The sequence below is a fragment of the Melozone crissalis genome, unplaced genomic scaffold, assembly GCF_028551555.1.
Source record: "Melozone crissalis strain CALT ecotype California unplaced genomic scaffold, PUWL_Pcris_2 ptg000114l_1, whole genome shotgun sequence".
NCBI lineage: Eukaryota > Metazoa > Chordata > Aves > Passeriformes > Passerellidae > Melozone > Melozone crissalis.
In genome coordinates this window covers 3,975,607-4,046,583 of record NW_026535891.1, presented here as the reverse complement: position 1 = coordinate 4,046,583, position 70,977 = coordinate 3,975,607, and the positions used below count along the sequence as shown (strand labels likewise).

Sequence of the window (70,977 nt, the reverse complement as noted above, 5' to 3'; positions counted from 1 at the left end):
GCTGGGAGGGGGATTGCAGAGCCACTAAGCACATGGGGGTTAAGAGGAACAAATCTGATTTTGATTTATGTTCCAACATATGCTACACATGAGGTGAAAAATGACTCTGTTGGTTGTACATGTGCTGGGAGCCCTGTCCCTGGCGAGGCTTCACACAACAGAGAATCAGGGGAGAGAAAGCATCAGTGATCAGGCTGTAAGTGACCCCCACTGGCTGGTGGGACAGATTCCCAGGAAAAACATCTGGGAAAAATGCCTGGGAAATTGGGCTGTGGGAGAAGCCTTTGTAAATGAAGGCAGCAAACTGTGGCACAACAGCAGCATTTTCTTTGGGTTTCTTGGAGGGATCAGGGGCCCACTCGGAGGGTCAGTTTGGCCCTCCTCCACTGTGGGATTCACATTCTCTTAGCCTGGGAGAAACAGTGAGAGAACCAAAGAAGGATCCAAACAGTTCTTATCTCATTTACTGCTCCTGTGTTGTTCACAAGTACAATGAATTGTGGAATATTGTTTGCCTGAAGGGAATCAGTGATTGGATTCTGGTGTGGGAGTTTTGATTCACTGACCAATGGAATCCAGGTGTGTGTGTGTCAGGACTGTTGGCTGACAGTCATGAGATTGTGTGCAGTGGAGTGCAGTTGAGTGCTTGGCAGATTCAGTTTAGATGTAATGTAATATAGAATAATATGGTATAAAAAAGTACTTAATTAGCCTGCTGAAAAGATGGAGTCAGATGCATCATACCACCCAGTCATTGGGCAAAAATATCACCAATACTTCCCCACCCCCACCTTTTCCTCCCGGTGGTCCTTCCCTGTCCACCCCCGTTCTTCCCTGCTTCGCTGCTTCCCCGAGGCAGCTCATTCCTGCTCGTCCTGGACATTCCTTCATTGCCTCCCTGATGGAGCAGATGCTGCCTGCACCCACCCGCCACCTCTGCCGCATTTCCCATGCTGCCCACAGCACCAAGCCTGCTGCACCTGCCCACCACAGCTCCAGCCCGCGGCAGCCAGCCCAGAGCCACCAGTGCCGCAGCACCAGCCCGCAGCCAGCCCACAGCAGCCAGCCTGCAGCCATCGCTCGCCCATGCCAGAGACACGCAGGTGCCGTCCTTGGAAATCACGCCTAGCCATTCACAAAAGCCATGTGGGCTCGCCCTGGCTTGCAGCAGTCACACTCCATCTGCCGAGCTGATGCCTACAGAGCACCCGGGCTTCTTGCAGTAACGCTGTCCCTGTCTTCTGTTTCTCTCTCTATCCTTTTCCCTTTCTACTCCCTTCTGTCCCCTTTCAGTAACAACCCTTACCCTCCTTTATCAATAAACAGTTCTCAGATATAATATTGCCATGTTTGTGCTTCATTTTCATCTGAGAAACCTTTCAGCAAGAATCCTCCCCGACTCCCCCTTTTACAGCGGGATGGGACAGGGGTAGTGGGAGAGGGAATGGGGAAGCCCTGGGTGTACTACAAGCACTTTGGGAAGAGAATGGGGCAGTCCCTGAGGGTACTTGGGCACTTGGATGGGGCTGGGGAGCCCCTGCATGTACGAGCAAAGGGATATGAGAGCTCTTGGGGGTACTGGGAGAGGAAATGGGGAGCACAGGTGTAGCCTCCCCCTGACCCATGACCACCTCCCTTGGAAGGATGGGCAACCACAGGAGCCATGGAGGGAGCACTCCCAGTGTCACCCAGTGCCTCCTGCTTCCCAGAGCATCACAACTTTTGGTGTAGATTGTCATAGATGTCACTAGGTTCCCATGGGTGCCTTTGCACCTCTATGTACATCGCCTGAGGATCCTCCCCTGGGGGTGCCAGGGGGTCTGGGGGGGCCCTGTGGGAATAAGGAGGTGTGTGGAAGGGGATGGGAGATGCTGGGAGTTTGGGTAAAAGGTGTGTCATGGCTGGAGGCTGCACTCACCTTTCCTGGTGCTTCCTGGCATCTGCAAAGGAAAACTGGAGGGGTGACTTTGGAGACCCAGGGGCCCCCATCCACCCTTGGCAATGCTGAACCATCACCAGACACACAATTCTCCCCAGGCCTCCCAGTATCCCTGATGCCCCCCAACTATCCCTGAACCACCCCACTTGCACCAACACCCTGAGCCCCGAGATCCCTGAGCCTGGCATGGAGGGGGACCCCTGACAGAACCCCCAACATCCCTGCGAACCACCAACACGTCCCCAGGGCTCTGAGCCATGGTCACTGGGGGCTGAGGCCTGCCAAAGTCAGGGGCTGTGGGTGCCTCCCTAAGGCCCCCCTTCTCTGGGAGCCTTCCCACCTCTCTCCACGACCCTCATCCCTCCATTGTCACCCACCCACACGGTGCCACTGGTACCAGGCCACAATGAAAGCCACAAGCAGGAGTAGGAACAAAAGGGCCCCACTGACCCCTGCGGCCACTGCAAGAAACACAGGGGGACACATCGGGGTCACCCATCACCCCAAGGGTCCTGCACTCCCTGGTGACCCTGAGTGACTCCACCTGTGTCCCTGTGTCTCCCTGTCTCCGGCGGTGTCACCTCCAGGACACTGGGGGTGATGGTGGCATTGTCCACGGGCACTGCGGGGACACAGACAGGGCTGAGGGCACAGGGAGGGACTTGCAGCAAGTGTGAGGGGACAGGGACGGGAGGATGAGTGTGGTGGTGGATGTTGGAGATGGGGTCACACCACAGGGGGGTGAGGGGACCTAGGGCAGATGTGGGGGTACAAAAGAAATATTTCTGGGGGACATGGAGGTGCCCAACCAGGGGAATTGGGGGGTCTCTGGGCACTCCCTGTGCCCATCCCCACACTCACTGGGCACCGTGATGCAGAGCCGAGCACTGCTGTTCTGCATGGCCCCACCCTCGGAGATGTAATTCTTCGAGGGGAAGCCCCCCATAGCGGGCACCAGCAGCTGCAGGGACCCCTGATGGCCCCCTGCCACCTGCCCGTCCCGGTAGAACATGTGCAGGAGGGGGGCTCGGGGCCGCAGGGGGCTGGGCGTGCTGAGGCAGCTGAGAGTCAGGGGGGACCCGACGGTGGGCTCGGGGGGACCCTCCAGCACTGGCACCTAGAAGAGCTCTGGGAAGGGGAGGAGAGGGGAATTTGAGAACCCGAGTCTCTGGGGAGGGGCTGTGGGGGTGTTGGGTTGGGGACAGTGGGGTGCTCACCGTGCACTGTCACTGTCACTGGTGCTGACTCCTGCCACCCCCAGGATCCCACCCAGCCCCTGCACCTTTAGTGGCCACTGTGGTGCAGCTGCAGAGGGGACAGGGTCAGCTCGGTCCCACTGCAGAGCACCCCCCAGTTCCATCTCCTCTCGGTGGAAGGACGCCGAAGAAAACGTGCTGTCCCACCTGCCCCGGCAGCGCAGTGTCACAGTGTCCCCCTCCATTAGTGCCTGTGCCAGCACCTGCAGCACCAGCCAGTCTGGGGGAGAGCACCGGGACACCCCCATTGGGTCACACGCCGTGAACCAGGCTCCCCAATTCCAAAACGAGTTCCACCCACACTGGGATGCCCTGGGATGTCCCCAGAACAGGGGACGGGATCTGGTCACACAGGAGGTGACCCATGGAGCGAAGCCCACTCAGAACCCTCAGGGTCCCTGCGTGTGCCAGCCTGGGGACACGCTAACATCCCCTCATTGTTTGAGACTCTCATGGGGAGGCTGAGCCCACTGCCGGGTCTGTCACACGTGTAGTTGACACTCTTGGTGACACGGGCAGTGTTGTGTCCCTGCCACCAGTGCTGCCTGTCCTTGTACCAGGTGGTGGCACCGGCGCTCCCCAAGCCCTGGCAGGTCAGTGTCACCCAGTCCCACAGCACCGCCAGCATCCAGGGAGGCTCCACCAGGAGCTGGGTGGTCTGGGTGCCTGTGGGTGACAGGAGACACCAGCCTGCCAGGGCCAGTGTGGGGCTGGGGACAGAGAGGTGGGCCAGGCATTCCCCAAAGACTCACCAACGAGGCCGAGGGTCTGGGCTGGAAGGGAGAAGGGACAGGGCTGGGTGAGGGTGGAACCAGGGAGACAGCAGCACAGGGGTAAAGGGTGTGAGGACAGTCCCCAAACTGTCCCCGTGGGGAAAGCAGTTCTTGTCGGAAAGTGCATGGTGGTGCTCCCCTAAAGAGTAAGTGAGGCAGGGGGACATGTCTGCTTCACAGCCACCTGTGCATATCCATGTGGTACAGGCACCTTGGGAGCAGAGACACTGAGGCCACTCTGGGCTGAGGCAGTACATGGGGACACTGTGGACACCCTGGGCATGAGGACACTATGGACACAGCCCATGCTGGCCCAGGTCACCCCCACCAGCTCATGATCCCATCCCCATGATCCCATCACCATGATCCCATCCCCGTGGCCACATCCTCACTGTTTTTGTGCCATTCAGCCCCTGCATTCCCGTTCACTTCTCCCTATCTGCAGAGCTGCCTGAGTCCAAAGGTGCCAGTCCCCACATTCCTGTCCCCACATCCCCATCCCCAAATTCCTGCCTCCTTGTTCCTATCTCCAAAGCCACCCTCCATCCCTGTTCCCACTCAGGTCCACTGTGGGTAACATGGACTGGCACTGCTGGCATTGAGGACCTCAGGGGAACCCTAAGCCACCCTGTGCCCCCTCCCCTCCCCATCCCTGGGGTGTCAGGCCCGTGCCCATGGCACTCACCTAACAGGAGCAGCACCACCTTCCTGGCCATCCCGGTGTCCCCAGCCATGTGCACTGGCTGTCACACACAGCTAGGGGTGGCTGTGCCCTGCGTGGTGGCTCTTTGGCCAAAGGGGAAGGAAGCGAGGTCACATCATGCGTAGGTGGCCCTTGGTTGGGCAGGGTTGCCACAAGCTGGGCACAGCCTGTGGGCAGGGAGGGGAGAGGATGGGGACAAAGCTGGATGTGACACAGTGGGACATGGGGTTCCCAGGAGTGTGGGGCTCAGGGGGTTTGGGGTCCCAGGAATGGGTGTCCAGGGGAATGGAGGGTCCCTAAGGAATTGTGGTCCTTGGGAATGGGGGAGCTGAGGAGGAGGAGTCACTGGGCATGGGGTTGCCATGGCTGAGGGGACTCAGGGATGGGAGTCCCAGGGGAACGTGGGCTCCAGGGATTTGGGGTCATGGGATGGAGATGCTGGGGGAATGGGAGTTCCCGTGGGAATGGTAGGTTCCAGAGAGAATCAAGGTCCTGGGGAAAGGAGGATTTCAGGGGATGGAATGAGTAGGAGAGGGTTCCTTGGGAATGAGGGCTCCTGGGCCATGGAGTTCCTAGGGAATATCCGTACTGGGATATGGGTTTCAGAGAGGGTGGGAACATAAGAAATGGAGTACTCATGATTTGATTTCAAGGAGAATGGTGGTGCCAGGGATGAGCAGTGGTTGGATGGGCCCATAGGTCTCAGCTCCTTTCCTGAGTGCCTCAGATTTTGGGGTGACCATGGGCTGAGCACAGCCCCCACCAGGTGCTGGTGGCCTGGTGGTCACCCCAGACAGATACCTAGGGGCTCTGGGTGTGTGGAGATGCTGCAGAGGGGAGAATTCTGTGGGGGAAAAAGGCCTGCCTGTGGTTTGCTCAGCCCTGCAAGAAGCACACAACTCAAAAGGCAGCCCAAGCAGTGGCTCTGTGAGGGCCTTTGATGGTTTTCAGAGCAAGGCTGGCTGGAAACCCCCCCTGCAAGTGCAGCTGTGAGGGAACCAGTCTGGAAATGCAGCAATTGATCATTTGCTCCTCTTGATAAGGGACGAAGAGAACCACAAAACTACTGCAAATCCCACAACAATCTGCTCCACAGCCTGACCTGGACCCTCCTCCTCCTCCCTGCCTTGCCGTGCATGGACAGTGGCCGCATGCCCTGCACCCACCACAGCCACTCTCTCACTGCCCTCCACACCTGGATGGGGAGAGAAAATTGAGCAAAGGGTTCCTGGGTTGAGACAAGGACCAGGAGAGATCACTCATCAAATCCTGTCACAGGTAAAACTGCCTCGGAATTAGAGATATGAATTGAATTTATTGCTGACAAAATCAGAGCAGGATAAGGAGAAGTCAGATAAACCCTTCAATACACCTTCTGCCTGTTGTGAATAACAATGTAGTCATTGGCTTTCCCTATTCTACTGGTTTTTCCAATTTTTTTTGATATAATACAGATTGTAATCAGTTTTTCACCGCTTTTGATTTGAAAATTTGTCAGCCTGTTTACCCTAATCCCTGTGTAGATCATATATTTTAGTGTGTTAAATACATTATAGTTTAGGCTCTCCCAAAAGATCAAGATAGAGACAATGTGCATTGCAACATTAACTGTTGCAGAAGTAGCTAATGCCTTTTTTGGTGTAACTAAGTGACAACGGTGAGAATAACTCAGATAATTTTTGAAATAGATATTTTTCATTTAATGTGCTGGTGGAGTATCTCATCTGTATGAGAAGAATACATTGAAAAGTAGCAAATAAATAAACATCAAAAAAGGGAATGCAAAGAGGAATTTACCACTGACTCTTTGGCTATCAAGGACTGTCAAACCACAGAACAGGGGAGCCTTGTGAGGACATGAAATATATAAATTTAATCTGCAGTATGGCATGTACTTCATGAAAATGAATCAAGGATCAAACCAAGCATAAGAATGCCCAGAACATGTGAACTGGATAGAATGTTTGAATATGTATAACCCTCTTGAGTATGTATTTCGCCAATACAATGAAAAGGTATGTAAGAAGAATTGCTGTAGTTATCCATGTGCCTCTGGCAGTTGCCAAGCACCCAGCAGTCTGTTTACTGACCCTTTTATCCCTTATTAAACATTTAAGAAATTTACAGAGTGAGCCTTGTTTCTCACACAGTTTGACCAAAAAATTTTGAGTACAATAAGACAGAAAAACATTGTGCGCTCCTTCAAAACTGGTAGGGGGAATGAGGAGCCCCATGGGGTGCAGTAAAAAGGAAGAAGAGACCCCTGAGGGGAATCGATGCCCCCAATGGCCCCCAGTGCCCTCCAGTTCCCCCCAGTGCCCCCAGTGTCACAGCACGCTCTCGTAGTCACGGGGATCCCGCTGTCCCTTCTGGGGTCCTCTTGGTCCCTAGAACCCCAAGCCTGGCAGGGAGGGGCATCCCCAAACTCCCCCAGGATCCAAAAAGATCCACCAACATTCCTGCACAGCCCTACAGGAGCTTCCCAAACCCTCCAGGAGCTCCCAGTGCACCTCAATGTTCCTCAAAGCCCAGCCAGGGATGGCTCTGGAGCCCAACCAAGACTCTCCAAATATGCCCCAAATCCCTAGGACCCCCAGTCAAGGTCACTGCAGGCTCAGTGCCCCCTGGCTCAGGGGCCCTGGGTGCTGCTGATTTCTGCCCCCACTCTGGGAGCTCCACATCACTCCTGGACCCCCATCACCCCCATTGTCACCCACCCCAGTGGTGCCACCAGTGACAGCCCCCGATGACAGCCAGGAGCAGCAGCAGGAACAGAAGGGTCCTGCCGACATTCACAGCCACTGTTGGGGACAGAGGGGACACACTGGGGTCACCCTGAACTACAGGGGCCCTGAACCCCCTAGCAACCCTGGGTGACTCCACCTGTGACCCAGGGTGACCCAGGTGTCACCTCCAGGGCCTGCTCAGGACTGAGTACCCGGAACACGCGGTGCCCGTCCTGTCCCAGCTAGTTGGTGGCCATGCACTGGTAGGTGCCCGAATATCCAACATCGATGTCCCTGAGCTCCAGGAGGGGACCCTGGGCCACCTTCTGCCCATTGTGCAGCCAGGTGAAGGTGACAGGGGCTGAGCCCACCTGCACTGAGCAGTGCAGGGTCACGTTGTAACCTGTACACACCTGGTGTGACAGGGGTATGGGTGTGATGATGGTATTGGCCACGGGCACTGTGGGGACACAGACAGGGCTGAGGCCACAGGGAGGTGCTGGCAGCCAGTGTGGGGGGATAGGGGTGGGGGGGAAGGGTGTGATGGGGGATGTTGGAGATGGGGTCACACCAGGGAGGGGTGAGGAGACACAGGGCAGAGGTGGAGGGACCCCAAAAAGTGTCAGGGGGACATGGAGGTGCCCAAGCAGGGGATCCAGCGTGCTTGTCGGAGCTCCCTGTGCCCATCCCTGCACTCTCTGCACACCGTGACACAGAGCCGGGCGCTGCTCTTCCGTGTGGCCCCTCCCTCAGAGGGCACCTGGCAGCTGTAATTCCCAGAGTGGGAGACCCCCACGGTGGGCACCAGCAGATGCAGGGACCCCTGCAGTCCCCCCACCACCTGACCGTCCCAGTAGAACACGTGCAGGAGAGGGGCTCGGGGCCACAGTTGGCTGGGGCTGCTGAGGCAGCTGACAGTCAGGGGGAACCCCATGGTGGGCTCAGAGGGACCCTCCAGCTCCGGCACTGAGAAGAGTTCTGGGAAGGAGAGGGGAGGTGAGGACTCTGACTTTGAATCTGCTGGGAAGTGGCTTTTGGGGTTGTCAGGAGATTGGAGTTCCAGCTGTGGGGGTGCTCACCGTGCACTGTCACTGTCACTGGTGCCGACTGTGCCCACATTGACATTTCAGAGTCCACCAAGCCCCTGCAGCTGTAGCGGCCGCTGTGGTGCAGCTGCAGGTGGGACAGTGACAGCTCGGTCCCATTGAGGGACCTCCTCACCTCCTTGTTCCCACTGTAGAATCGCATTCCAGTGACCGACATGTCCCGCCAGTGCTGGCAGCGCAGTGTCACCGTGTCCCCCTCCAGCAGCTCCCACGACAACACCTGCAGCACCAACCAGGCTGTGGGACATGGGTGTCCTGTCACACTGGGGATCCCATTTTCATGGGGATCCCCGCATTGGGTCACACGCAGCACACCAGAGATCCCCAATTCCAACACGAGTCCTCCACACTGAGATGCTCTGGGATGCTCACCCTGCATTGTCACTGTCACCGGCACTGAACCTCCCAGAACCAGGACCTCACCCGGCCCCTGCAGCAATAGCGGCCATTGTGGTTCAGCTGCAAACGTGACAGGGACAGCTTGGTCCCATCGCCAGGCCCTTCCAGTTTCTTCCCCTCATGGTAGAAGGACATCAATTTGACCGTGCGATTCTGCAACCCCGGCAGCGTAGTGTCACCGTGTCCCCCTCCAGCAGTGCCCCCAACGGCACCTGCAGCACCAGCGAGTCTGGGGGACAGACGCCTTACACACCTGATGGCACCAGGACTCCCCATTGGGTCACACCCAGAGCACCAGGGATCCCCAAATCCAACAAGGGGATCCCCCCTCACTGGGATGCTCTAAGCTGTCCCCAGAGCAGTGGATGGGCTCTGGGCACACAGGAGGTGACCCATGCAGAGGAGACCACCTAGAACCCCCGGGGTCACCACAGTTTCCAGGCTGGAGACACCCAAACATGCTCTCAACATATAAAATGCTCAAGGGGGAGCTGTGCCCTGTGCCAGGTCTGTCACACTTGTACATGCCACTCTCGGTGACAGTGATGTTGTCATGTCCCTGCCCCCAGTGCTGCCCGTCCTTGTACCAGCTAGTGGCACTGGTGGTCCCCGAGCCCTGGCAGGTCAGTGTCACCCGGTCCCACAGAACCGCTGGCCTCCAGGGGGGCTCCACCAGGAGCTGGGTGGTCTGGGAACCTGTGGGTTACAGGGGAAAACAGACTGTCAGGACCAGCGTGGGGCTGGGGACAGCGAGGCGGGGACATGGCATCCCCTGAGGACTCACCAGCGAGGCCGATGATCCGGGCTGGAAGGGAGAAGGGACAGTGATCAGTGGGGGTACCTCCGTGGGGATAGAGACACATGGGGCAGAGGGGGTGGGGGGTGTCCCAAAACTGTCCCCGTGGGGACAGCAGTTCTTATGGGAAAATGTGTGTGGGTGGACCCCAAAAGATTTTGAGAGGCAGGGGGACATGTCTGTGTCACAGCCACCCGTGCACCACATCCCTGTGGCACAGACACCTTGGGAACAAGGACACCGAGGCCACCCTTGGCTGAGGCAGAACATGGGGACACTGTGGATACCCCGGGCACGAGGACACCATGGACACAGCCCATGCTGGCCCAGGTCTCCCCCACCAGCTCATGATCCCATCCCCATGATCCCATCTCTATGGCCACATCTTCACCATTCTTGTCCCCTTCTGTCCCTGCATCCCCGTTCCCTTGCCCCTATGCCCAGAGCTCCCTAAGCCCTAAAGTGCCAGTCCCCACATTCCTGTCCCCACATCCCCATCCCCAAATTTCTGCCCCGTCTTCCTGTCCCCAAAGCCACCATACATCCCCAGCCCCACCAAGGTCCACTGTGGGTACCATGAACTGGCTCTGCTGGCATTGGGGACCTCAGGGGACCCCACAGCCCCCCTGTGCCCCCTCCCCTCCCCATCCTTGGGCTGTCAGACCCTGGGGCACTCACCCCAGAGGAGCAGCATCACCTTCCCGGCCATCCCGGTGTCCCCAGCCATGTGCACTGGCTGTCACTCACTGCTGGGGGTGGCTGTCCCCTGGGTGGTGGCTATTTGGCCAAAGGGGAAGGAAGTGAGGTCAGGTCTCGCCCTCATGTGTAGGTGGCCCTTGGTGGGGGCAGGGTGGCCACAAGCTGGGCACAGTCTGTGGGCAAGGTGGGAACAGGATGGGGACAAGTTTGGATGTGACACAGTGGGACATGGGGTTCCCAGGTGTGGGGGGCTCAGTGGCTTTAGGGAGCCAGGGATTCATATCCAGGGGAATAGGGAGTCCAAGGGATGGGGTCCCTGGGAATGGAGGTCCTGAAGAGGGGGAGTCACCAGGGATGGGATTGTCATGATAATGAGGTTCCCCAGGGCTGAGGGGACTCAGGGATCAGAGTCCCAGGGGAATATGGGATTCCAGCGATTTGGGGTCATGGGATGAGGATAACGGGGAAATCAGGGGTCCCGTAGGAATGAGGGTCCTGGGAGAATCAAAGCTGTGGGGAAAGGGAGATTTCAAATGTTTTAATGAATGGGAGAGGGTTCCTTGAAATGGGGTCCTGGGCCATGGAGATCCTGGGGAATTTGAGAACTATGATTGGAGTCCCAGGCATGGTGGGACCTAAGGAATCGGACTCCTATAATTTGGTTTCCAGGGGAATAGGAGTGCCAGGGATGGGTTGTGCTTGGATGGAACCATGGGTCTCAACTCCTTCCCTCAATGCCTCAGATTTTGGTGTGACCTAGGGCCCAGCACAGCCCCCATAAGTTGCTGGCAGACTGGGCATCACTCCAGACAGATTCTAAGAGGCTCTTATGCTGTGGAGCTGCTGCAGAGGCGAGAATTCTATGGGGGAAAAAGGCCTGCCTGTGGTTTGCTCAGCCCTGCAAGAAGCACAAACTCCAAAGGGAGCCCAAGGAGTGCCTCTTTTGAGAGTGTCTCCTTGGTTTTCAGAGCAGAGCTGGCTGGAAACCGCCCATGCAGTGGCAGCTGAGAGGGAACCAGTCTGGAAATGCAGCAATTGTTCATTTGTTCCTCTTTGTAAGGTAGCGAGAGAACCACAAAACTACTGCACAATCCACAACACTCAGCTCAACAACCTGACCTGGACCCTCTTTCTTGAACTAAACCTGCAACCTTCTGGAACCTCATGGAAAGAATGTTTGGCTTCAGGCCATGGCCAGCAGAAAGGATTGAAAAGTTTGGAAATACCGAGCAGGGGCTCTGGCCACAGCCATGGTGGGGCTGTGGGGAGTGACCCTGTCTGGATTCCAGGTGTCCCCAAAGCTGCTCCATCCCTGTCCTCCTCACCTGACTGAAGGGGTAAGGGTTTGCAGAAATTGTGGTATAAAGCCACCAGAGGTGCTGCTGTGGACCTGAGACCTGTCTGGCCTCGGGCCCTGCCTTCCTTCCATTCGGGATCATGGAGAGCAGTCACGGGTGTTGCGCAGGGTGTGTGCCTGGCCTGGGACACTGCTACGCTGCCAGTGGGCACTGGGATCCAACCTGCTGCCTTGGCGGCTTCTGCCCGGTGCTAGTGGCGGTGCCGGGACCGATTGGTGCCTGTGAGTTTGCAAAAGGAGCGATTTGCCCTCCTCCCTCCCGTCCGAGGCCGCCATGGCCCCTGATGGGATGGAGCTGGAGCGGGGCGCCCCCTGCTGGGTGGGAGTGCTCCCTGCAGCGCCCCCTGATGGCCGCGGTTATAACTGCCACAAAAACCAACAGCGCTGAGCGGGAGGGAAAGTTCTGAGTTTGTGTTGTTGGTTCTGTTCTGGTTTATAAATTTCTCCGTAAAGAGCTGTTATTCCTTTTCCTACACTTCTGCGAGGAAGCCCCATCATTTCTGCAACTAAAAATTGTTTTAGACATGCATATCCTTTCAGTGCCAGGAATATTCCCACTTTCCCTGGTAGATATTTCTCATTTAAATGAGTTGCCAACACCTGGGTTCCTGCCTGGATGGGACAGACACTGCAACAGCGGACAGGGTCAGGGACTTTGTCACATCATGCTCTGCTGTTTAAGCCAGTTCAGCCACCTAGGGCCCTCTCCCCAGCTGGCACTTCTTGTCACACGGTCACTCAGGAGTTGACCTTGGCAGATCATCACACTTTCCCCACTGTGCCATAACTGACAGACTGATGGACAGGTGGGGCCCTGTCTCAGCAAAAGCACAGCCTGACCCACCCCTGCCACACACAGCTGTTCCAAAATGTCTCCAGACTTCAAACATTTCCTGTCTCTGACACCCCACCCTGTGCTATGCCCTGATCCTGACTGCCCTGGAAAAGGGGGAGGCTTTGGAACACCACGGGGCCTTTGTGAGATCCTCGTGTGGGGAACAGGGCAGAGAAGGGGTTTGGGACTGGGGACAAGAGAATCCAGAGCCTCCTGAAGGCCGCTTTGGCCATCAGAGCAAGGAAGGTCCAGGGCCCTGCCAGATTCCTCTGCTGGAGGAAACATGCTGGGGGAAATGTCTGGGGTTTTTTCTTTGTTGGCGGCTTTCCCTGGAAATTGTTCCTTGTATGACAATTTGGACTCTGAATCTTGTTGCTGTTTCTATTGATTTTATTCTCTTTCATTGCTGTTTCATGAAAATTGTCCTTCTCTCAGCCCTTTGGGATCTTTGTGCCCCCACAGGGAGGCAGAGGGGCAGTTTTAGTGGCAGCCCACACACGAGTGGGTGCCCATGGTTGGGGACCCCCAGTTACCCCCAGTTCCCCCAGTGTCACAGCACATTCCTTCAGATGTCACCGGGTTCCCGCCGTCGCCCCTGGGGTCCCCGCAGCTCCGTGTAGGTCACCTGGGGATCCTGGAGGGTGGTGGCATTGGGGGACACTGCAAGAGATGTGGGCTGTGGGATCTGGGTGGGGTGACACTCGTGGGTGACATGTCCCTCCGCGTGTGTCCCCCCCGTACTCACCCCCTGCCCTCTTGGTGACCACGACGTAGGTGAACAGCACCTCCCCCTCCTCTGGGGGGACCGGGGGATCTGGGGGGGCCCTGAGGGAATAAAGGGGATGTGGGGGAGGGAATGGGAGGTCTTGGGGGTTGGGGTAAAATGGGAGAGTGTGGTTTGAGCCCCCCACTCACCTTTCCTGCTGCTTCCAGGCAGCTACAGAGGAAAGTGGGGAGGGGTGAATGTGGAGTCCCAGGGCCGTGACCCCTCTCAAGATTTCTGAACCCCCACAGGACCCTCAATTTTTCACAGGGTCCCCAAGCATCCCTGAAGCCTCCCAGAATTCATGTAGTTCCCCAGTGCCCCCAACAAACTTGGCCACAAGTACCCAAATCCCAGCAGGGGCAGAGACCCCCCAGACCCTGAAATGATCCCCACCATCCATGCAGGACCCTCCAGCACCCCCCCAAACCCCACAGGACCCCCAGACAAGGTCACAAATCTAGGGCTGTTTGCGCTGCCCTATGACTCCTCAACTCTGGGGACCTCTACATGTCGCTGGGACCCTGTCCCCACATTGTCACCCACCCACACGTTGCCACCAGGGCCAGGCCACAATGACACCCATGAGCAGGAGCAGGAACAAAAGGCCCCCACCAACCCCTGCAGCCACTGCAAGAAACAGAGGGGGACACATCAGGGTCATCCATCAACCTGGTGGTCCCAGACTCCCTGGTGACCCCATGTGACTCCACCTTTGTCCCTGTGTGTCCCTGTGTCCTGTGGTGTCACCTCCAGGGCCAGCTCAGGGCTGAGTGCCTGGAACACGCGATGCCCATCCTGTCACAGCTGGTTTGTGGCCACGCACTGGTAGGTGCGCAAATATCCCACATCGATGTCCCTGAGCTCCAGGAGGGGACCCTTACTGCCCATTGTGCAGCCAGGTGAAGGTGACAGGGGCTGAGCCCACCTGCACTGAGCAGCGCAGGGTCACGTTGTCATCTGCACACACCTGGTGTGACAGGGGACCAGGGGTGATGGTGGCATTGGCCACAGGCACTGTGGGGACCAGACAGGGCTGATGGCACAGGGAGGGGCTGGCAGCCAGTGTGGGGGGATAGGATGGGGGATGTCAGGGATGGGTTCACACCATAGAGGGATGAGGCGACACAGGACAGAGGTGAGGGACAAAAGAAAGGTGTCTGGAGTTCATGGAGGTCCCTAACCAGAGGATCTGAGCAGGTTGTGGGGTCTCCCTGTGCCCATCCCTGCACTCACTGTGCACCGTGACGCGCAGCTGGGCGCTGATCTTCTGCACAGTTTCCCCCTTGGAGTGCACCTGGCAGCTGTAATTCCCAGAGTGGGAGACCCCCACGGCAGGCACCAGCAGCTGCAGGGACCCCTGGGGGCCCCCCAGCACCTGCCCGTCCCAGTAGAACACGTGCAGGAGGGGGGCTCGGGGCCACAGGGGGCTGGGGGTGCTGAGGCAGCTGAGAGTTAGGAGGAACCCCATGGTGGGCTCGGGGGAACCCTCCAGCACCGGCACCGAGAAGAGCTCTGGGAAGGAGAGGGGAGGTGAGGACTGTGACTCCGAGACCACTAGGAAGTGGAAGTGTCTTTTGGTGTCTCAGGAGATTGGAGTTCTAGCTGTGGGGGTGCTCACCATGCACTGTCACTGTCACCAGTGCCGACTGTGCCCATGGTGACATTTCAGAGTACACCAAGCTCCTGCAGCTGTAGTGGTTGCTGTGGCGTAGCTGCAGGGGGGACAGCAGCACCTCAGCCCCATTGAGGGACCTCTCCACCTCCTTGTTTCCACATTAGAATCGCACTCCAGTCACCGACATGTCCCGCCAGCGCTGGCAGCGCCGTGTCACCATGTCCCCCTCCAGCAGCTCCTGCGCTGGCACCTGCAGCACCAACTGGGCTGCGGGACATGGGAGTCCTGTCACACCTGGTGTCCCATATTCATGGAGATCCCCCGCATTGGGTTATAGGCAGCACACCAGGGATCCCCAGTTCCAACACGGGTCCTCCCACACTGAGATGCTCTGCGATGCTCAGCCTACACTGTCACTGTCACCAGCACTGACTCCTCCCAGAACCAGGACCTCAGCCAGCCCCTGCAGTGGTAGCGGCTGCCATGGTTCAGCTGCAGAGGGGAAAGGGACAGCTTGGTGCCATCGTGGAGCAGTTTCTTTTCCTTGCGGTAGAAGGACATCAATTTGACCATGTGGTTCCCCAGCGCTGGCAGCGCAGTGTCACCGTGTCCCCTTCCAGCAGCGTCCGTGCTGGCACCTGCAGCACCAGGGTGCTCACAAAGAGCACGAAGAGCTGGTGGCTCTTTGGATGAAGGGGAAAGAAGCGAGGTCACGTCCGTCCCCACGTGTAGGTGGCCCTTAGTGGGGGCAGGGTGGCCACAAGCTGGGGACAGGCTGGGGGCAGGGTGGGGACAGTCTGGGAACAAACGTGGGTGACAAAAGGTGGGAGATGGAGTTCTCAGGAGTGGAGGGTTGAGGGGATCTCAGGGATGGGTGTCCAGGGGAATGGGGGTCCTGAGGAGGGGAAGTCACCAGAGATTGGGGTGCAAGGGGAATGGGGTCCCCAGGGATGGGGGGACTCAGGGATGGGAGTTCCAGAAGAACCTGGTCTCCAGGCTCATGGGAGGAGCGTGCTGGGGGAATGGGAGGTCCTGGAAATTTCAAGGTAATGTGGGAAGGGGGATTTTTGGGGATGGAATGAATGGGAGAGCCAATATTGCCAGATGGAATGTGCCTGGGCTCATTTGGCCTTGCTGCTGGACCAAAGGCGGCAGCTGTGTTGGTCTCACCCCAGAGACACCCCTGGCTAGCTGGGTATTGCAGCTGGCACTTGGGACAAGTCCAGTCGAGCAGGAACTCAGTTTTACCTCTGGTGGAAAGGCTTTAGGCAATGATGAAGGAAAAAGGAGATGGGTCCTGCTGAAGGGTTTTCATGCAGAGCTTTATTCCTAGGTCACAGACCTCTGAATGTTGCAACAGCTCCAACAGAACCCAGAACCGCGTGGTCTCTGTGTGTTTTAGGCCCGGGAAGAGGGGGAGGGAAGGGGTAGGAATGCTACCAATCAGGTAGGAGGGGAGAAGTCTTAGGGGACAAGTGACACCTGGAAAGCCCAATGTCCCCAGGGCTGAGGGGCATCTTTTGAACTTTGCCAATCAGACGATGCCCTTGCTGGAATGTTAAGATTGATAGACAGCACTTAGCAAGGGGGCAAGGGGGAGAGGAAGGGAGAGGTTGTTGGCACACCTGGGGAGGAACTGGGATAGCTGAAACAGGATATTACATTACGCTGCAACAGGAGAAGGTTCCTTGGGAACAGGGTTCCTGGACCAAGGAGATCCTGAGGAATGTGAGTACTGGGATGGGGGTTCCAGGGACAGGGGGCTGAAGGAACGGGGGTTCTATGGTTGGCTTCCCTGGGTAATGGGGGTGCCAGAGATAAGCAGTGGCTGGGTGGGCCTGTGGTTCATAGCTCCTTCTGTAGGTGTCTTGGATTTTGGGGTAAGCCAGGGGCCAGCACAGCCCCCAAAAGGTGTCAGCGGCCTGACCGTCACCCCAGACAGATTCCAAGGTGCTCTGGGTCTGTGCCCTCCCCAGCCCCCAAGGACTTTTCCCTCTCTTTTTTTCCATTTCCATCCTTTTACCCCTCAATCTCACAACTCCCCAGTTTGTGTCTTGATGATCCTGAGGGGCATCTGAGCAGGGAAGGGGTTGGGGGAAGCCCAGGGTGGGGGAAGCAGGGGTGAGGGCTCTGCAGGGAGGGCTGGGGAGGCTGTGGGGGATGGAGGTGTCTGGCTGTGCCTGCCCAATATTTTCAGTTCCTCTCTCTGGCAGCAGAAGGAAGAGGCTGTTTGTACTGAGTGTCACACGGGGCAGGGCAGGTTCTGTCCCAGGGGGGACACATGCTGGACAAGGGGGCCCTGTTCTGGGGGATGGCAGCTCCTGGGGGGTCCAGACTTCTTTCTTGCTCATGCCCTGCAGGATCTGAGCCAGCAAGAGCAGCTGGGGAACGGAGCCCCGGGCAGGAAGGAGCTCCCAAACTCCTGCTCCTTGAAGGCAGTGGCCATCCAAAGGTCGGGCCCAGCCATGGCCCAGCCCCACTGCACTGGGATGGCCATTGCCCAGCCCTGCTCTGGCCAGACCCAGGGGGCAGCCAGGACCTGAGGGTCCCCCTGCCCCCTTGGCTTTGATTCTGGATGCTTTAGAGCTGCTGCAAAGCTGAGAATTCTGTGGGGGAAAAAGGCCTGGCTATGGTTTGCTCAGCTCTGCAAGAAGCACAAACCCCAAAGGGAGCCCAAGCAGTGGCTCTGCGAGGGCCTTTGATGGTTTTCAGAGCAGGGCTGGCTGGAAACTGCCGCGGCAGAGCCAGCTGTGGGGGAACCAGTCCAGAAATGCAGCAATTGATCATTTTGTCCCTTTGCCCAAGGGACTGAGAGAGTCCCAGCACTACTGCAAATCCCACAACAATCTGCTCCACAGCCTGACCTGGACCCTCCTCCTCCTCCCTGCCTTGCCGTGCATGGACAGTGGCCGCATGCCCCGCACCCACCACAGCCACTCTCTCACTGCCCTCCACACCTGGATGGGGAAAGAAAATTGAGCAAAGGGTTCCTGAGTTGAGACAAGGACCAGGAGAGATCATTCATCAAATCCTGTCACAGGCAAAACTGCCTCGGAATTAGAGATATGAATTGAATTTATTGCTGACAAAATCAGAACAGGATAAGGAGAAGTCAGATAAACCCTTCAATACACCTTCCCCCTGTTAAGAATAACTGTGCAGTCATTGGCTTTCCCTATTCTACTGGTTTTTCCAAATTATTTTGATATAATACAGATTGTAATCAGTTTTTCACCGCTTTTGATTTGAAAATTTGTCAGCCTGTTTACCCTAATCCCTGTGTAGATCATATATTTTAGTGTGATAAATACATTATAGTTTAGGCTCTCCCAAAAGATCAAGATAGAGACAATGTGCATTGCAACATTAACTGTTGCAGAAGTAGCTAATGCCTTTTTTGGTGTAACTAAGTGACAACGGTGAGAATAACTCAGATAATTTTTGAAATAGATATTTTTCATTTAATGTGCTGGTGGAGTATCTCATCTGTATGAGAAGAATACATTGAAAAGTAGCAAATAAATAAACATCAAAAAAGGGAATGCAAAGAGGAATTTACCACTGACTCTTGGGTTATCAAGAACTGTCAAACCACAGAACAGGGGAGCCTTGTGAGGACATGAAATATATAAATTTAATCTGCAGTATGGCATGTACTTCATGAAAATGAATCAAGGATCAAACCAAGCATAAGAATTCCCAGAACATGTGAACTGGAAAGAATGTTTGAATATGTATAACACTCCTGAGTATGTATTTCACCAATACAATGAAAAGGTATGTAAGAAGAATTGCTGCAGTTTTCCATGTGCCTCTGGCAGTTGCCAAGCACCCAGCATGCTGTTTACTGACCCTTTTATCCCTTATTAAACATTTAAGAAATTTAAAGAGTGAGCCTTGTTTCCCACACAGTTTGACCAAAAAACTGAATTTTGGGTACAATAAGACAGAAAAACATTGTGTGCTCCTTCAAAACTGGTAGGGGGAATGAGGAGCCCCATGGGGTGAAGTAAAAAGGAAGAAGAGACCCCTGAGGGGAATCGATGCCCCCAATGGCCCCCAGTGCCCTCCAGTTCCCCCCAGTGCCCCCAGTGTCACAGCACGCTCTCATAGTCACGGGGGTCCCGCTGTCCCTTCTGGGGTCCTGACAGCTTCACCTTCATCACTTGTGGATCCCGAGGTGGGGCAGGGCTGGGGGACACCTCTGGGGGCCCTGAGAGTGACACTGGTTGTGGGGACCTGGTTGGGGGGTGACACATGTTGGTGATGTGTCCCTGTCCCACCCTGGAATTCTCCCACTGCCCACTCAGTGCCCATGATTATAGGTGTTGAGCACAGCCCCCTGCGCCGGGGGGTTCCTGTGGGGATGAGGGGGTCTAGGTGGTGTATGGGGAGGGGGAAAGGGGAGTCCAAGCCCGAGTCTGCCACTCACCTGTCCTGGGACTTCCTGCCGGCTGCAAGGGAAAGGGGACGGGGTGACCGTGGGGGACACTGGGACCCCTGAACCTTCCTGGGACCTTGACATCTCCAACCACCCACGGGACCCCCAAATCCCCACTGCAGCCCTGATTCCCAATGGACCCCTGACTCCCCCGGACACTCAGAGCACCACTGAAGCCCCCAGAACTTTTTCACACCGCAGGGCCCCAACTCCCCTCCTGGTGCACCCAATCCTCTTGGTCCCTAGAACCCCAAGCCTGGCAGGGAGGGGCATCCCCAAACTCCCCTAGGATCCAAAAAGATCCTCCAACGCCCCTGCACAGCCCTCCAGAAGCTTCCCAAACCCTCCAGGAGCTCCCAGTGCACCACAATGTTCCTCAAAGCCCAGCCGGGGATGGCCCTGGACCCAACCAAGACACTCCAAATATCCCCCAAATCCCCAGGATGCCCAGCCAAGGTCACTGCGGGTTCAGTGTCCCCCAGCTCAGGAGCTTTGGGTGCTGCTGATCTCTGCCCCTACTCTGGGGCCTTCCTCTCCCTCCAGGACCCCCATCGCCCCCCCCATTGTCACCCATCCCGGTGGTGCCACCAATGACAGCCCCCAATGACAGCCAGGAGCAGGAGCAGGAACAGGAGGGTCCTGCCAACATTCACAACCACTGATGGGGACAGAGGGGACACACTGAAGTGACCCTGAACTACAGGGGCCCTGAACCCCCTAGCAACCCTGTGTGACCCCACCTGTGACCCAGGGTGAGCCAGGTGTCACCTCCAGGGCCAGCTCAGAGCTAAGTGCCTGGAACACGCTGTGCCCGTCCTGTCCCAGCTGGTTGGTGGCAACACACTGGTAGGTGCCCGAATGTCCCACATTGACTGCTCCAAGCTCCAGGAGGGGACCCTGGGCCATCTCCTGCCCGTTGTGCAGCCAGGTGAAGGTGACAGGGGCTGAGCCCACCTGCACTGAGCAGTGCAGGGTCACGTTGTCACCTGCATGCATCTGTTGCGACAGGGGACCAGGGGTGATGGTGGCATTGGCCACGGGCACTGCGGGGACACAGACAGGGCTGATGCCACAGGGAGGTGCTGGCAGCTGGTGTAGGGGGATAGGGGCGGGGGGATGAGTGTGATGGGGGATGTTGGGGATGGGGTCACACCAGGGAGGGGTGAGGAGAAACAGGGCAGAGGTGGGGGGACCCCAAAAAAGTGTCAGGGGACATGGAGGTGCCCAGGCACGGTGTGCTTGTCGGGGCTTCCCGTGCCCATCCCCACACTCACTGCGCACTGTAACGTGGACCGGGGTGCTGCTCTTCCTCACGGCCCCGCCCTCGGAGTGCACCTGGCAGCTGTAATTCCCCAAGTGGGAGACCCCCATGGCTGGCACCAGCAGCTGCAGGGATCCCTGTGGGCCCTTCACCACCTGCCCATCCCCGTAGAACACGTGCAGGAGGGGGGCTCGGGGCCACAGGGTGCTTGGGGTGCTGAGGCAGCTGAGATTTGTGGGGACCTGAAGGATGGCTCAGAGGGACCCTCCAGCACTGACACAGGGAGGCACTCAGTGCAGAAGACTGGAGGCAGTGGGGACAGCGACCCCAAGTCCTTGGGGAGGGGCTGTGGGGTGTTGGGGTGGAAGCTGTAGGGTTCTCACCATGCACTGTCACTGTCACTGGTGCGGACACCACCCACTGCCTGTCTTTCAGCCAGCCCCTGCAGTGGTAGCGGCCCACTGTGGTGCAGCTGCAGAGAGAACAGGGTCAGCTCTGTCCCATTTCAGAGCTCCACCAGCTGCTCCTCCTCACGGTGGGAGGACATCCAGGTGACCAGATTGTTCCACCGTCCCCGGCAGCGCAGTGTCACCCTGTCCCCCTCCAGCAGTGTCCGTGCCGGCACCTGCAGCACCAGCCAGTCTGGGGAACAAGTGGGTCCTGTCACATCATGAGATCTTGGAGGGTCCCGAAGGCAGCTCCCAATAGGGATCCCCCATTGGGTCACAGCCTGCACACCAGAGCTCCCCAATATCACTACAGGGGCCCGTCCACACTGGCATGCTTTGGGATGTCCCTGTCTGCAGGGGATGGGCTCTGGTCACACAGGAGGTGACCCATGGAGCAGAGCCCACCCAGAGACCTTAGGGTCCCCGCAGGTGCCAGGATGGGGACATCCAAACCCCCCTCACCATCCAAGACTCTCACGGGGGGGCTCCGCCCACTGCCAGGTCTGTCACACATGTAGGTACCATTTTCAGTGACAGTGAAGCGATCGCGTCCCTGCTACTCCCAGCACTGCCCATCCTTGTACCAGGTGGTGGCACCGGCGGTCCCTGAGCCCTGGCAGGTCAGTGTCACCCGGTCCCACAGCACGGCCAGCCTCCAGGGAGACCCCACGATGATCTGGGGGGTCTGGGTGCTTGCAGGTGACAGGGGACACCAGCCTGCCAGGGCCAGTATGGGGCTGGGGACAGCAGGGTGGGGCCATGGCATCCCCCAAGGACTCACCAGCGAAGCTGCGGGTCTGGGCTGGAAGGGAGAAGGGACAGGGTTGAGTGGGGGTGGCTCTGTAGGTACAGCAGCACCCAGAGCTTGAGTTTTTGTATTGTCCACAGATTTCCCCTGTAGGGACACCAGAGTGACATGGACCTCTCAGGAACTAGCGCTCCAGGGTAACCTCAGGTTGAAGCAGGACACAGGGACACCATGGACCCCGCCGGAATGGGGATGCCAGTACCACCCCATGCGGGCAGAGGTCACCCCCATCAGCCCCATGGTCTCTGTCCCCATGGCCCATCTGCATGGTGCTTTTCCCCTAATTCCTGTCCTGGCCCCCCTGGCACTCTGTCCCTGTCCCCACACCTTCACCTGTCCCATGATGCCTCCCCAAATCCCTGTCCCCCCATTTATTGTCCCCATGTTCCTTAACCCCCTCTTCTGTCCCCACAGCCGCCCCAGGACCCTGGTCACCTCATGCATTGACTCTCCTGGCATTGGGGACCTCAGGGGAACCTGCAGTCCCCCTCTGCCCCCTCCCCACCAGTCTCTGTCTCACTAGGGCCCATCTCTGGGGTGTCAGGCCCATGCCCGGGGCACTCACCCCACAGGAGCAGCGCCACCTTCCCGGCCATCCCGGTGTCCCCACCCATGTGCATTGGCTGTCACTCGCTGCTGTGGCCACCGCTCCCCTGGCTGGCAGCTCTTCGGATGAAGGGGAAGGAAGTGAGGTCACGTCCGTCCCCACATGTAGGTGGCCCTTGGTGGGGGCAGGGCAGGGACAGGATGGGGGCAGGGTGGGGACCTTGTGGGTCATGGGGGTGATGGTGGGACATCATGGTGACGTGGTGTTGCCAGAATTTGGAGTCTGAGATGGTGTAGGGAGCCAGGGATGGGTGTCCAGGGAAATGGGGTGCCCAGGGATGGGGTCCCATGGGAATGGGGGTCTCAAGGGTTAGGTAGACTCAGGCGTGGGGATGAGGGTCCATGAACAACTTGGCCTCCAGGGATTTCTGATCATGTGGTGGTGGCCAAGAATGGGGGTGCCTGGGGTAAGGGAGGCCCTGTGAGAATGGGGGCCCTGGGGAAATCAAGACCCCCAAGGGAGTGGGGAGTCCACGGCTCTGGAATTACCGGGATGGGATTCCTTGGGAATGGAAGTTCTGAGAAATTGCAGTGAAGAGTTGGGAGTCCCAGGGAAAGGGGGAACAGAAGAAAATAGGGTCCCATGGTTGGAGTCCCATAGGAATGCGGATGCCAGGGATGGGCAGCGGCTGGGGGGGCCCAGGGGTCACAGCTCATTCCCAGAGTGCCTCAGATTTTGGGGTGACCAAGGGCCCAGCACTGCCCCCTTGCGTTGCTCATTTCCTGGGTAGGCATCACATGGAGGTCCTGGGAAGCTCTGCTTCTGTGCCCTCGCCTGCCCTGGACGTTTTCCTCTCTTTATTTCCCTTTTTTCTTTATTTTCTTCACTTTTCTGCCATGTAGGCCCAATACCAGTTCCTGGCTCAGCAATCCTGGGGAGCACATGAGCAGGGAAGGGGTTGGGAGCGCCCAGGGGAGGAGGAAAATGGGGATTGGGGGGTGCAGGGAATGGTGGAGAGGCTGTGGGAGATGGAGGTGTTCAGCTTCGCCAACTCAACATTTTCACTTTCTTTTTCGTGGACAAGAAGGAAGAGGTCATTTGTGCTGAGTGGCAAAGGTTACAAAGGGGGGGATTCAGTCCTGGAGTGGCACATCCAGGGGCTCCTGTTGTAGGGGTATCCCATCCCAGGGGCTGGCACATCCTGGCATGGGGGGTCCTGTCCCAGGTGTGGCAGTTCTGGAAATGTCCCTGGACATTCCTGGCCAGGTGCCTGTCCCAGGGGTGGCACATCCTGGGGACCCCTGTCAATGCAAGGCTGGGCCCAGCCACGGCCCAGCCCCACTGCATAGGGATGACCATTGCCAAGCCCTGCTCTGGCCAGCCCCAGGTGGCATCCAGCACCTGAGGGTCCCTCCTTCCCCCTTGGCTTTGATTCTGGCAGCTTTAGAGCTGCTGCAGAGGGAAGAATTCTGTGGGTGGAAAAAGGCCTGCCTGTGGTTTGCTCAGCCCTGCAAGAAGCACAAACCTCAAAGGGAGCCCAAGCAGTGGCTCTGTGAGGGCCTTTTATGGTTTTCAGAGCAGGGCTGGCTGGAAACTGCCCCTGCAGGGGCAGCTGAGAGGGAACCAGTCCAGAAATGCAGCAATTGGTCCTTTTTTCTGTGTCCCCAAGAGACTGAGAGGGCCCAAGAACTACTGCAAATCCCACAACAATTCGGCTGCCTTTGAGTGAAATTGTTGAAGGGGCCCAACCCAACATCTCCATCCCCCACAGCCTCCTCACCCTTCCCTGCACATCCTGCTCCCCGTTTTTCCCCTTCCCTCAGTCCCCCCAATCCGGTCCCTGCTCAGGTGCTCCCCAGGATTGCAGAGCCAGAAACTGGGGGTGAGGGGACCTGGCAGAAAAGTGAGGAAAATAAGGAATAAAGAGAAATAAAAAGATGAAAATCCAGGGCAGGAGAGGGCACAGAAGCAGAGCTGCCCAGGACCCTCATGTGATGCCTGCAAAGGAAATGAGCACCCCAAGGAGGGCAGCTCTGGGCTCTGGGTCACCCCAAAATCTGAGTCACCCAGGGAAGGAGCTGAGACCCCTGTGCCCATCCAGCCACTGCCCATCCCTGACACCCCCATTCCCCAGGGAAACCCACCATGGGGCCCCCATTCCTAATGTCCCCTCATCCCTGAGATCCCAATCTCAGTACTGCCATTCCCTAGGATCTCCACGGCCTAGCACCCCATTCTCAAGGAACCCTCTCCTGTTAATTCTATCCCCTGAAATCCCCCTTCCACCGGGACCTTGATTCTCCCAGAACCCCCATTCCCAGAGGGATCCCTCATTCCCCCAGCATCCCCAGTCCATGACCCCAAATCCCTGGAGCCGACGCTCCCCTGGGACTCCCAGCCCTGAGTCCCCCCACCCCTGGCACCCCCAGACCCATGACTCCACGTCCTCAGGAACCCCATTCCCCTGCACACCCATCCCTGGCTCCCCAAACCCACCAAGCCCTCCCCTCCTGTGAACCCCATGTCCCACTTTGTCGCACCTACTCTCATCCCCTTCCTGTGCCCAGATTGGGGCCACCCTGCCCCCACCAAAGGCCACCTACCCATGGGGACAGATGTGACCTCGCTTCCTTCCCCTTCATCCGAAGAGCCGCCAACCAGGGCAGCGGTGGCCACAGCAGTGAGTCACAGCCAGTGCACATGGGTGGGGACACCGGGATGGCCAGGAAGGTGGCACTGTTCCTGTGGGGTGAGTGCCACGGGCATGGGCCTGACAAACTGGGGATGGGGAGGGGAGGGACACAGGGGGTCTGTGGGTCCCCTGAGGTCCCCAATGCCAGCAGTGCCAGTCCATGTTACCCACAGTGGACCTTGGTGGGACTAGGGATGTAGAGTGGCTTTGAGGACACGAACAGGAGCAGGAATTTTGGGATGGGGATGTGTGGACAGGAATGTGGGGACTGGCACCTTTGGGCTCAGGCAGCTCTGGGGATAGGGAGAAGGGAACTGGGATACACGGACAGAACGGGACAAGAATGGTGAGGATGTGGCCATGGGGATGGCATCATGGGGATGGGATCATGAGCTGGTGGGGGTGACCTGGGCCTGCATGGGCTGTGTCTGTGGTGTCCTCATGCCCAGGGTGTCCACAGTGTCCCCATGTTCTGCCTCTTTCCAGGGTGGTCTTGGTGTCCCTGTTCCCAAGGTTTCTGTGCCACATGGATGTGGTGCACAGGTGGCTATGACACAGATGTGTCTCTCTGCCTCCCTAAATCTATTGGGGACCATCCAGACACACTTTCTCAAAAGAACTGCGGTCCCTATGGAGACAGTTTTGGGACAGCCCCCACAACCCGTGCTCCCGTGCTGCTATCCCTGCAGTGCCACCCCCACCAGCCCTATCCCTTCTCCCTTCCAGCCCAGACCCTCGGCCTCACTGGTGAGTCCTCGGGGTTTGCCATGGCCCGACCCCGCTGTCCCCAGCCCCACACTGGCCCTGGCACGCTGGTGTGCCCTGTCACCCACAGGTGCCCAGACCACCCAGCTCCTGGTGGAGCCCCCCTGGAGTCCGGCAGTGCTGTGGGACCAGGTGACACTGACCTGCCAGGGCTTGGGGACAACTAGTGCCACCACCTGGTACAAGGATGGGCAGCGTTGGTGGCAGGAGGGACATGACCGCTTCACTGTCACCGAGAGTGGCACCTACACACGTGACAGACCTTGCACCGGCCGCAGCCCCCCCGTGACAGTCTCAAATGGTGAGGGGGGATCTTTAATGATTCGTGTAGCCCCTGAAAAGTCTGGGTTGGCTCCAGTCGGTGGGACACCTGGACATCCCAGTGCATTCCAGTTCATCCCGTGCACGCAGATGTCCCTGGTGCCAGGGACACCCATGTCGGAGCTGTCTTGAGCCTCTCAGTGAGATGGGACCCTCCTGTCCCACCGATGATCTGGTGCTGCAGGTGCCAGCACAGGCACTGGTGGAGGGGGACACGGTGACACTGCGCTGCCGGGGCTGGTTGAACAACACGGTCAACGCGGTGCGATTTTACCAGGACGAGGAGGATCTGAGGCGGCCCGTCAATGGGACCGAGCTGTCCCTGTCCCGTCTGCAGCTGAACCACAGCGGCAGCTACAGCTGTGGGGGCTTGGTGAGGTCCTATATGTATCGGTCAGCAGCAGTGACAGTGACAGTGCAGGGTGAGCACCCACACGGCTGGAACTCCAATCTCCTCACAACCCAAAGCCACTTCCCAGTGCACTCAGAGTCACAGTCCTCACCTCCCCTCTCCTTCCCAGAGCTCTTCTCGGTGCCAGTGCTGGAGGGTCCCCCCAAGTCCACCAAGGGGTTCCCCCTGAATCTCCGCTGCCTCAGCACCCCCAGCCCCCTGTGGCCCCGAGCCCCCTTCCTGCACGTGTTCTGCCAGGACGGGCAGGTGGTGGGGGGCCCGCAGGGGTCCCCGCAGCTGCTGGTCCCCGCCATGGGGGTCTCCCACTCTGGGAATTACAGATGCCAGGTGCGCTCCAAGGGGGGGGTTGCGTGGACGAGCAGCACCCAGCTCCGCGTCACGGTGCGCAGTATGTGCAGGGATGGGCACAGGGAGCCCCCACAGCCTCCTCGGATGCCCTGCCTAGGGACCTCCATGTCCCCCTGAAACGTTTCTTTGTTCCCTCCACCCCTGCTCTGTGTCCCCTAACCCCTCTGTGGTGTCACCCCATCCCCGACATCCCCCATCACACCCATCCCCCTTGTCCCTATCCCCCCACACCAGCTGCCAGCCCCTCCCTGTGGCCTCAGCCCTGTCTCTGTCCCCACAGTGCCCATGGCCAATGCCACCATCACCCCCGGTCCCCTGTCACATCAGATACACGCAGGTGACAACATGACCCTGCGCTGCTCAGTGCAGGTGGGCTCAGCCCCTGTCACCTTCACCTAGCTGCAAAACAGGCAGGAGGTGGCCCGGGGTCCTCTCCTGGAGCTCAGGGACATCGATGTGGGACATTTGGGCACCTACCAGTGCATGGCCACCAACCAGCTGGGACAGGGCGGGCACTGCGTGTTCCGGGCACTCAGCCCTGAGCTGGCCCTGGAGGTGACACCTGGCTCACCCTGGGTCACAGGTTGGGTCATACAGGGTTGCTGGGGGGTTCAGGGCCCCTGTAGTTCAGGATGACCCCAATGTCTCCCCTCTGTCCCCAGCAGTGGTTGTGAATGTCGGCAGGACCCTCCTGTTCCTGCTCCTGCTACTGGCTGTCATCGGAGGCTGTCAGTGGTGGTACCACGGCGATGGGTGACAATGGGGAGGGACGAGGTCCTACAGGAACTGGGGGGAAGCCCCACACACTGGGGGTGCAGTTTGGGCATCACCCAAAGCCCCTGAGCTGGTGGAAGCTGAGCCCCCAAGTGACCTTTGCTTGGGGTGCTCACAGGTTTGGGGGCATTTTGGTGGATCCAGGCCGTTCCCAGGAAGGGCTTTGAGGAATATTGGGGTGTCACATGGATCTCCTGGGGGCGTTTAGGGAGGTATTGTAGAGTTGTGCAGGGATGTTGAGAGCTCTTCAGGGATCCTGAAGCAGTTTTGAGGCTTCCCTGCATTCCAATTCTTGGGGTTCTTGGGGGCTTGAGGGGTGCTCAGGGGCTTTGGGAAAAATCAGGGTCCTGGGTCAGTTCAAGGGTCCGGGGAGGGGGTTGGAGCACCTCAGTGGCTCAGGTGTTCTGGGGCTCCTCGGGGGTGCTTTGGGGTGCAGGGGCCTGGGAGTCCAGTAGAAATCAGTGTCTGGTGGGGGCTCAGGGCTCCAGTGGGCATTTAAAGGTCCCAGGTGGTGTTGGGGACCAGGGCACCCCATTATCACCCCATCCTCTTTCTCTTGCAGCTCTCAGGAAATCCCAGGACAGGTGAGTGGGGAGCTCCAGCCATGACTCTCCTTGACCCCCTCCCCAGATACCCCTCAGACCCCCCCCTTTTCTCCACAGGGCCCAGCAGAACCCCCTTATCCCCTGCAGGTGGGGGAGGGGCTGGACATGAGGGGGCAGGGGGTGAGTACGGTGGATGGGTGGGGACACGGACATGTCACCCATGGGTGTCACCCCACGCCAGGTGGCTCTTACTGTCCCCCCCAAGGATCCCCACGTGACCCACGCAGAGCTGCCAGGACCACATGGCGACTGCAGGACACCAGTGATGTCCATGGAACCTGCTGTGACACAGGGGGACACTGGGAGTCCCCATCCCATGGCTCCCATGGTGGCCCATTCTGCCTGGGGTGATGGCCACAAGTCAGGGGATCTGCACAGGGCACCCAGTGCTCCTCTTTCCCCCTCCCAGTGCTCCCAGTACACCCATGGCTGGCCAGGCTCCTCCCAGTTCCAGGGGACACTGGGACCATTTCCTTCTTAATTAGCCCAAAATGCAGCTGTTTGGTTAAACTGGCAGAGATGGTGTTTATTCAGCTTTGTTGGGCTTTAGGAATGGGATTCTCCAGTTCTGGGTTGCCACTAAAAACCAGGGGCTACTGCCCCTTTCCTTACCACTCCCCATGGAGGCACAAAGATTCCAAAAGGCTGAGAGAAGAAAAATTTCCTGAATCAGCAATGAAAGAACAAAATCAACAGCAACAGCAACAAGGTTTAGGGCCCAAATTGTCACACAAGGAACGATTTCCAGGGAAAGCCACCAACAAAGAACAATCCCCGAACACATTCCCCCCCATCACGTTTCCTCCACCAGAGGAATCTGGCAGAGCCCTGGACCTTCCTTGCTCTGATGGCCAAAGTGGCATTCAGGAGGCTCTGGATTCTCTTGTCCCCTGTCCCAAACCCCTCCTCTGCCATGTTCCCCACACGAGGATCTCACAAAGGCACTGAGGAGGTTCCTGAGCCTCCCCTTTCCCAGGCAGCGGGGTTCAGGCCATGGCACAGGGCAGGGTGTCAGAGACAGGAAAAATTTGAAGTCTGGAGACATTTTGGAACAGCTGTGTGTGACAGGGGTGGGTCAGGCCTTGCTTTTGCTGAGACAGGGCCCCGTCTGTCCATCATCTGTCAGCCATGGCACACTGGGGAAAGTGTGACGCTTTGACAAAGCCAGCTCCTGAGTGGCTGGGTGACCAGAAGTGCCAGCTGGGGAGTTGGCCCTTGGTGACCCAACTGGCTTAAAAGGTAGAGCATGAGGTAGCCAAGTCCCTGGCCCTATCTGCTCATGGGGTGTCTTTCCCCTCCACGCTGGAACCCAGAAGTTGGCAACTCATTTAAATGAGAAATATCTGCCAAGGAAAGTGGGGAAAATTCCTGGAATGGAAAGAAACCCATCTCAGAAAATTTTTTAATTTCAAAGATGATCTGGTTTCCAGGCCAAAGTGTAGGAAAAGGAATAACAGCTCTTTGCTGGGAAATTGATAAACCAGAACAGAACAAACAACACAAACTCAGAACTTTCCCTCCCGCTCAGCGCTGTTGGTTTTTGTGGCAGTTATAACCGCGGCCAGTGGAGGGCGCTGCAGGGAGCACTCCCGGCCACCACAACAACATCAGCCACTCCACAATACTTTTCACTATCTGAACAACATTGCAATATTTAATCAACAGTATAACCAATAATGTTATATCAATTCATATAATATCCAGTGAAAGTCAACTTCCATTAACTTGTTTCTGTCAATATATACCAGTAAAGAACTGTTATTCGTGTTCCCACATCTTTACCTAAAAGCCCTGTAATTTCAAAGTTATAATAGTTCAGAGAGAAGGGGGTCGTATATTCCACTCCAAGGGAGGTTCTCACCTTGTTCAGCTTCCTTGACAGAGCTGAACAAAGAAACACCATTTCTGCCAGTTTAATCAAAGATCTGCATTTTTTCCCAGGAGCAGGGAACCAGGTCCTGTGCCCCCTTGGAACTGGGATGGGCACCAGTAAGCCAATGTCATGGTTTGGGCCTGGCACAGAGCCAGTGCCCCCATGAGTATACCTTCTCCCTGGTGTCTGCTGTGAGATGTGACCAGGAATAAGCAAAGCAGGCTCCAGCTTAAACATAAAGAAAACTTTATTACCTAAACTACAAGAAAAGAAAGAAGGAAAAAAAACTATAAAAAAAAAAAATTGAAAACCTTACAAAAAACACTTTCCTCCTCCCCACCACCAAAATTTCCCAATCCGATACATTCCCCCAAAATCACCAACTGCCCAGTCTGGCACCACCCTTTAGGATATTCAAACTTCAGTCCATGAAGAGGAGAGGAGTCTTTCTTACACCATCGGCTTCCCCTAGAAACACGCCGAAACCTTGTGTGCTTCCATGTCACTCAGCACCGCCCGGAAAGTCCTTTTGCCGCTTGTGACATCTTCCTTCCATGCGCAGTGCTCTCACCACTGGGCATGGACCAGAGCTGCTTTTAGGGTTGTCTTTTAAGGATGCCTTGTCTCATTCCAATAAGGCACAGTCTCTGCTTTGGGACATCTGTCCCCCCCATTTTTTTCCAACCCCCTGGGGCCGAGGGGTCCCCACAATGAACCCTCCTGGTTCTGAGGCACTGCCTCCCCCTAAATACAGTCTCTGTGTCACAGGAATAAAACTGAGTCTATGGCTACACAAGAAAAGTCCAGCCAAAAGGCCACTCCAGTCATCTCTCCCCACTCAGCCAGGCTTCTCAACATCCTTTGGGCCAGGTCGTTGTTATCTCATCTCTTATCTCCCTTCTTATTCAGCTCCGAGGAGGATCAGCATTTTTGCGAGGTCCCAATCATGAAAGAAAGGGGTTAAAAATTTCAGTCTCTGTCTGTCCCAGAAGTCCGGTACTCCTACACTCGCTGCTGCTCCGGCCGGGCACCTCCTCCCTCTCTGCATTCCCCCCCCTTTCTCCTCCTGGGCCGGCTGCTATCACATTCGTCGTTGCCGGCTCTCCTCTCTCTCTCTCCTGGGGGGGGGGGGGGGGCTGCCCGATGTCTCTTGGTGCTCCTCCACCCTTCCATCCTCAAGGGCCCCCCCCCATCTCTGTCCAGGCCCAGGCCTACCACATGGCTGCCCCTCCCCCCCAGCCAGCAGCAGCGGCTGGACGGGGCAAGGGAGATCCGACCTCTGTCCCTCAAAGTCCCAAGAGAAACTCTCAGGACCGAAGCTCTGCTTTTAACCCCTGTGTGTTCTCGGAGGTGTGTCCAAATCCCACTGGCCACATCAGGTGCCAATATAAAAATCCGAGCACCCATTGGTTTGACCACAGCATCCCAGAATTCCCACTTCTTCCTGGTCAAACCACCACAGCCACCTCATTGGGAGCACTGGGAGGGGGCTTTTTTTTTGATTTATGTCTCAACATATGCTACACATGAGGTGAAAAATGACTCTGTGGGTTTTGCATGTGCTGGGAACCCTGTCCCTGGCGAGGCTTCACACAACCGAGAATCAGGGGAGAGAAAGCTTCAGTGATCAGGCTGTGAGTGACCCCCACTTGCTGGTGGGACAGATGCCCGAGGAAAAATATCTGTGTAAAAACACCCGGGAAATCAGGCTGTGGGAGGTGACTTTGCAAATAAAAGCAGCAAACTGTGACAAAACACGAGTGTTTTGCTTTAGGTTTCTTGCAGGGATCAGGGGCTCACTCAGAGGGTCAGTTTGGCCCTCCTCCACTGCGGGATTCACATTATCTGAACCTGAGAGAAGCAGTGGGAGAGGCAAAGAATGATCCAAACAATTCTTATCTCATTTTCTGCTCCTGTGTTGTTCACACGTGGAATGCATTGTGGAAGATTGTTTACCTGAAGGGAATCGGTGATTGGATTCTGATGTGAGAGTTTTGATTCACTGACCATTTGAATCCAGGTGTGTGTGTGTGGGGACTGTTGGCTGACAGTCATGAGATTGTGTTCAGTGGAGTGCAGTTGAGTGCTTGGCAGATTCAGTTTAGATGTAATGTTATATAATATAGAATAATATAGTATAATAAAGTACTTAATAAGCCTTCTAAAAAGATGGGGTCAGATGCATCATTCCTCTTGGACATCCGGTAAAAATATCATCGACAATCCCCTCCCTTGCATTTTCTTTCAGTGGTCCTTCTCCCCTGCCTGCATCCATTCTTTCCTGCTGTGCTGCTTCCATGAGGCAGCTCACTCCTGCTCGTCCTGGATGTTCCCTAATTGTTCCCCAATGGAGCGGATGCTGCCTGCACCCACCCGCCGCCCCTGCCGCGTTTCCCGTGCTGCCCACAGCACCGAGCCTGCTGCACCTGCCCACTGCAGCCCCAGCCCGCGGCAGCCAGCCCAGAGCCACCAGTGCCGCAGCACCAGCCCGCAGCCAGCCCGCAGCAGCCAGCCTGCAGCCATCGCTCGCCCATGCCAGAGACACGCAGGTGCCATCCTTGGAAATCACGCCCAGCCACTCACAAAAGCCATGGGGGCTCGCCCTGGCTTGCAGCACACACACTCCATCTGCCCAGCTGATGCCCACAGAGCTCCTGGGCTCCTGGCAGTAACGCTGTGCCTGTCTTTTGTTTCTCTCTCTATCCTTTTCCTTTTCTCCTCCCTACTATCCCCCTTTGGTACGAACGCTTATCCTCCTTTATCAATAAACAGTTCTCAGATATAATATTGCCACTTTTGTGCTTCATTTTCACCCGAGAAACCTTTCAGCAAGAATCCTCCCCGACTCCCCCTTTTACAGCGGGATGGGACAGGGGTAGAGGGAGGCAGAATGGGGAAGTACTGGGTGTACTGCAAGCACTGTGGGGAGAGAATGGGGAAGTCCCTGAGGGTACTTGGGCACTTGGATGGGGCTGGGGAGCCCCTTCAGGTACGATCAAAGGGATGGGGGAGCCCTTGGGGGTACTGGGAGAGGAAATGGGGAGCACAGGGTGCCCTGTGTAGCCTCCCCCTGACCCATGAGCACCTCCCTTGGAAGGACGGGCAACCACAGGAGCCATAGAGGGAGCACGCCGAGAGTCACCCAGTGCCTCCCGCTTCCCAGAGCATCACAACTTTTGGTGTAGATTGTCATAGATGTCGCTGCATTCCCACGGTTGCCTTTGCAGCTCCATGTACATCGCCTGAGGATCCTCCACTGGGGGTGCCAGGGGGTCTAGGGGGGCCCTGTGGGAATAAGGGGGTGTATGGAAGGGGATGGGAGGTGCTGGGGGTTTGGGTAAATGGTGTATCATGGCTGGAGGCTGCACTCACCTTTGCTGGTGCTTCCTGGCATCTGCAAAGGAAAACTGGAGGGGTGACTTTGGAGACCCAGGGGCCCCCATCCACCCTTTGGAATGCTGAACTGCCACCAGACACACAATTCTCCCCAGGTACCCCCAGTATCCCTGATGCCCCCACTAATATCCCTGAACAACCCCATTTGCACCAACACCCTGAGTCCCGAGAACCCCGAGCCTGGCAGAGAGGGGGACCCCTGATAGAATCACCAACATCTCTGCAGGACCATCCAACAGCTCCCAGGACCCCAAGCTGAGGTCTCTGCAGGCTCAGCTTCTCCCAAGTTAGGAGCTGTTGGTGACACCCGATGGCCCCCATACCCTGGGGCGGCTTCACCCCAATCCCTGGGAACCCCTTCCGCCTGTATTGTCACCCACCACAGCAGTGCCACTGGTAACAGCCCCCGATGATGACCAGGAGCAGGAGCAGGAACAGCAGGGACCCACTGAGCCCTAGAGCCACTGCTGGGGACAGAGAGGGACACATTGGGGTCGCCCAGATGACCAGGGGTCCTGCACCCCCCATGTGACCCAGTGTGACCCCACCTCTGTCCCTGTGTCCCCGCGCTGTCACAGCCAGGACCAGCTCAGGGCTCAGTGCCCGGAACATGCGGTGCCCATCCTGTCCCAGCTGGTTGGTGGCCACACACTTGTAGGTGCCCGAATGTCCCACATCAACCGCTCCAAGCTCCAGAAGGGGACCCCGGGCCATCTCCTGCCTGTTGTGCAGCCAGGTGAAGGTGACAGGGGCTGAGCCCACCTGCACAGAGTAGCGCAGGGTCACGGGCTCACCGGCATGCACCTGGTGTGACAGGGGACCGGGGGTGATGGTAGCATTGGCAACTGGCACTGTGGGGACAGAGACAGGGCCGGCACCGGGCGAGGTGGGATGGGGGTGCCATGGGAGGGGTCACCCCCAGACCGAGGGTCCTGCTTGCCCAGGACGGTGATATTCAGGAGGTCACTCTCAGCCACGCTGTCCCCGTTGCTGATCCGGCACCGATACTGGCCGCTGTCATTGTCCCCAGCATGGCACAGCTCCAGGCAGGGGCTGGCTCCCAGCAATGCCTCTGAGCCCTCCCGATGCCAGGAGAAGGACAGGGGACCCGCAGCCACCGTACAGTTCAGCACCAGTCAGTCCCTGCATGCCACCTGTCCCCCAGGGGGCTGCACTGACAGGGACACCCCTCAAGGGCAAGACCCCTTGGATGGGGGGACACCAGGGAACAGTGAGAGACCCGTAGTGGGGAGGGATGGGAGAGGGGAAGTGGGACCCCAGTGAGGAAAAGGAGGCACAGAGATAGGAGGGGAGCTTGGAACGGGACCCCAAGGAATGATGGAGGGCTCAAGGATGAGTAACCTGGAGAGGAAGATGGGGAGACACCAGGAAGAGTATGCAAAACCAGAGAGGGAATGGTGAGACTTGAGGACCATGGAGGGAAATCAGAGAGGGCTGAGGCTGGCTCAGGGAGAGATGAAGGGATCCCAGTGAGGAATGGGGGGGCACAGAGGGTGGCCCAAGCAGGAATGAGGGGATGTGGAAAAAGATTACCAGAAAGATGGGGGTACCCACATAGGGCTGGGTGAGGTACCCAGGAAAGGATGGGGGACCTGGCTAGTTATGGGGATCCTCAGACAGAGCAGGGGCCCCCGAGGAGGATGTGGGGGCTCCCTGTGCCCATCCCCGCACTCACTGTGCACCGTGATGCGGAGCTGGGCGCTGCTCGATGATGATCCCCCCCTCGGATTTCACCTGGCAGCTGTAATTCCCCGAATGGAAGACCCCCATGGTGGGCACCAGCAGCTGCGGGGACCCCTGTGGGCCTCTCACCATGCGCCCGTCCTGGTAGAACACGTGCAGGAGGGGGGCTCGGGGCCGCAGGGGGCTGGGGGTGCTGAGGCAGCTGAGTGTCAGGGGGGATCCCACAGTAAGATAAGGGGGACCCTCCAGTACCGGCACCGAGAAGAGCTCTGGGAAGGAGAGGGGAGGGAGATTTGTGAGCCCAAGTCCCTGGGGAGTGGCTGAGAGGGTGTCAGGGTGGCGGCTGTGGGGTGCTCACCGTACACTGTCACTGTCACTGAAGCCGAGTGCGCCCACGGTGCCACCTTGGAGTCCACCTGGCCCCTGCAGCTGTAGCGGCCACTGTTGTTCAGCTGCAGAGGGGACAGGGAAAGCTCGGTCCCATTGAGGGACGTCTCCACCTCCTTGTCCCCATGGTAGAATCGCACCCCAGTGACCGACATGTTCTCCCAGCGCCGGCAGCGCAGTGTCACCGTGTCCCCCTCCAGTAGCTCCTGCGCTAGCACCTGTAGCACTAGTCGGGCTGCGGAACATGGGAATCTTTGGACACCTGTGGCATTCAATTTTCTCAAGGACTCTCAAATTGGTACACATCCAGTGCAGCAGGGTTCCCTGAATCCAGAACTGGGGTCCCTCCACTCTGAGATGCTCTGGGATCTCCGCAGGTACAGGGGATGGGCTCTGGTCACACCAGGAGGTGACCCATGGAGCAGAGCACACCCAGAGACCTTGGGGTCCCTGCAGCTGCGAGGCTGGAGACAACCAAACCCCTCTCACCATTTGAGACTGTCACAGAGGGGCTGTGCCCGTTGCCGGGTCTGTCACACGTCTAGATGCCACTCTCGGTGACAGTGAAGTGGTCGGGTCCCTGCTGCCCCCAGCGCTGCCCGTCCTTGTACCCGGTGGTGGCACGGGCAGTGCCCGAGCCCTTGCAGGTCAGTGTCACCCAGTCCCACAGCGCTGCCGGCCTCCAGGGGGGCTCCACCAGGAGCCTGGTGGTCTGGGCACCTGTGGGTGACAGGGGACACCAGCCTGCCAGAGCTAGCGTGGGGCTGGGAGCAGCAGGATGGGGCCATGGCACCCCCCGAGGAATCACCAAGAAGGCCGAGGGTCTGGGCTGGAAGGGAGAAGGGACAGGGCTGGGTGAGGGTGGCATCACAGAGACATTGGAAGGGAGGGACTGGGTGTGGGGGCTGTCCATAAACTGTCATAGCATGGCAAGTACCCCTTGGGGACAGAGACACACCGACTAGCCCTTGCTCAGTTAGGACATGGGGACACATTGGGCACACGGAAATGGAAACTAAACAGTGGTTGCAGTGGTCACCCCCACCAGCCCCATGATAGTTCCCCAAATCCCTGTCCCTCTGTTATTGTCCCCCCTCTCCTGTCCCCACAGCCCTGGTCACCTCATGCTCTGGCTCTGTGGCTTTTCGGGACCTCAGGGGACCCTGCAGCCCCCCTGTGCCCCCTCCCCACCAGTCTCTGCCTCACCAGGGCCCATCCCCAGGGTGTCAGGCCCGTGCCCAGGGGACTCACCCCACAGGAGCAGTGCCACCTTCCCAGCCATCCCAATGTCCCCAGCCATGTGCACTGGCTTTCACTCGCTGCTGTGGCCACCGCTCCCCTGGCTGGTGGCTCTTCGGATGAAGGGGAAGGAAGCGAGGTCACGTCCGTACCCACATGTAGGTGGCCCTTGGTGGGGGCAGGGTGGGGGCAGGATGGGGGCAGGGTGGGGACCTTGTGGGACATGGGGGTGATGGTGGGACATGGTGGGGACAGAATTTGGAGTCTGAGGTGGTGTAGGGAGCCAGAAATAGGTTTCCAGAGCAATGGGGTTCCCAGAGATGGGGTCCCATTGGAATGGGGGTCCCAGTGGATGGATGGACTCAAACTTGGGGATGAGGGTGCCAGAACAATGTGGCCTCCAGGGATTTGTGATCATGGGATGGGGGCCAAGGGATGGGGGTGACAGGGGAAAGGGGAACACTGTGAGAACGGGGGCCCTGGGGGAATCAATGTCCCCAAGGGAATGGGGTTCCCAGGGACTGGAATTACCAGGATGGGGTTCTTTGGTGTGGGAGATCGTGAGGAACTGCAGTCCAGGGAAGGGGTCTTAGGGAAGGAGGGACAAAAGGAAATCAGATTCCCATGATTGGGGTTCCAAATGAATAGGGGTGCCAGGTATGGGCAATAGCTGCGGGGGCATGGGGGTCACAGCTCCTTCCCTGGGTGCCTCAGATTTTGAGGTGGCCCATGGCCAGGTGCTGCCCCCTTGGGATGCTTGTTTCCTGTGCAGGTATCACATGGGGGTCCTGGGCAGCTCTGCTTCTGTGCCTTCCCCTGCCCTTGATTTTTTCTCTCTTTCTTTCTGTTTTCTTCCTTTTTTTCCTCACTTTTATGCCATGTCCCCTCAACCCCAGTTCCTGGCTCAGCAATCCCAGGAATCACCTGAGCAGGGAATGCATTGGGTGAAGCCATGGGAGGGGGATAATGGGGAGTAAGGAGAGCAGGGAAGGATGGGGAGGCTGTGGGGGATGGAAGTATTGGGCTGTGCTCCCTCAACACTTTCACTTTCTTTTTCCTGGACAGAAAGGAAGAGGCCGTTTGATCTGAGAGTCAGATGGCAAAGGGAGGCAGTGTCTGTCCTGGGAAGGCACATCCAGGAGGGTCCTGCCCTGTGAGATCCCTGTTGTGGGGTTGACCTGGGAGAAACCAGTCCAGGGGGTGACACATCCTGACATGGGGTGTCCTGTCCCCATGGGTGGCAGTTTCAGAAATGTCCCTGCACATTCCTTGCCCGGTGCCTGTCAATGCAAGGATGGGGCCCAGCCATGGCCCAGCCCCACTGCACAGGCATGGCCATTGCCCAGCCCTGCTCTGGTCCAGCCCCAGGGGGCAGCCAGCACCTGAGGGTCCCCCCTGCCCCCTTGGCTTTGATCCTGGCAGCTTTAGAGCTGCTGCAGAGGTGAGAATTCTGTGGGGGAAACGGCCTGGATGTGGTTTGCTCAGCTCTCCAAGAAGCACAAACCCCAAAGAGAGCCCAAGCAGTGCCTCTGTGAGGGCCTTTGGTGGTTTTCAGAGCAGGGCTGGCTGGAAACTCCCCATGCAAAGGCAGCTGTGGGGGAACCAGTCCAGAAATGCAGCAAGTGATCATTTTTTCCCTGTCCCAAGAGACTGAGAGATCCCTAGAACTACTGCAAAGGCAACAACAATCTGCTCAACAACCTGACCTGGACCCTCCATCTTGAACAAAACCTGCAGCCCTTTGGGACCTCCAAGAAAGAATGTTTGCATTCTGGATGTGCACACCAGAAGAGAGGGGAAAATGTGGAAATATTGAACAGGAGCTGCGCACGAGGGGCTGGGGAACAAGGGTGTCACAGCAGGAGCAGAGAGTGCCCAGGCAGGAGAATTCAGGGCAGGCTGGAGTGGATTTACCAGGGAATCAGACCCTGAGGCACACACAGTCATTTCCACACATTCCTGTGCACTGTCCCAAGGACGGACAGAGCTTCTCCCCTTTTGGGAGCTGAATCCATGGGAAGTCATTCAAGTTTCAGGGTGGGAATGAAAAAAATGGGGAGAATTCCTAAATATGGCTCAACAAAAGGCTTCCTTGGGGGCTGGGTTACTGCCAAGCAGGCAGGGAACAATCGCATGGACCTGTTGGATACTCAGGGAGAGATTCCAGGCACCCTGTGGTATCTACAAGCAAATGCTGCTGTTGGATGCAGCGAGGGGCTCCTACAGGGAGAAAAAAAAATCTCATTTCTTTGTGATTTGTTTGTGTTTTCATTGTGAGTGACTTGTTGGGAAGGCAATGATACAAAGTATTCTATAAACCAGCTAATTTTATACCTTATCAGTTTGATTTTTTTTTTGGGGGGGGAAAATAATGGTGTGGGAAAAGATTCTTGCCTTTATTTATGGATGTGTAATTTTGTCCCAGCCAATTGGTCATCACATGTTTGCTGAGGTCGCTGAGCTGGGAAATGGGAGTGACAGGAAAAAGCCCAGGAGTGTGTGGGGCAGAGATCGAGAACCTCCCAGGACAACCTTGGGTTGCCCCACTGGCCATGAGCACTGTGGGGAATGTGCTGGGTTCTGAGTCACCCCCAAATCTGAGGCAATCCCGGAAGCAGCTTTGATCCCTGTGCCCACCCAGACATTGCCCATCCCTGGCACCCCTGTTCTACTGGGAACCCAACCATGGGACCCCCATATCCTTGGTCTCTCGTCCCTGGGGACCCCCATCCCAGGACTGCCATTGCCCAGCACCACCATTACCTTCATGCCATCCCATGGGCTGCTTCTTCCACCAGAACCCCTATTCCCAGGGTCTCCTTTTCCCTCTGAACCCCCAACCCTGGCACCCACATGCCATGACCCCAAATCCCTGGGAAACATGTTTCCACAGCACCCCCAGCCCTGGAACCCCCCAGGCATGGAGACCCCAATTCCCCTGGTGCCCTATTCTCCTGGACACCCATCTTGGTTCCCCACATCCCCTGAGCCCCCCTCTCCTGGCAACACCATCCCCCACCATGTCCTCAGACTATGCAGCCTTGTCCCCATCCTGTGCCCAGCCTGTCCCCACTCTGCCCCCACCAAGGGCCACCTACGCATAAGGTTGAGATGTGACCTCGCTTCCTTCCCCTTCTTCGAAAGAGCCGCCAGCCAGGGGAGCTGTGTGAGTGGCACTGCTCCTGTGGGGTGAGTGCCCCGGGCATGGGCCTGTTGTGTCATTGTGCCCGGGGTGTCCACAGTGTCCCCATGTTCTGCCTCAGCCCAGGGTGGCCTCAGTGTCCCTGTTCCCAAGGTGTCTGTGCCACATGGATGTGGTGCACGGGTGGCTGCGACACAGAAAAATCTGCCTCACCAAATCTTTTGGGATCCACCACCATGCACTTTCCCACAAGAACTGCTGCCCCTATAGGGACAGTTTCGGGACACCCACCACACCCTTTATCCCGGGTGCCGCTGTCCATGTGGTGCCACCCCCACTGAGCCCTGTCCCTTCTCCCTTCCAGCCCAGATCCTCGGTCTTGCTGGTGAGTCCTCAGGGGATGCCATGGCCCCACCCTGCTGTTCCCAGCCCCATGGTGGCCCTGGCAGGCTGGTGTCCCCTGTCACTTGCAGGTGCCCAGACCACCCAGCTCCTGGTAGAGCCCCCCTGGAGGCCGCCGGTACTTTGAGACCAGGTGTCACTGACCTGCCAGGGTTCGGAGACCACCGGTGTCACCACCTGGTACAAGGGCGGGCAGCGCCGGGGGTAGGAGGGACGCGACCACTGTCACTTAGAGTGGCAGCTACACGTGTGCCAGACCCAGAAGTGGAAAAAGCCCCCCCGTGACTGTCTTAGATGGTAAGAGGGTTTGAGTGTCCCGAGCCTGGCACCTGCAGGGGCCCCAAAGGCTCTGGCGCTGCTCCATGGGTCACCTCCTATGTGACCAGAGCCTGTGCCCTGCTCTGGGGACATCTCAAAGCATCCCAGTGTGAGGGGTCCCTGTATTGGAATTGGGGACCCCTAGTGTGCTGGGTATGACCCAATGGGGGGTCCCATTGGGAGGTGCATCCGGGCCCGTCCAAGCCCTCATGATGTGACAGGACCCACTTGTTCCTCAGACTGGATGGTGCTGCAGGTGCCGGCTCGGGCGCTGCTTGAGGGGGACAGGGTGACACTGCACTGCCGGAGACGGTGGAACAACCTGGTCACCTGGGTGTACTTCCACCGTGAGGAGGAGCAGCTGGTGGAGCTCCGAAATGGGACAGAGCTGACCCTGTTCCCTCTGCAGCTGCAACACAGTGGCAACTACACCTGCAGGGTTTGGCTTAAAGACAGGTAGTGGGAGGTGTCCACGCCAGTGACAGTGCATGGTGAGAACCTCACAGCCTCCACACAGACACCCCCAGAGCCTCTCCCCTGAGGACTCACCAGTGAGGCTGAGGGTCTGCGCTGGAAGGGAGAAGGGACAGTGCTGGGTGGGGGTGGCACTGTGGGTACAGGTGCACACGGAGTAAAGGGTGTGGTGGCTACCCCCAAACTGTCCCCATGGAGACAGCATTTCTTCTGAGAAAGTGTGTCTGGTGGTCCCCAAGACATTTGGAGAGGCAGAGGGACATGTCTGTGTCACAGCCACCCATGTGGCACAGGCACCTTGGGAACAGGGACACTGAGGCCACCCTGGGCTGAGGCAGAACATGGGGACATTGTGGACACCCCAGGCACGAGGACACCATGGACACAGCCCATACTGGCCCACGTCACCCCCACCAGCTCATGATCCAATCCCCATGATCCCATCCCCATGGCTGCATCCTCACCATTCTTGTACCCTTCTGTCCCTGCATCCCAGTTCCCTTGTCCCTATCCCCAGAGCTACCTGAGCCCAAAGGTGCCAGTCCCCATATTCCTGTCCCCACATCCCTATCCCCAAATTCCTGCCCCCTGTTCCTGTCCCCAAAGCCACCCTACATCCCTAGTTCCACCCAGGTCCACTGTGGGTAACATGGACTGGCGCTGCTGGCATTGGGGACCTCAGGTGATACTGCAGCTCCCCTGTGCCCCACCCCATCCATTTCCCCAGGGTGTCAGGCCCGTGCCTGGGGACCTCACCCCACAGGAGCAGCACCACCTTCCTGGCCATCCCAGTGTCCCCACCCATGTGCACTGGTTGTCACTCACTGCCAGGGGTGGCTGTCCCCTGGGTGGTGGCTCTTTGGCCAAAGGGGAAGGAAGCAAGGTGAGGTCTCATCCTCATGCGTAGGTGGCCCTTGATGGGGGCAGGGTGGCCACAAGCTGGGCACAGGCTGCGGGCAGGGTGGGACCAAGGCTGGATGGGACACAGTGGGACATGGGGTTCCCAGGAGGGAGGGTCTCAGAGGGTTTTGGGAGCCAGGGCTCTCTGTCCAGGGGAATGGGGTGTTCCAGGGATGGGGTCCCTGGGAATGGGGGTCCTGAAGATGGGGAATCACCAGGGATTGGGGTGCAATGGGAATGGGGATGCCCAGGGCTCAGAATTCAGGGATGGGAGTCCCAGCGGAACGTGGGCTCCAGGGATTTGGTGTCCTGGGATGGGAATGTAGGGGGAATGAGGGGTTCTGTAGGAAAGAGGGTCGTGGGAGAATCAAGGTCCTGGGGGAAGGGGGATTTCAGGGGGTGGAATGGACAGGAGAGGGTTCCTTGGGAATGAGGGTCCTGGACAATGTCAGTACTAGGGAATGTCAGTACTAGAGGAGGGGTTCCAGAGAGGGGGAGACATAAGGAATGGGGGCCCCATGATTAGATTTCAAGTTTAAATGGAAGTCCCAGGTATAGGCAGTTCCTGGGTGAACCTGTGGTTCACAGCTTCTTCCCTGGATTCCTCAGAATTTGGAGTGACCCAGGGCCAAGCACAGCCCGCACAAGGTGCCGGTGGCCTGGGGGTCACCCCAGACAGATTCCAAGGGGCTCTGGGTGTGTGGAGCTGCTTCAGAGGTGAGAATTCTGTGGGGGAAAAAGGCCTACCTGTGGTTTGCTCAGCCCTGAAAGAAGCACAAAACCAAAAGGGTGCCCCCAAGCAGTGGCTCTGCAAAGAGGTCTGATGGTTTTCACAGCAGGGCTGGCTGGAAACTGCCCCTGCAGGGGCAGCTGAGGGGAATCAGTCCGGAAATGTAGCAATTTATCACTTTGTCCCTTGTAGCAAGTGTCTGAGATAGCCACAAAAACCTGGCAAATCCAAAAACACTGCTCAAAAACCTGATGGGGTCCATCCTTCCTCCTGTCTCAACCACGTAGCCCTTTGGAACGGCCTGGGAAGAATGTTTGGGTTCTGGCCGTGGCTGCCAGACAAGAGGGAAAAGTGTGGAGTGTGGAAATATCGAGCTGTGGCTCTGATGACAGCTGTGGTGGGGCTGTGGGGAGTGACCTTGTGTGGATTCCAGGTGTCCCCAAAGCTGCTCCATCCTTGCCCTCCTCACCTGAGTGAAAGGCTGAGGGTTTTCAGGAATTGTGGTGTAAATCCAGCAGAGGTGCTGCTGTAGACCCGAGACCTGCCTGGGGTCAGGCACTGCATTCCTTCCATTCGGGATCATGGAGAGCAGACGCGGGTGTTGTGCAGGGTGTGTGCCTGGTCCGGGACACTGCTACACTGCCAGTGGGCACTGGGATCCAACCTGCTGCCTTGGCGGCTTCTGCCTGCTGCCGGTGGTGGTGCCGGGACCGATTGGTGGCCGTGAGTTTGCAAAAGGAGCGATTTGCCCTCCTCCCTCCCGTCCGAGGCCGCCATGGCCCCTGAGGGGATGGAGCTGGACTGGGGCGCCCCCTGCTGGCCGGGAGTGCTCCCTACAGCACCCCCTGCTCGCCGCAGTTAAAACTGCCACAAAAACCTACAGCGCTGAGCGGGAGGGAAAGTTGTGGGTTTGTGTTGTTTGTTCTGTTGTGGTTTATAAATTTCCAAGAAAAGACCTTTTATTCCCTTTTCTACACTTTGGCCTGGAAGCCCCATCATTTTCAAAATTAATAAAATTTTAGGCATGGGTCTTCTTTCCATTCTAGAAATGCTGCCACTTTCCTTGGGAGATATTTCTCATTTAAATGAGTTGCCAACTCCCGGGTTCCAGTGTGGATGAGACAGACATACTAAGAAAGACGGTCAGGGACTTCACCACCTCATGCTCTCCCTTTTAAGGCAGTTTGGCTACCAAGGGCCCTCTCTCCAGGTGGCACTTCTGGTCACCCGGCTGCTGAGGCGCTGGCTTTGGCAGAGCGTCACACTGTCCCTGTGTTCCATGGCTTACAGGCTGATGCATAGACGGGGCCCTATCTCACCAAAAGCAAAGCCTGACCCATCCCTGCCACACACAGGTGTTCCAAAATGTCTCCAGACATCAAACTTCTCTTGTTTTTGACATCCCACCCTGTGCCATGGCCTGATCCCATCCTGCTCTGAAGAATGGGGAGGCTCTGCAACCCCCACAGGGCATTTGTGACATCCTCGTGTGGGGAACAGGGAAGAGGAATAATTTGGGAAATGGCTCAAGAGAATCCAGAGCCTCCTGAAGGCCGCTTTGGCCATCAGATCAAGGAAGTTCCAAGACTTTGACAGGTTCCTCTGGTGGAGGAATTGAGCAGGGGAGAGTGTCCAGGGTTTGTTCCTTTTGGGGGCTTTCACAGGAAATTGATCTTTTTGAGAAAATTTGAATCCTGAACCTTTTTGCTGTTGCTTTTGGTTTTATTTTCTTTCATTGCTGTTGCAGGAAATTATTCTTCTCTCAGCCCTTTGGGATCTTCGTGCCTCCACAGGGAGGGGCAGTTTTTAGTGGCAGCACACACACGAGTGGGTGCCCATGGGTGGGGACACCCAGTGCACCCCAGTTGCCCCCAGTGTCACAGAACAACCTCATTGATGTCACTGGGCATTCTTGGTCGCCTGTGGGGTCCCCACAGCTCTGCGTAGCCCACCAAGGGTTACTGGTGGTCGGTGATGCCTGGGGGCTCTGCAGGACACAACGGTTGGAGGGACCAAGGGGGGGGAATTGACACCAGTGATGTGTCACTGTCGCCCCAATCCACACTACTCAGGCTGCGCATGGTTGGTGCTCACAACTTCGGTGTACAGAACCTCCCCCTCCTCTGGGGGGGCCAGGGGATCAGGGGGAGGCCTGTGGGGCAAAAGACAATGTGTCAGAGGTGATGGAGACTTGGGACATGTGGGAAAAAGGGCACTCATGGTTGAAGACCCCACTCACCTTCCCTGCTGCTTCCTGGCAGCTGCAAAGGAAAGAGGGGAGGGTGACTGTGGGGTCCCAGGGCCCTGCCCCCTCTCAGGATTACTGAAACCCCACAGGACTCTCAATTCCTCTCAGGAACCCCAAGCATCCCTGAAGGCCCCCAGAATTCATGAGCCTCCCCAGTGCCCTGGGCCAACTCAGCCTCAGGAACTCAAAGCCCAGCAGGGACAGAGGCGCTCCAAACACCCCTAGGGCCCCTGAAAGAACCCCCAAAATCCCTGCATGACCCTCCAGCACCTCTCCAAATCCTTCAGAACCCCTAGGCAAGGTGACAGTTCTGGGGCTATGGGTGCTGCCCTATCAGGCCCCCACTCTGGGGGCCTCTACAGCTCCCTGGGGCCCCCTGTCCCCCATTGTCATCCACCCACAAGGTGCCACCAGTGCCAGGCTATAATGACACCCATGAGCAGGAGCAGGAACAAAGGGGCCCAACCGACACCTGCGGCCACTGCAAGAAACCGAGGGGGACACATCAGGATCATCCATCAACCCAGGGGTCCTGCAATCCTGAATGACCTGTGTGACCTCACCTGAGTCCCTGTGTCCCCATGGTGTCACCAACAGGGCCAGCTCGGGGCTGAGTTCCCGGAACACACGGTGTCCGTCCTGTCTCAACTGGTTGGTGGCCACGCACAGGTAGGTGCCCGAATTTTCAACACTGACGGCTCTGAGCCCCAGGAGGGGACCCTGGACAGCCTCTTGCCTGTTCTGCAGCCAGGTGAAGGTGACAGGGGCTGAGCCCACCTGCACCAAGCAGCGCAGGGTCACGGTGTCACCTGCACACACCTGGTGTGACAGGGTACCAAGGGTGATGGTGGCATTGGCCACGGGCACTGCAGGGACAGAGACAGGGCTGAGGCCACAGGGAGGGGCTGGCAGCTGGTTTGGGGGGATAGGGACAAGGGGGTGGGTGTGATGGGGGATGTTGAAGATAGGGTCACACCCTACAGAGATGAGGGGACACAGGGCAGAGGCGGGGGGACACAAGTAAGGTGTCTTGGGGACATGGAGGTACCCAGGCAGGGGACCCGAGGAGGCTGTGGGGACTCCCTGTGCCCATCCCCACACTCACTGCACCGTGATGTGGAGCCAGGTGCTGCTTTTCCGCATGCCCATCCCCTCAGAACACACCTCGCAGCTGTAATTCCCATAGTGGGAGACCTCCATGGCAGGCACCAGCAGCTGCGGGAGCCCCTGGGGGCCCCCTACCATCTGCCCGTCCTGGTAGAACACGTGCAGGAGGAGGGCTCGGGGCCGCAGGGGGCTGGGGGTGCTGAGGGAGCTGAGAGTCAGGGGGGACCCCGAGCTGGGCTTGGGGAGACCCTCCGGCACGGGTATCCAGACAAGGTCACGGGAGGACATGGGGGACTGTGGGAATGGTGACCCCGAGTCCCTGGCGAGGGGCTGTGGGGTTGTCGGGTTAGCAGATGTGAGGTGCTCACCATGCACTGTCACTGTCACCAGCGCTGACTCCTCCCATCCCTGTGATACCCCGTTGTTCACCCAGACCTTGAAGCGGTAGCCATCCGCTGTGGTTCCACTGCAGAGGGGACAGGGACAGCTCGGTCCCATTGTGGAGCTCTCTCAGTTCCGTCTCCTCGCGGTAGAAGAACACCGAACCAACCGACTTCTCCTGCCTGTACCGGCAGCGCAGTGTCAGCGTTTCCCCCTCCAGCAGTGCCCACGCTGGCACCTGCAGCATCAGCTGGTCTGTGGGGCAGAGGGGTGCCGTCACATCACAGGGGTCTGGAGGGTCCTGATGTGACTGGGATCCCCATACTGGGTCACAGCCAGCACACCAGGTTTTCTCAATTTCAACACAAGGGTCCCACAGTACTGGGATACTCTGGTATGTCCCTGTGTGTAGGACATGGGCTCTGATCACACCAGAGGGAGACCCATGGAGTGGAGCCCACCAGAGTCCCCAGGGTTCTTGTGGGTGCCAGGTTGAGGACACAAACCACCATCACCGTCTGAGACATTCACCGGGAGGCTGAGCCCCGTGCTGGGTCTTTCACACATGTAGGTGCCACTCTCAGTGACAGTGAAGTTGTTGCCTCCCTCCTTCTCCCAGCGCTGCCCGTCCTTGTACCAGGTGGTGGCACCGGTAGTCCCGGAGCCCTGGCAGGTCTGTGTCACCCGGTCCCACAGCACCGCCAGCCTCCAGGGGGGCTCCACCAGGAGCTGGGTGGTCTGGGCACCTGCAGGTGACAGGGGACACCAGCCTGCCAGGGCCAGTGTGGGGCTGGGGAAAGTGGGGTGGGGCCATGGCATCCCCCGAGGACTCACCAGCAAGGCCGAGGGTCTGGACTGGAAGGGAGAAGGGACAGGGCTGGGTGAGGGTCATGGGGACACTGTGGACATCCTATTGTTTGCACTGGCCCCCTCCACCAGCTCTACAGTACCTGTCCCCATGGCCAAAACCCCATGGCCCTGGACCCATGATCCCATTCCAATGGCACCTGTCATCCCGGCCCATCTCCATGCCACGTGGCCTTTGTCCCTGTCCCTGCATCCCTGTTCCCTTGTCCCTCATCCCTGTTCCCTTGTCCCTGTCCCCACAGCTACCCAAGCCCCAAGGTTCTTCTGCCACATCCTTGCCCCAACATCTCTATGTCCCTGTTCCTGTCTCCATCACGAGTTCCCCTGTTTCTGTCCCTAAAGCCACCCCACAATTCTGGTCACACTGGGCTCCATGCCCTGCTCTGGCTCTGCTGGCATTGGAGACCTCAGGGGACCCCACAGCCCCTCTGTGCCCCCTCCCCTCCCCATCCCCGGGGTGTCAGGCCCGTGCCCAGGGCACTCACCCCACAGGAGCAGCGCCACCTTCCCGGCCATCCCGGTGTCCCCAGCCATGTGCACTGGCTGTCACTTGCTGCTGTGGCCACCGCTCCCCTGGCTGGCGGCTCTTTGGATGAAGGGGAAGGAAGCGAGGTCACGTCTCATCCCCACGCGTAGGTGGCCCTTGGTGGGGGCAGGGTGGGGACAGGATGGGGGCAGGGTGGGGAACTTGTGGGTCATGGGGTGATGGTGGGACATGGTGTTGCCAGAATTTGGGGTCTGAGGCCATGCAGGGAGCCAGGGATGGGTGTCCAGGGGAATGGGATACCCAGGTATTTGGGGTCCCAGAGAAATGGCGGTACCAGGGTTTGGGTGGACTGAGACTTGGGGATGAGGGTCCCAAAAGAACGTGGCCTCCTGGGATTTGTTATCTTGAGATGGGGGCCAAGGCATGGAGGTGCCAGGGAAAAAGGGGTCCCTGTGAGACTGGGGGCCCTGGGTGAATGAAGGCCCCCAAGGGAAGGGGTGTCCCAGAGACTGGAATTACTGGGATGGGTTTCTTTGAGGTTGAAGATCCTGGGGAATTGCAGTCCAGGCATGGGGGTCTCAGGGAAGGTGGGACAGAAGGAAATGGGGTCCCAAGAGGTCCCAGGGTGATGGGGGTGTCAGGGATGGGCAGTGGCTGAGGGGACAGAGGGGTCACAGCTCCTTCCCTGAGTGCCTCAGATTTTGGGGTGACACGGGGAGCCGTAAAATCACTTCTGGGGTGCTCATTTCCTGGCCAGGCATTGCATGGGGATCCTGAGTATCTCTGGCTCTGTGTCCTCCCCTGCCCTTGACATTTTCCTCTCTTTATTTCTCTCTTTTCCTTATTCTCCTTACTTTTTGCCCTATCCCCTCACCCCCAGTTCCTGGCTCAGCAATCCTGGGGTCCATCTGAGCAGGGAAGGGGTTGGGGGGACCCAGGGGAGGGGGAAAATGGGGAATGGGGGGTGCAGGAAAGGGTAGGGAGGCTGTTAGTGATGGAAGTGTTGGACTGTGCTCTCTTAACACTTTCACTTTCTTTATCCTGGACAAGAAGGGAGAGGCCATTTGTGCTGAGAGTCAGATGGGAAAATGGGGGTGGTTCTCTCCTGGGGGGGCACATCAGGGGGTGGGTCCTGGTGCCCTAAGGCACACACGGGCATTTCCACAGATTCCTGTGCATTGTCCCAAGGAGGGACAGAGCTTCTCCCCTTCCTCCATGGGAAGTCAATCAAGTTTCATGGTGAGAATGAGCAAAATGGGGAGAGTTCCTAAATATGACTCAAGAAAAGGCTTCCTTCAGGGCTGGGTTGCTACCCAGCAGGCAGGGAACAATGCCATGGAGCTGTTGGGACACCCAGGGAGATTCCACACTCTCTTTTATCCACAAGCAAACGCTGCTGGGAAATGCACCAATGGGCTCCTAAAGGGAAGCAAAAAGACTCATTTCATCGTGATTTTTTGTGTTTTTACTGGGAGTGACTTGTTGGGTGAGAAACTTTTAAAAGAATTCTATAAACCTGAGCATTTTATACCTTGTCAGTTTGATTTTTGCTGGGTATGTTCTATATTAGGGAAAAAATTGTGTGGGAAAGATTTTTGCTTTTATTCTACAGAGGTGTAATTTTTTCTGAACCAATAGGGCATCAGGTGTTGCCTGGGATGGCTGAGTCAGGAAACTGGGGGACCTGACCCAGGTGTGAGTGGGGCAGTGCCCCACAGCATCGCAAGACAGCCCAGGGGTGCCCCAGGTTGGGGGCTGTGCTGGCCTCTGAGTCACCCCACAATCTGAGGAAGCCAGGGAAGGATCTGTGACCTCCGTGCCCACCCAGTCATTCCCCATCCCTGACATCCCCATTCTCCTGGCAACCCCAAACATGGGACCACCATTGCCTTGGTCTCTCCTCCCTGGGGACCCCTATCCCAGGACTGCCAGTGCCCAGCACAACCATTGCCTTGATCCCATCCCATGGGCTGCTTCTTCCCACAGAACCCCTATACCCGAGGGTCCCCTTCTTCCCCCTGCACCCCCAACCCTGACAACCACATGCCATGACCCCAAATCCCTGGGGACCATGTTCCCACAGCACCCCCCTCCATGAATGCCCTCAGGCATGGAGACCCCAATTCCCCCGGAACCCCATTCTGCTGGACACTCATCCTTGGTTCCCCACATCCCCTGAGCCCCCCCAGTCCTGGCAACAGCATCCCCACCATGTCCCCAGACTAGGCAGCCTTGTCCCCATTCTGTGCCCAGCTTGTGGCCTCACTGCCTCCAACATGTGCCACCTACACGTAGGGACAGACGTGACCTCACTTCCTTCCCCTTCATCCAAAGAGCCGCCAGCCAGGGGAGCGGTGGCCACAGCAGCGAGTGACACACAGTGCACATGGCTGGGGACACCGGGATGGCCGGGAAGGTGGCGCTGCTCCTGTGGGGTGAGTGCCCCAGGTACAGGCCTGACAAACTGGGGATGGGGAGGGGAGGGGTCACAGGGGGCTGTGGGGTCCCCTGAGGTCCCCGATGCCAACAGTGCCAGTCCATGTTACCCACAGTGAACCTTGGTGGGACTAGGGATGTAGGGTGGCTTTGGGGACAGGAACAGGGGGCAGGTATTTGGGGATGGGAATGTTGGGACAGGAATGTGGGGACTGCACCTTTGGGCTCAGGTAGCTCTGGGGATAGGGACAAGGGAACTGGGATGCAGGGACAGAATGGGACAAGAACAGTGAGGATGTGGCTATGGGGATGGGCTCATGAGCTGGTGGGGGTGACCTGGGCCGCATGGGCTGTGTCTGTGGTGTCCTCATGCTCGGGGTGTCCACAGTGACCCCATGTTCTGCCTCAGCCCAGGGTGGCCTCGGTGTCCCTCTTCCCAAAGCATCCATGTCGCACAGATATGGTGCACAGATGGCTGTGACACAGACATGTTCCCCTGCCACGACAAATCTTCTGGGGACGACTCAGACACACTTTCCCACAAGAACTGCTGCCCCTATGGAGACAGTTTGTTGACAGCGATCACACCCCTTGCTCCCGTGCTGCTGTCCCTGCCATTCCGCCCCCAACCAGCCCTGTCCCTTCTCCCTTCCAGCCCAGACCATCAGCCTTGCTGGTGAGTCCTCAGGGGATGCCATGGCCCCACCCTGCTGTGTGGCCCCACACTGGCCCTGTCAGCCTGGTGTCCCCTGTCACTTGCAGGTGCCCAGACCACCCAGCTCCTGGTGGAGCCCCCCTGGAGGCCGGTGGCGCTCTGGGACCAGGTGTCACTGACCTGCCAGGGCTCAGGGACTGCCAGTGCCACCACCTGGTACAAAGACAGGCAGCACTGGGGACAGGAGAGACAGGACAATTTCACTGTCACCTACCTGTGTGACAGACCCGGCAGTGGGTGCAGCTCCCCCGTGACAGTCTCAAATGGTATGGGGGGATTTTAAGCAATCAGAGTGGCCCCTGACAGGTCTTTGTGAGCTTCACTCCGTGGGTTTCCTCACACCTCCCATGTGGGGAGATCCTGTCCCCAGGACACCTGGACATCCCAGTCCACCCCAGTGCGCCCAGATGTCCCTGGTGCCATGGGGACCTACATTGGACCTGTATCAACCCCTCAGTGGGATGGGATCCTCCTGTCCCACAGATCATCTGGTGCTGCAGGTGCCAGCACAGGCACTGCTGGACAGGGACACAGTGACACTGCACTGCCGGGGCCAGTGGAACAACACAGTCACCAAGGTGAGATTTTACCAGAACGAGAAGGATCTGAGGCGGCCCGTCAATGTGACTGAACTATCCCTGTCCCCTCTGCAGCTGAACCACACCAGCAGCTACAGCTGTGGGGGCTTGGTGAGGTCGTTAATGTCAAGGTCAGCAGCAGTGACAGTGACAGTGCACGGTGAGCACCCCCACGGCTGTAACTCCAATCTCCTGACACCCCCAAAAGCACTTCCCAGGGCACTCAGAGTCACAGTCCTCACCTCCCCTCTCCTTCCCTGAGCTCTTCTCGGAGCAGGTGCTGGAGGGTCCCCCCGAGCCCACCGTGGCGTCCCCCCTGACTCTCAGCTGCCTCAGCACCCCCAGCCCCCTGCGGCCCCAAGCCCCCCTCCTGCACGTGTTCTACCAGGACGGGCAGGTGGTGGGGGGCTCACAGGGATCCCCGCAGCTGCTGGTCCCCGCCATGGGGGTCTCTCACTCAGGGAATTACAGCTGCCAGGTGCGCTCCAAGTGGGGGGCCGTGCGGAAGAGCAGCGCCTGGCTTTGCGTCACGGTTCGCAGTGAGTGCGGGGATGGGCACGGGGAGCCCCCACAGCCTGCATGGGTGCCTTGCCTGGGCACATCCATGTCCTCCAAACACCTTTCTTGTATCCTTCCATCACTCCCCTTGTCCCCTTGCCCCTCCCTGTGTTGACCCCATCCCCAACATCCTCCACCACACCCATCCCCCCATCCATATTGCCACACACCAGCTGCCAGCTCCTCCCTCTGGCCTCAGCCCTGTCTTTGTGTGTGTCCCCACAGTACCCGTGGCCGATGCCACCATCATCTCCGGTTCCCGGGCACACCCGGTGCGTGCAGGTGACAACGTGACCCTGCACTGCTTGGTGCAGGTGGGCTCAGCCCCTGTCACCTTCACCTGGTTGCACAATGGGCAGGAGGTGGTCCAGGGTCCCCTCTGGAGCTCAGGGACATTAATGTGCGACATTTGGGCACCTACCAATGTGTGGCCACCAACCAGCTGGGACAGGACAGGCACCGCGTGTTCCAAACCCTCAGCCCTGAGCTGGCCCTGGAGGTGACACCTGGCTCACCCTGGGTCACAGGTTGGGTCACATAGGGTTGCTGGGGGGTTCAGGTCCCCCATGGTTCAGGGTGACCCCGGTGTCTCCCTCTCTGTCCCCAGCAGTGGCTGTGAATGTCAGCAGGACCCTCCTGTTCCTGCTCCTGCTCCTGGCTGTCATCAGTGGCACTGCAGGGGTGGGTGACATTGGGGTGGAATGGGGACTCTGCAAGGACGGGAAGCCCCCAGAGTGGGGGCAGAGATCAGCAGCACCCAGGGCCCTTGAGCTGGGGGACACTGAGCCATCAGTGACCTTGGCTGGGGGTCCTGGGGGATCTGGGGGAAATTTGGAGTGTCTTGGTTGGGCTCCACGGGCTTCCCTGTGTGGGCTTTGAGCAACATTGTGGTGCATTGGGAGTTCCTGGAAGGTTTGGGGAGGTCCTGGAGGGCTGTACAAGGATGTTGGAGGAACTTTTTGGATCCTGGGTGAGTTTGGGGGTGCCCCTTCCTGCCAGGCTTGGGGTTCTGGGGACTCAGAGGGTTGGGGGCACCAGGGGGGTTGGGGGCACTGGGGGGGTTGGGGGCACTGTGGGGATGCAGAAGTTCTGGAGGTCTCAGGAGTGCTGAGTGTCTGGGGAGAATCAGGGATATGGTGGGAATCGGAGCTGCAGTGAGGATTTGGGGGTCCAGTGGGAGGTTGGAACTCTGAGGTCCCAGGAAGGTTCAGGGGTCCCGATGTCCCCTCGGTCACCCTCTCCCCTTTCCCTTGCAGAAACCAGGAATCTCAAGGACAGGTGAGTGGGGGGCTCGGGCTTTCCCCCTCCCAGACTACTGAGATCACCCCTTATCCCCACAGGATCCCCCCTGGAGGAGGGGACTGTGCTCAACACCCACGCCATGGGCACCGAGTGGGCAGTGGGAGAATTCGGGGGGGACAAGGACACATCACCCATGGGTGTCACCCCCACCCAGGTCCCCACAACCCGTGTCACTCTCAGAGTCCCCAAGGGTGTCCCTCAGCCCTGCCCCACCTCGGGATCCACAAGTCACCAACGTGGAGCTGTCAGGACCCTACGAAGGACAGGGGGACCCCTGTGACTATGATGATGTGCTGTGACACTGGGGGCATTGGCAGAATTGGGAGCCCTGGGGGCACTGGGGACACTGGGAGCACTGGAGGTCCCTGCCCCAGGGCATTCCTCGTGTGCTCCCCTCGGGATCCTGTGCTCCTGTGCCCAGGGTGTTATGAACAAAATTCGGGTAATATTTTTTTTGTGAGAAAAAGTTACAAAAAGGCAGCCAGACCATGGGTAGCTGCTGAAGTTCTTCGTGTTTTGTTATTGTAATCACGAGTCGTTGTGGCTAATCGCTCCTTTTGTATCAGCAGAGCCTCGCCCGAGGCTAAGTTGTACCTTTCCCAAAAGGGTGGGAACCTTCCCGAACAGTAGAAGAGACCTGAGAAGGTGAGGGGGGCTATGCAAAGTGACTCCAAGACCACAATGCAGCATGGGTCCCCCGCTGTACAGAGAAGACCCCAAAACAACGAGCCACCTAAGAATTGAGAGACTGGAGTGATGTCTAGACATGAGGAGCCGAGTGCTGAGCCTGCAGAGATGCGGAACACCTTCGGACCCTCTTGCCCTGACCATGGGAGAAGCCCCCGGCGGTGAGACCAGGCCGACTGAGCCGGCAAAAGTACCACCTGAAGTACCACCTGGCGGGGAATACCACGCCCAAAAGGCTCCCACGAGGACTGGATTCCCCCAGTTCTGCCCCTTGTGGACAGAGCTGCGCATATCCTCCTCCTCTGAGTCGCCCTGGGAGACCACGGGACCTGCAGACCCGCCGAGACACCCAATCCTGAGCTGATCACTTTTAATAAAGGCATTAAAAAGGAGAAGAAGTCTCCTGGCCATTGTTTATTTCAGCTGGGGGCTCGTCCGGGATAGCCACACCACAAGAGGACTCAGGACTGGCCATCTTGGATCTTCAGAGGACAGCTGGCTTCTAGGACCAGGGATCGGCTCAGGACAGCGACGCAGAGGAGCACTGGAGCACCGGACTGGTGAGAAACTCGGTGGCGGGAGTGGGAGACGTGCGCATGTGTGTGTGAGTGAGACGAGGGCCGGCAGCCGGACCTTCGAAGCGAGTGGGACCCCTCAGTACTGCGTTTCCTGACTCATGCGAAGGGGCAGGCCGGAAATAGGGGAAAGCGAGTGGAATTAGCGTGAGTGAAGTCGTCTCCCAAGGGGGAATAACGGGCCCCCCCCTCTCCGGGCGTGCGGAGTGAATTACTGTGTATGAGTGGCACGCACCCCAAAGTCCTGACAAAGGGAGGTCAGGCACTTTTGTAAGTCTCGAGAAGGATTCGCGTAAGATTTGTCAGTCCCGAGAAGGATTCGGGTGTTTTCACAAGCCCTGCAGGCAAAGTAAGTCCTGACAAAGGGAGTCAGGCACAAACCCCAGCGAAGGAGGCTGTGGTTTGCTTTTAAGTCCTGATACGGTGAAGCCTAAAAATTGGCGAGTTAGGCAAACTAAAAATCAGGCAGTTGTTTTTCCTGACTGAGGGAGTCAGGCACGACCCGGATTCTTGGCCGAGGCTTCGTGTGTTCAAGTCCTGATAGATGTAAGACCTGACGCGGGGAAAGTTGGGCAATCAAGAGATCAGGCAGTTGTTTCAGTATAAAGTCCTGAGCATCAGGCAGAAATTTAAAGTTCAGTGGAGGAGGCTGAAGCTCCTCAAACAAGGGGTTTTTTTGAAACTACCGGTCAGTTGAGGCACCTTTGAGACTTTGTTATTGAGACCTGAAAAATGGGAGGTTGTAATAGTAAAAAGACCGGCAAGAGACTGAGAGATATACCTCCCGGTAGTCCCTTAGGAGAACTGTTAGTGAAATGGGATTCTATAGAGGCCACAGAGGGATTAGATAAAGTGAAAATGATCCATTATTGTATGGTAGTGTGGCCAGAATTAGAGGTGCAAGGAGGATGGCCTTGGTGTGGGACAAAGGATAAGTGGATGTGCCAACAATTAAATAATTATCTGACAGCTCGAGGACATACTGATCCTGAGCAATTACTGTATATATCTTGCTGGGTAAAGAGCGCTATTGGGGATGAAGGGGTGCGAATTTGTAAGGTACAGAGGAAGAAAGAAGGGAATGAAGGAGGAGATGATAGAACTAGTAAAAGATGGGACCCCCTGGATTATTTGCCTCCTTCTGCCCCTCCACTTTATAATCCTCTTCTTCAAGCATCTCAAATGGCAGGTCCGGTTCCTCCCCCAGCTGCCATCTCACTACCACCTGCTCAAACTCCTCCTTCTACCTCTTCAGCTTCTGCTATGATAAACCCAGTATCTCCTCCAGTTCCTTCTGCATCACCACAAGCGCCTATTCCACCTGCTGCATTCTCCACCCCTTCTCCAGCTCCACTTAATATCCACTCAGGCTCTTCTCCCCCTCCTATTGCTGTCCCTTTACCTCCTCCTAGTTGGGACACAAATGCCTCCTCGCCTGATAAACAGCTATCAGCAAATACACCTGCTGATGGGCAGGAAGTTCAGGGTAACCCAGATATCCCGCAAAGTAGTTTGGCATCTGAAGATGGGCCATACTGTAGCACCAGATCCAAGACCTCCAAGGCGGAGAGACTCTTTCCCCTCAGAGAGGTTCCTATGGGAGGAATAGTGGGAGGTGTTGGCTTTGTGAATGCTCCCCTAACTGCTTCTGAGGTGAGAGGATTCAAGAAAGAGTTGGGGCATTTAGTGGAGGACCCAGTGGGCATAGCCAACCAAGTGGATCAATTTCTAGGTCCAAATATCTACACTTGGGGGGAGATGAATTCCATCCTGAGTATATTATTTTCCCCAGAAGAGGTCCGGATGATAAGGGCGGCTGGCATAAGAATATGGGAGAAAGATAACAGTCCAGGACCCCAGGTGCCAACAGGTGAACAGAAATTGCCACTAACAGAGCCCAGCTGGAACCCTAACAAGGAGGAGGGGAGGAAGGCCATGAGGGAATATAGGTCTTTGATAATACGGGGGATTAAAGAGTCAGTTCCCAAAGGAACTAACACCCAATTGGCATTTGAGGGTACACAGGAGAAAGATGAAACTCCTGCTGCTTGGCTAAATCGCCTAAGGCGGAACTTCCAGTTGTACTCTAGAATAGACCCAGACACCCCAGAAGGTCAAATGCTGCTAAAAGTCCAATTTGTTACCAAATCTTGGCCTGATATAAGGAGAAAACTGGAAAAGATGGAAGATTGGCAAGAGAAGGACATTAATGAGTTATTAAAAGAGGCATTGAAGGTGTATTTAAGGAGGGAGGAAGAAAAAGCAAAGGCCAAGGCTAAGATCATGGTTGCTGTAGCTAGAGAAAGTGCAGGGTGGGCGGGTCCACCACCAGGAGGAGGCAAGGATAGGTCAGTACTGTCAGGTGCAAGAGGGATGGAGAAACCTCAAGGCTCTTTGAGAGAACGACATTGTTATTACTGTGGAGAGCCAGGACACGTCAGGAGGTTTTGTAGAAAGCCCAGTCTCGATGCGGCAGTAGCCAGGGAACAAGATAATTTAGGGAAGATCCTTAGAGGTGACGATTAGAAGGTCAGGGGCTTTACACTATAGGGGACCCAATGCGACATCTAGCAGAGCCCCTTGGTAAACTTTGAGGTGGGCCCCCTAAATGAAGAATTTAAATTTTTGAGTAAATACAGGAGCAGGTAAGTCCTGTCTCAACAAAGTACTAAGAAGTATAGTATAGAATAGTGAAAAACATCTGAAGTTAGACAAAAAACCAGTTAGGTAGAAAGGATATCCAGTAGCACCAAAACTGGCAAGTAAAACTAAACTTGTAATAAGTAATGTGAAAGTAAAAGGTACCTTTCTGTTGTCTTGTTGTATGTGTGAGAGTGAGTCACAAGCAAAGTCAGCCTCAACTTCCCAGGCAGGTGGGAAGGGGGCAGTGCAAGTGTGTGTGTGACCTGCAAACCAGGCTTGTGTCCCCCGGGCGGGTGGGGACTGTGGCCAAAGTGTGTGTGACCTGCAAACCAGACTAGTGCTCCTCAGGTGTGTGAGGGAGCTGTAGCTGTAGCGTGAGTGAATGCAGACAGCCTCACAGGTGAATGTGCACCAGAGGCAACCAGAGTCAGGGCCCTTCCAAGAGGGCCAGGGGAGACCTGTGGGCCAACCCCAAGGTGAAGGGGGGGCTATAGGGACCCGTGATTTTCTAGCAATAATGATCCAGTTTGTGTTTTGAGGGTGTGAAGGAATGTGTGAGAATGAATATAGACAAATTAGAATAGAAGTAATGTAGATTGTGCATTATAAGTTTTACCACATCTCCTTAGAGGGAAGTGTATTGTGTAGGAGAATGGTGTAAGAAAAAAAAAAAATTAAGTGTAAGGGGTTGAAAGAAGTATTTGTATTTAAGCTGTAAGTGAAAGTAAGAAACAGAAAACCAGTGAATTAAATACACAGAAAAATAGGAGAATAAAAGTACTTTGGGAGTTAAGTTAGCTGAGAAATACAACTCCTTGCAAAATACAGAGCATGTAGAAGTTGATGAGAGAAACATGCAAGCTATGGTAAAAGAGAAATCAACCAATAATTGAGTTTTGATAAAATCATTAAATAGCAGACCATTAATGCCTGTGTTTGAAAGCCCGTTTCAGGTACTCTTCATTACTAATTCGACTGTGCAGACCAAAAGAAAAAGGTTGGACTCACATCACTCTCACCCCCTGGCATTGGACCAGGATTCAACATCAGGTTTTTTTTCCCTCTGGCATTCTGGCATTGGACCGGACTGCACCCCATTCTCCTTCTGGCATTGGACCAGACTCCACCCCTTTCTCCTTCTGGCATTGGGCCAGACTCCCAGTTTTTCCCTCTGGCATTGGGCCAGAGTCCACACCACTCACCTCTGGGCACTGGATAAGGATTCATCTGCTTCACAAGCTAAATCACCTAAGTATACTGTGGTAAAAGGACCAAAGGATTTAAAGTTGACTCTCAGAAGGAAGAGTCAAATAGACTGAACTGTGTCGGAAAAAATTGGTATCAAGAGTTCTAATATTGCTTAAAATGTTTCAAAACTGTTTTGTGTAAACTATGTTGGTAAAAAGTTTAAGACTGTAAATAAGTAATTCTGGTTAAGTTCCCCAGTTTATTTCTAAAGACTCCAGGTTAATCCTCTACAGAACACTCCCCTGGGAGGGGAAACCAAAATTGGTAGGGAACAGACCAAGAGGGGTTTAACCAAAGAAGCGGGCAGAAGGAACTCTAAAGAGCTTGGAAGCTTCTTCTCAGTAAAATTCCCCAAGAGGCAAGGCCGGGTGGGCAGGCTGTGCAAGATGACCCACACCGGACTCTTGGGAAGGGTAGTACTGATGGCTCTGATTGCTGGTGGTGCTCTGGGAAGCCCAGTTGAGCGGTGCAGTGAATGCTACCAACCTCTCTGTGAGGAGGAAGTGAGCTCCTTGTCGAGAGTCCACATCAGTTCTGACCCTGATCGTGTTAACCCCTCCCAATTGGTCCTTTATCAGAAAAATAAGAGAGTGTATTGGAGAGCATACAATACTGCCACTTTTGGGCAGCCACTCCTAGGAGAGTGTACTATAGGGGAAGGCTGGTTGTGCTTTGAATGTGATACTGCTGAAACGAGCTCAGCAGAACTAGTAAAAAGCAAAGAAATTGTGAAAATGGTAAGAAAATTGTTCGTTACAAGTATTTATATGAGTGTACTGGAAAAGAGATGAACCCCTTTTGGAACACATTTCAGGGGAGCCCAAAACCCCTAGGTTTTATCTCGCCTGGCAGCTGCATTGCTAGAGTGATAAAACCAATTTTCTTATTACCCAATGAAACTGGATCAAGTTTGGGAGTTCCTATATATAATGATTTGGGAGAAAATAAACAGAACCGAGAAAGTGAAATAGAAATTGAGAAAATCCAAAATTGTAAAAGCCAAATTCGGACCCCAATACCTATGTTAAACAAAGTCATCAGGCTCCAGGCAGTACTAAAAATAAAGAATTCAATTATTAGGAACATTTCAAATGAAATAAAAAGATTAGCATGTGTAAATAATCGAGATCAAACTCCTACACTTGATCCCAGTGAGTGGGAGAACCTGGAGATTTTCAAAAAGGATGTATAGGAAAAAGTAGTTTTTCTCACTGCATGTGTACTTGGAGAATTGCTTTTTTTACTATGCTTATTTATCTGTTTTAGTAGAATAGTACTTGCCGTGCAGACCAACCTGAAGAAACCAAGGAAAGTAACAAGGTTAAGTAACCAGGATTACCAAAGTGCACAAGAAATTTATAGTAGATTCAAAACAAAAAATTATGAGTTGATGCGAGCTTAGAATTTAAGCTCGATCAAAGAAAAAGAGGGGGGACTGTTATGAACGAAATTCGGGTAATATTTTTTTTGTGAGAAAAAGTTACAAAAAGGCAGCCAGACCACGGGTAGCTGCTGAAGTTCTTCGTGTTTTGTTATTGTAATCACGAGTCATTGTGGCTAATCGCTCCTTTTGTATCAGCAGAGCCTCGCCCGAGGCTAAGTTGTACCTTTCCCAGAAGGGTGGGAACCTTCCCGAACAGTAGAAGAGACCTGAGAAGGTGAGGGGGGCTATGCAAAGTGACTCCAAGACCACAATGCAGCATGGGTCCCCCGCTGTACAGAGAAGACCCCAAAACAACGAGCCACCTAAGAATTGAGAGACTGGAGTGATGTCTAGACGTGAGGAGCCGAGTGCTGAGCCTGCAGAGATGCGGAACACCTTCGGACCCTCTCGCCTTGACCATGGGAAAAGCCCCCGGCGGTGAGACCAGGCCGACTGAGCCGGCAAAAGTACCACCTGAAGTACCACCTGGCGGGGAATACCATGCCCAAAAGGCTCCCACGAGGACTGGATTCCCCCAGTTCTGCCCCTTGTGGACAGAGCTGCGCATATCCTCCTCCTCTGAGTCGCCCTGGGAGACCACGGGACCTGCAGACCCGCCGAGACACCCAATCCTGAGCTGATCACTTTTAATAAAGGCATTAAAAAGGAGAAGAAGTCTCCTGGCCATTGTTTATTTCACAGGGGGTGGCAACGAGTGGGGATCCCTTGTGGGGCTGCCCAGAGCTCCCAGTACAGGTTCCAGTGCTCCCAGTGCTCCCAGTGCTCCCAGTACCCAGGGGCTCCCCATTCCCTCCCCCTGTGCCAGGGGGCACAGCACCCCGTCCCTCTTATTGGACCCAAAATGCAGCTTTGTGATTAAACTGGGAGAAATGGTTTTTGTTTGTTCAGCTCTTCCTGGCCAGCTCGGGATTGAGCAGGGTCCCGGTCAGGTTATTGAACAGATCCTTGTGGGATTTGCATGATTTTTGGGGCTCCCTCAGTCCCTTGGGGAAAGGAACAAAATGATCAATTGCTGCATTTCCAAACTTCTTTCCTCGCAGCTGCCCCGCAATGGGGAAGGAGCTGCCGCTCCCTGTTTCTTCGCTCTCGGTGACACCGGTCAAGGGCTCAGGCACCTGTGGCAGTGCCGCCCCGTTACCTCGGGCACCGATCCGGCAGCTGCCGAGCCTCTCAGGCCCACCCCAGCTCAGCCCATCCCCGCCCGGTGCCCAAACCCCGCACCCGGCGCTCCCCGAGCCGCGTCTGAGCCCCGGAGATGCTGTGGAGCCCCGGCCGGGGGCACCGGGAGGGCAGAGGGGACCGGGGACCCCAGGGGGGAGCCCCGGGTGCTGCGGGAGCGGAGTCCCGGCCTCGGGTCACTGTCGCCGGTCGCGGCTGCCATCGCACTGCGAGAGCCGGGACTGTCCCGGGCTGCGGGGACTGACGCTGTCGGTGTGTCCCGAGGGGGGATTCTGGGGTATCACCCCGTCCTTTCCAGGACCCCCCGATCCCCCATCCCCCCGCGGCTCCGGGGCTGTTAGGGGCATTGGGAACAGCGCCGCTCGCGCTGGGGGCCATTGGGGACATCTCGCGACAGCCGCTGCTTCTGCCCACGGCAGCGCCTGGCGACAATCGCGACATCCGCATCAGCCAATGGCCACACGCGACAGCCACCCCTGCCCGGGATCCGCCTCCCTCCATCCCGGGGACACCGCAGGGTCCCGGGTCGCCAACTGCAGCAGGTCCCGTGTCCTCCAAAACGCTCCTGGGGACACCTCGGTCCCCCCTGACCCCCCCGGTCCCTCCCGTCCCCCCCGGGCTCGGTGGAGGCTCCGCAGGAGCTCCGGGGCTCGGAGCCCGCCCGGGGAGTGCCGGGTGCGGGGTCGGGCACCGAGGGGGCACCGGGAGTGAACCAAGCAGGGCTGGGGAGGCGGGATCTGGGCACCGGAGGTATTTTGGGAGGATCTGGGGAGATTTTAGGGTGATTTGGGGGACTTGGAGGGCATTTTGAGGTGATTTGGGATTTTTTTTGGGGGCCATTTGGGGGATTTTTGGAGGGTGGAGAAATTAGGAGGGGTTTTGGGGTGATTTTAAGGGATTTTGGGGGTGATTCAGAGGTGATGTTAGAGAAGTCTGGTGAAATTTGGGGTAATTTTAGGCAGATTTTTGAGTGTTTGGGGTGATTTGTGGGATTTAGAGGATATTTGGATATTTTGTGCAGAATTTGGAGGATATTGGGGTGATTTAGAAGATTTTGGGGGCTTTAGGGATGATTTGGGGGAATTTTGGGGCTATTTGGGCGTAAGGATTTTGAGGAGTTTGGGGACATTTGGGGTTGATTTTGGTGGATTTTCTGGGTATTTTTATGGTGGTATTTTTATGGGAGTTTTTTGTGGGATTTTGTGAGAATTTGGGAGGGATTCTGGAGTCTCACCTCATCCTTTCCTGCAGCCTGAGGGCTCCAGCCTCATCATGCTGCTCCATGATTTCACCAATGTCACCGTCACCCCTGGAGCGCTGCCCTCGCTCTGGGACAAACCCCAAAACCATCCAAGTCATCATCAGGGACCTGACCCAGGGGCTCATGTGAGGCTCCCAAAATCCAACATTTTTCCCCCAACATCTGCAATTTTTCTCCACCAAAATCTGCTATTCCCCACCCCCCCCCCAAAATCCATGATTTTTTGCCCCAAAATTTGTGATTATTTGACTGAAGATTCAGGATATTTTCCCCCAAAATTCAGGATTTTTTTCCCCAAAATTCAGGATTTTTTCATTAAAACGTCATGGGTTTTTTCCTCCAAAATTAAGGATATTAAAAAAAAAAAAAAAAAAAAAAAAGAAAAAAAAAGAAAAAAAAAGAAAAAATACCAGGATTTTTTTTCTTAAAATCTGGTGGTTTTTCCCTCCAAAATCTGGGATATTTTCCCCAAAATTCAGGGTATTTTTCCCCAAAATTTGAAAATTTTCCCCCCAAAATCTGGGATATTTTTCCCCTGATCCTGGTCCATGTCCCCAAGAATTCCCAGGGATCGACCCCCAGCCTTGCTCATTATCAGCACCAAGGAATTCCAGCGGATCCAGGAGGAGGTTCAGCCTCCACGGCAGCTCACGAATTGGCTGCGATTCCTCAAATCCCACCAGGATGTGGCTTTGTGGGCATCTCCTGATTCTCTGAGCCCCAATTTCCCAAACCCGAATTTCCTGAGCCCGATTTTCCCTATCCCAAATTTCCCAATCTTGATCTTCCCAATCCCAAATTTTCTGATCCCGCTTTTCCTGACCCCGCTTTCCCTGACCCCACTTCCCATGATCCCACTTTTCTGGTCCCAATTTTCTCAATCCCAATATTCTCAATCCCACTTTTCCCAATCCCACTTATCCTGATTTTCTGCATCCTGTTGTTCCTGATCCTGATTTTACTGATCCAGGGAATGTCCCGGGATTTCCCCGGGAATGTTGCCAGGAATGGCTCTGGGAATGTCCCCGGGAATGCCTCGGGATGTCCCAGGGATGTCCTCAAAATGTCTGCAGCCTGTCCCGGGGATATCCCTGGGAATGACCCCCAGGAAGATGCTGGGAATGCCCTGGGCTGTCCCTTCAATGTCCCCGGGCTGTATTAAAATTGTTTGTTATTCTCTTTATGTTACAGGAATCATTGAGAGAATTCAGCACTCATTCCTTAAGGAAGTCTCTAACAAAGTTCTTTTTCTGTTATTAATCTCTCTGTACAGCTTTTCACTTCACAGGTCTCAGCAATACAACCTTCTGCACTTTAGATCACACACCCCTCTGCCTGGACCTGCACTGGAAGGTGATGTGAAGGCGGATGCCCTCGCCATGACAGTCACTATACCACAAAAGTCAGGGCAGGCCAAACTTTCTCATCATGTCTACCATCAAAATGCCCGAGCACTGGGAAAACAATTCCATCTGACTTTGCCCCAAGCACGGGATGTAGTGAATCCTTGCTCACAGTGTCAGCAGACTCTTTCTTTGCCACCAATGTTAGGTACAAACTCACAAGGGTTGAAACCTAATGACATCTGGCAAACAGATGTAACACACTTTCCGAGCTTTGGGACTTTTAAATATGACCATGTTTCTCCTGATACCTTTTCTGGATTCACAGTAGCAACAGTACACTAGGGTGAGAAATCCACGGGAATTTGAGGGGAATTTTGGAGGGGAACTGAAAGATTCTAAATGCCTGGAATGCTTTAATTCCTTGGGAATATTGGAGGGGAACTGCAGGATTCCAACATCCGGAATGCCAGTATTCCATGGGAGTTCCATGGAGAATTTGGGAAGGGAGGTGAAGCATTTGAAATTTCTGATGCCCAGAATGCAGTTATTCCATAGTTTTGGTGGGAATCTGGGAGGAGAACTGGAGCATTCTAAATTCCCAACACCCAGAATGCTCTCATTCGTTGGGAATTTGGGAGGGGAACTGAAGGATTCCAAATTCCCTATGCCCCAAATGCCATTATTTCATGGGAATTTGGGATGGAACCTGCAGGATTCAAAATTCCCAAAGTCCAGAAGGCAATTATTCCATAGTTTGGGGTGAATTTTGGATGGGAACTGGAGGATTTGAAATTTCCAATGCCTGGAATGCAATTATTTCATGGGAATTTGGGAAGGAAACTGAAGGATTGAAACTTCCTGATGCCCAGAATGCCATTTTTCCATGTGAATTTGGGAGGGGAGCTGGAGGATTTGGAATTCCTGGTGCCCAGAATGCAGCCATTCCATTCTCCAGTTTTGGTAGGAATATGACATAGGAGCTGGAGGATTCAAACTTCCTGACGCCCAGAATGCTGTTAATCCATGGAAATTTGGTGGGAATTTGGGAGTGGAGTTGGAGGATTTGAAATTCCCAACAGTTTGAATGCCATTATTCCATGGGCATTTCAGAGGGCTGCTGGAGCATTCAAAAATTCCAATGCCTGGAATGCCATTGTTCCATAGTTTTGGGGGGAATTTTTGAGGAGAACTGGAGGGGAATGCCATTATTCCATGGGAATCTGGAGGGAGAGCTGGAGCATTCAAAATTCCTCATGGCCGGAAAGCCATTATTCCATGGGAATTGGGGAGAGCAGCTGGAGCATTCAAAATTCCCAATGCCTGGAATGCCGTTATTCCATGAGAATTTGGAAGGTAAATGGCAAGATTGAAAATTCCTGACGTCTGTGGCTCTCATGTGCCTTTGCAGCTGCCAGAAGGTGCAGTTTTGATCTGTGCTGATCATGCTTATGCCAAACATTGGCACCAGTGCTTCTGCATTTTGATGGAAAAAAGCATGACTCAGTTTTGCTTGTTCAAAATGTTTGGCAAAGTGTTTGAAAAAACCATTGTAAGTTTGTCGGCTCTCACATTTCCTTCCACCATGAATCCTGTTAGCGAGGAATGAGCCCTGATATGAGAGACAAAATATTGGTTAGTTCTGAGTGTCAAAATTGTAGAAAGACATGAAAACCAACAATATAATTTGTAACATCCTTTAAAACTGATCCTTCTATTCTTTTAACAATACTAGCAACACAAGATAAATCTGTAATTAAATTCAAAAGTTCTGAAAAGAGCTGAAACGCTCTAAACTACTGCAGCCAGTTCAACAATCTGAGGACAGCCCTCTATTGTTGGAACATCTGACTCCCATGTTTTGGTTGTTTGATTTTGCTATACTATTTCTGATTTCTGTGTTTTCCCTGCTCCATCAGTGAGGAGAGTTATAGCACTTAAAGGCTCTTCACTTAGCATGGGTTTTTCTCTAAAACTTAATTTAGCTTGTATCAATTTGTGGCCTGGGTAATGAATAGAACAAACACCTTAATAATTTAGCGATGCAATTTGCAAGTCTAAATTTTGCAAAGCCAAATCAACCCTTTTCACAGGTAAATAAATAATTACAAAATCTTGGCCTGCCATAGTTAGCAATCTCATTCTGGCTCTAACGATGATTTCAGCTGTCATCTCCATGGTTGTAAAAATTTATTTTTGGAGGCCTATAAGGAAGAAAAACCCACTGTGTGATTAACAAAGGATCTTTTTCAGAAGTGTTCCATTGAAAAATGAGACCATAACGTTGCATTTTTTCTCCTAACTGCAAGAAATGCAGTGTCTATTCTACAAGATTCCTTTACTTTTATTTCTAGCTTTACAAGAAAAGAGTAAGGTGTGGGAGTCAACCCAACTAAGACATAGGGTCAGCTGACTTCACACCAAACAAACCAAGCCTGATTTTCAAGGTCTGGGAACCATTCATCTAAATCAGGGCAAGCCTCAGATCGCCTCCTAAGAGCCTTTGCAGTAGTTATGTTAATTAGTCCAAGTCCCAATCCCCTACTGGTTACATATGTTCCATGTATAGTATGGTTTCTAGAGTGTTAATCTCCAAGACTATATACTGTTATGTCTTCCTTGTTTCTGGCCCTTGGAGCTTCTCCCTATGTTGTGTTCTGTTCCTGAGCATAGTTCCCATTTTTATTTCCCATTAAAAGTCGTTTCCTTGTTGGGCACTCCATGGCTCCCCCTCCTTCTCTCCTATTTTGCACCACGTTCACGCTGAAGTCAGGGGACCCAAAGGTTTGTCACAGCCACCCTCACTGCGACAGCCAGTGCCCAGAGTGCTGTCAGGCAGTGCCGGGATCCCGGCTGTGCTTCTGCCCCCCACAAGTGAGGAATGGCAGCCCCAGGCTCAGACCCAGTCAGAAAGCCAACCAAGGGAGAGCAGAGGGAGGGCACCCTTCCAGTCTCTCTGGGGCATGGCCGCAAAACAGCCCCTGCTGCTTCTTCCTCCACCTGGGTTTGGGCTGTGCTGGTGGCAGAGCCAGCCAAGTTGTGCTCTGTGTTCCAAAGCCTAGTGGGAGCAGGCATGAAAAGCGCTGTGTGCACAGCACAGAGTCCTGGAAGGTGCTGGCAAGAGTGTCCTGCAGGAACAGGGCTCTGGTCCCTGGCCAGGAAAAGCCTGGTTTTGGTGCTGTGAGCGCAGGCAGGAGCTGAGGCAGGTGAAGAGGCAGCAGGCAGCTTGTGTTTGTAGAGGGCCTGGGGCTGCACGTCTGAACCTGCCCCTGGAAACTCACTTGAGGGAATAGGAGCTAGAGCTGGAGTGACTGTCCTGAAAGGACCTGAAGTCATTCAGCCTTGCCAGCGTTTCTTAAGGGTGTGTTGGTGTTCCCCAGGAAAGCTGCGCATTTGGGGAAACACCTTTGGAGGAAAGAGGCTTGCTTCTCAAGGAAAGTGCTTCCCAACGAAGCTCCCAGTGAGGCAGGTGCGAGTGTCCCCCTTTGGCTCTCTGTGCTCCTTTCAGTCCTTGAGGCCCATTGCACTTGGCAGAGGGGCAGGGAGAAGGCAATGAAGAGCAGGTTTGGCATCTGCCTGGACCTGTGGAAATCAACCCAAGCACCTGTAGCAGGTACTGTTACCCCCTTTGGACAGAGGTGTGAGCAGGAGCATCTCTGTCCAGCCATGAGCCCCAAAGCTCTCTGTGAGAGCTGTGAATTAGAAGGCCTTTACACACACAGCTTTCACATCTTTCCTGTCTGCTGTGTTTCAACTCTTGGCAATAAGCATTTGCCTCCTGCTTGGTGGGAGCTGCTGTGGCCCAGGGCCATCACAGAGCTGGGATGTGTGGGATAGGCAGCGTGGAGAGTCTTGGCTGACCTTGGTGTGTCCCTGCCCTCAAAAAAGGCCTCCCAAAGTGTCCTGCTCATAGGGTCTCCCTGTGCATCTTGGAGAGAAAAAGGCAGGCATTTCTGGCAGCTGGTCATCAGCCAGCCTTAAAATGGGGATGTGTGGGGGAGTGAGCCCAGCTGAGATACCCTGAGAGCAGCCCAGTGCTCCTTGTTCCTCTCTGCTGACCCGTGAGCATTTGTCGGCTTTCGAGATGGCCCTGGCTGTGTCAGGGCTGCTCCATGGACACGAGACAGCCAGTCCTGTCCTGCTGCGTCCCAGCAGTGCCTGGCAGCAGCCCTGCATCCACGTCAGGGTGCTGGCCAAAAGAGGCCCCGGAAGCTGAGGCAGCTGATTTGAAGCTTTTACAGATGCACACAGGGGACGGCCAGCAGTGTTCCCTCAGGATACAGCAGTCCTGAGGGGCATCTCATCAGTCCTGAGCTGCCTGATGCCACCCACTCCTTGTGGCCCCAGTTGCTTTCCTGTGGGATGTTCCACCTCCCCCAAGAGTGAAGAGGGAGCTGGAGAAAGAGCTTGCCAGGCTGCTCTGGATCCTTTCCCGGCAGCCCTGGTTGAGTGGAGAAGTCCAAGCTGAGCGCAGATGTGCCAATGGAGCAGCCGTGCACAGGAAGGCTCGCTGGCAAGGATGATCCAGGAACCACAGGCCTGGCAGCCTGGCTTTGCTCCAAGCCAGAGAAGGCTTTGGAGCAGATCCTCCTGAGTGCCATCCCACGGCACGTGCAGGGAACCAGGAGCTCTGCTGGAGGCTGGGAAAGCTCTGCGGAGGGACGGGCACAGCTGGGGCTCCTGGTGGGGTGTTGAGGGCTTCTGTAGGGACGTTTAGGGGTGGTTGTTGGGGGGTGTGTTGGGGAAGGAGTTGTCTGGAAGGTGAGAGGTCTGGCCTGGAACTTGAGTCAGTTTGAAGGCAGCATCTGTGCTTTAGCACAGCTTTGGTTATGGAGGGCAGGAAGAATATCTGTGACCATTTTTTTTACTGGTGCTGTTTCTCCTGCAGGGAACAAGAAGGGAGAGTTGTACTTTGTTGGCCACTTAGATATCTGTACTGGGGGAGGATTAGCCCTTTTGCCATCTACTCATTTGTTCTGGTTACTCTTGTAACACTGAGTGGTCTTTCATTCCTTGACAGCTTTTACTCCTTAAAAGAATTAGGAGATTATAATCCCTTCTTCAAAATCCATTTGCAAATCAAAGAATGGCCTTCTTTTTGGCTCTGTGTAGTGTTATGTTTTGTAAAGTGACTTCCAGTGGATGATGTTAAGGCAAATGAGTTGCTGCTTTGAGATGGGAACAAACTTCCAAACCATTCCCATTCTCTGGCCATGGCTATTAATTGGAGAAGTTTGCAAATTTTGGAACGACTTGAGTTGAGCAATGGCAAGTAAAGCTTTCCTGAAGTGAGGATTCTTAAATGCCCTGAGCCCACAGAGCAGGGCAGCATTTGCTCAAGTTTCGAGCGGTTCCAAGAGATCCTGTGGGGCTGCCTTAAACACCTGGGCCCAGGGATTCCTTCCAGCCTGGGCCACTTTGGCTGGGCTGGGGGCGGCCCCAGGGCAGGTGGCAGTTGTGCAATGGCCCTGGGTGGCAAGCTGCAGCACAGTCACCGTTGCATGGAATGGAACCCAGTGTCCAAGGGACCTTTGTGACACGTGGGAAATAGAAGCTTGCCAAGGTGCTCAGAACAGGCAACGGGACAGAACAGGACAGAGCAGTGCTGTGAGGAGCCCCCACACAGCACATTCGTTTCTGTCTCTCCCGGTGCTTTTCTGCAGCGTTATTCCTGCAGCTGAGCTCGAGGCCAGACTGTGGGACTCTATGACTCGGAGCTTTTCCGAGGCATCTGCCATTCCTGTGGCCAGTGCCATTGACGGTGGGATTTGGTCACCTGAATCACTTAGGAGGAGCCTCCTGTCATTGTGGCAGACCAGAGTGCAGGGCTTCTTGTCCTGCAGCCTTCCTGAGGCTTCCCTGTTGCAGGTGCCTTGAGGGCACAACTGCAATTGTTCACTTGACGATATCCTGAGGCATCTCTTTTTAAGGCGCCCTCAAGAACAGACTCTGGCATGGCAGCCAGATTCCCCGGCATGTTGAAAGTATTCAGGGGGAAAAAAAAGAGAAGCCCTGGAGCTGCCCCAGCACAACAGCCTGAAGATCCAGAGCAGATCCAGACACTGCAGGATGGTGAGTAGCAGAGCTGGGCCACAGGGCTGATGGGTACAGCCAGCTTGGCCCCATCCCATCCCATCCCCTGGGGAAATGCCCATGGACAGGATGAAACAGGGGCAGGACAGACACCCCACAATGGCCGTGCTCTATTCCCTGGGTCATGCTGAGGCTGTCCATGCCTGGGAGCGCAGGGCTGGGCTGTCTTCTCCAGGCTCTCCTGCAGCCCCTAAGTGCTGGCTGCGCTCACTCTTTGCCAGATGCAGCCCTGGACATGACACAAGAGCAGAAGTCCAGCCGTGGCTGCTTGCGCCAAACCCTGAAGGTACCTGCAGCCACCCCCACTTGGGCTGGGCCTGCTGTCCCTGCTCAGCCCAGCACCATGCTTGGAGCATGCCACGGAGCATCCCTGGCTTCCCTGCCCTTTATTCTCCTGCAGGTGTTCCGGAAATTCCTGCGCATCCGACGACGTAGAAAGAGCGGCACCACAGCAGCTGAGGGCACAGCCCAGCCTGACTCCGGGCTGACTGAGCTCCAGGCAGAGCCTGATGTCAGCCCAGATTCAGCTGAGCGCTCACAAAACTCTGTGGCTACAATGAATGAGGACAGGGCAAAGGCAGACAAGGCAGTGACTGAGGATGTGGCTGTCATAAACACCAACACTGCAGAGACTGAGGACATCTCAAATACTGGCACCAGGCCCACTCTCACTGGGATTCATGCTCCCACTAAGGATTTTTTTGAGGAGAGTGCTGTTCCTTCTCAGCAGCAGGTAAGCAGCCTGGGGCCAGGCCTGGAGGATTGCCAGGATTGTGTGTCCCCTCAAGGCATGGTCACTGGGCCCCCTCAGCCTTTGAGGCCAGCACAGTGTGGCGGGAAGGGAAGCACTTCTTGGGGGAAGCTGGG

The 70,977-nt window shown here is 56.0% G+C and overlaps 1 pseudogene; it reads right to left on the bottom strand.

Annotated features, from left to right (window-relative positions):
- Nucleotides 1–34,034: 34,034 nt before the first annotated feature.
- On the bottom strand, nucleotides 34,035–48,132 carry LOC128948121 (Fc receptor-like protein 4; annotated as a pseudogene).
- Between the last annotated feature and the right edge of the window lie 22,845 nt (nucleotides 48,133–70,977).